General features: G+C 38.1%; 1 pseudogene; it reads right to left on the bottom strand.

Moving 5' to 3' along the window:
* Window positions 1-37,484: 37,484 nt before the first annotated feature.
* On the bottom strand, window positions 37,485-38,149 carry LOC110205097 (tubulin alpha-8 chain pseudogene; annotated as a pseudogene).
* Window positions 38,150-72,089: the final 33,940 nt, after the last annotated feature.

Genomic DNA, 72,089 nt, shown 5'->3' with positions numbered 1-72,089 from the left:
GAGGATTGGACATTTGACCAAGAGTAATATGGCATTAAAAATGACATGGATGTGTTTTAATATCTTTAGCAATGTACAGAAGGTGCTTGAAGTTTCAGAGTCACCATCATAGACACCAGAAGAGTAAGAGGTAAATATACAAAACTGGGCTTAAATAGTTTTTTGCCACACTCTTGTAAAATCCATTCTGAATAATTATTCAACTAAATAAATGAAGTTTCTTGGCAAACTTAGTTCTTATGATATAAATTATACTAATAAATTCTGAATTAGAGATGGTGGGTCATCAACTATCCATCTGATGTCAGGCCTATTCTTATAATTCTCCATTTGTCAAAGTTAAAATGCTGTCAAGACAGACAATTAACTTTTTTTGCATTCTCTTCCCTCTCCCTCCCCCCACCCTCAAATCTTCACAAAGAAACATCTGGTTGCCTATGTTTATAAAAACTCTGCTGAATAAAACAAGTTTTGTGAGGTTTTTTTTTTTAAGCAAAGTCTCTTTTATCATAATCAAAGATGTTCTTCCTTTTATCACAAATAGTTTGGTTTGGCCACCATCCTATGGAATTCTGCACACTAAGTATTTCAGATTCTTGGTTATTTCCTCTTTCTTCAACTCAGTTAATTTTCCTATTCAAAGGCCAGAATTTTGGCCCATTTACCCATTTCTCCATACACTTAGTACTCTTCAAAGAGCATCAGAGAATAAAAGAGCCCTAAGAGAATTAGATTAAATTTATAGAACATCTTATATACAGCACATTCCAAAATGGAAAATTCAAACTTCATCCACATATCTATGGAACTTTTGTGATTGTGCAGATGTCAGAGAAAGAAGTGGTAAAGAGGGTCAAGTTGATCTTTTTCCTCCCTTACTTGTCTATTCATGGAATTTAAGCTAGGTAATGAGGACCACAAAATGTTAAAACTGCATAAGACCTGCAAAGTCATTTAATCCAGCCCTTTTCCATCAGCTTACAGATGGGCTGCATGACAAATAGAAGGTGACAAACCAGATGTCAGGGGTGGATACACAAGGCAGATCTAATGTGGGCTGAAGAGACCTAACTTTTTTGAGAATTGGCTGAAGTTTCCCCAATGCGAACTTTTTTACCAACCTGTTTTCTAGGCTATTCATCACCAAACTGTGGAAGAAATGTCTTTTTAGGTTAACTATTACCTTTCTCTTGTTCTTTTAGGGGATTGCAAGAAAAAATGATCAACTTCCATAATGAGTGGACATATTCATTTAAGCCAAATTGCTAATAACAAATGCAAATACCAATTTGTATATCAAAATGATTGATTTGGCATCTACAATCAGGCATCTGCAAACAGAGCAAAGCAATATGGGATGGCAAATATAATATTTGCCCAGTGTTGATCATATTAGATGAATCAGCACATCTTAAGGTGTTATGTCAACCCTCTCCGTGGCTCAGGTACTTTCCAAGTTTCCCGATTATAATCCTCTATTGGTTTTCTAAAAACTAATTCTAATAATTATGTACATAAGCTAGTGATCCTTGATTCATTATACAAGCAACAGAAAATATGTCACATTTTGAATCCTTTTTACCAAATTCATTTCTGAGCATGGCTCAAAGTATTCTGCATATTACCTCTGTTTCTTCAAGATTAAAAAAAAATAAAATCACTTCCACAAATGTTTGTCAAAATTAGGAGCACTTTAACAAATAGCTCTAAAAAGCAGTACCTTCTAACATGTCATTAAATAGTCTCTTTTGAATATGATTTAAGCCTTTTCAGTTACATCAGGAAGTTCTCTAGCACATTTCCATAAATTACAATAAATAATGTCCTTTTACATTTCTGGGGGTTTTCAACAAATGTGTGAAGTTAGTAATTCAGGAGCAGCTCTTTATGCTCTCTTGGTGTTCTAAGTTCTTCAAACTAGTCTTACTCATTAGGGGTAAGAATCAAGGCTTGCATCAGGGAACATTTCACAGCATCCTGGCTCTGGAACTTTTTATTTTTAGGCATAGGGAAGATCACACTTTAAAAAAGAAGCAAAGTGGTCTCTGGCTTTGAGTGGCTTGTTGTCTAGTCTAAATCTTCCCATAACACCCTCAAAAGCACTCTGCACACAGTAGATGTTTAATAAATTCTTTAAACCAACATGAAAATGTGCTTCTGGCCAGCTGGAAGGGGCAGGAGGGGGTCTAGTACCTTTCTTTGGCTCCAATTGTTTCTCCCTCCTAGAACAGTCTGTCCTTCTTTCTCTCCTTGTAGGTGATTCCTACCTACTATTCTACCCAGCTGAAGTCCCCCTTCTGCAGTCACCATAGACCACACTGATCTCTCCCTTCTGTGAACTCCCAAAGCATTTATCTAAATCCTACAAGTTAGAGGAGGCACTGGACCCCTCATTTCACTGGTATAGGTGAGGGAACCTGCGGCTCAGTCAAAAGGATGCACCCAAAAAGCTAGGAGGCCAACACAGGTTTCCCACCCCTATAATCCCAAATAAGGAAACTCCTCCTGCCAATGAATTTCAGCATCTTCTTTAAAGCCTATATACTTAGATTTGCCTTGATCAGAACCATCAATAATTACATGCAGCCAGTAATAATAATAGCTAGCATTTATACAATGCTTACTATATGCCAGCTGTCTGCCAAGCATTTTGCAGTAATTAACTCATTTGATCCTCACAACGATCCTGTGAGGTAGGTGCCATTATTATCCCCATTTTACAGATGATGAAACTGAGGCAAACAGAAGTTAAATGATTTGCCCAGGGTCATGCAGTTGGTGTCCGAGGCTGGATCTGAACTCATCTGGCAACACTCCTGAATGTTGCTGAACCACATCAAAATGCAATTGGAAATTATTTGATAAAATAAGCAAAACAAAAAATTTAGGTGATGTTACATTTTAAAACTAAATCAATATGTGGCTTTATGTACAAATGAATGGTCCCCATTTCTATTTGAGTTTGACAGCACTGGCGTAAATCATTTAGAAGCCAAGTGACTTGTCCAGAGTCACACTGCCAGAATTGAAAATGGGTCTTCCTCTCTTTGAGGCTAGCTCTCTATCCATTTTGTCGCACTGTTTCTCTACTTAGCCTTTGGCTTTTGTACTGGCTTTTATCTATCTCAGTTTGCTACATGCAGATTTTGCCCTCTCAGTAATACGAGGTGACATTTATATAGTACTTTAAGGCTTACAAAGTGCTTTGTGTACAATATTTTATTTCATTTCATTAATATGATACCCGTGAGATATCAGTGATGTCATTATCCTCATTTGGCAGATGCAGAGAAGATCAAGTGATATATCCAGAGTAAGGAACACTGCTAATAACAATCTGTGGTGGGGTTGGAACCCACTTTTTCCTGATGTCAATCATAGTGCTATATCTCTTAGCCTCTTAGGTACAGGGGTTATCCTTCAGAGGATTCAGCAGAGGACTCAGCACAGAGCAGGTGTTCGATAAATACTTACTAGTTGATTGAATTTTCTTCCATCATTAAACTTCAACATATTTCAGATTTGTTATTTCATCAATGGGAGGACTCTCATCTGATGAAACCTCTGTATGCCTCAGTAGATTGTCTCCTAGGAGACAATAGCAAAACAGGAGACAATAGTAAAACAAACAAACAAAAAAAGACAACTGATGGCCAACCTTCTATTGCTAAGCCTCCCTGCCTTTAGTCAGACTGGTCCCCAGGTGACAGACTCACAGTCCATTTCTGCTCTGATACTTGAATTCTCGTTTTGGTAGGTGCTGCAAAAGCCTGTAGTCCGCTGTGTTTGAGAACCCAGAACTGTATGAGGCATCACACAAGGCACTTTACAGTGCAAAGCCACTAAACACTTAGAGAAAAATCAAAATGAATAAGAGTTCAGAAACCTTTCCAGGATGAAAGAGAGATTTGATCATCAAAATAATAGAAGGCTTAGGTGAGGAGGGGAAAAAGCAGAGAAAGGACCATAACCTGGCATAAAAGAAAGAATATAAAAAAACCCAAAGGGAAAGAAAACTAGGGAATATGGTATACCCAACTGAGAATTCACATCTACAGATTCATTTGAGAGGAACCCCTGTAACAGGAAAGGAGCTGATAGGGAACAGAGACTAAAGAGAAAGACTAGAGTACAGGAGGCCTAGCCTGGACAGTCCACAAAGAAAAATGCTGTCAGGCTTCCCAGAGCAAGATATTTACACTTTTGTGACTAAAGCACACCATTTCAGGAGCCTCTTGGGCTGTCTACAGTCTGTCATGACGGGTGTTATCTATCCAGAACAAATGTGAGTTTTGGCAGGGAGTAGAATTGAACAGTGCCCATCCCCTCTTTTGTCAAGGGGTAACTCAAGTGCTCACCAGGGATCAGACTCAAACATAAAAGCTCTTTCTCTGCCCAGAAGTGAAAGTATTCAACCTGTGTTGGTCTGAACAAATCCAAATTTTTTGCATTGAATTTTGGCAGATCACGTTGTGGCCTAATCTAAATCTATCCAGGCATTAGAGTTCATTTTATTCCACCAAACTCATGTCAGATCATTTGATTTTCATATTCCCAGGATAGGTAAAAGGTAGTTCAAACCCCATCTTTTTAGGGTAAACTAAGATCTCATAGTAAGAAACAGTGGGCAAGAGGTATAAAAAGCCGGATTTTGGTTCAATATAAGCAACAACTTCTTAATAATTAGAATTGTACAGAAGTAGAATGTGATCTCAGGAACTGGTGAGTCCTCCATCACAAGGGCTTCAAAAAGAGGCTGAATAACCACTTCTCAAAAATATTGTAGAAGAGCTTCTTATTCATTTTTGGGTCAGATAAGTTAACCTCTAAAATCCTTCCCAATTCTGAGAGTCTGTTATTCTATGGTCTAGGTTTTCCTTCATCTGTTTTATTTTTTTTTATATCTGGGATAGGTGGGGAAGGGGAGGGCTTCCCATTATGTTAAATGGGTAAAAGCCTTCTATCTTTATAAGGTCTTCTTTAATCTCTTGAACTTCTGGTTTCATTTCCATTTCTCAATCCAAATAACTTTATGTGATTAATCTTGGACCTCTTACTAGAGTTGAAAGTTTTGTAAGAGCATTTAGCCAAAATAAATACTGTATTTCAAAACTTCAACATTTTCTATTTCATTTGTAGACTGTTTCTCCTGTTGGCAAGCAAATGAAATCACTCATAATTTGCTTTCCAATCATTTCTGATATATTGAGGAACTGTTTTCTTGCTGTAATGTTTGGGCTCCTTTGGCCAGCTGAGGCTTTATGCTCTATTGCCTCAACACTGCCTAGAATTGGCCTGACATTTATCTCCTTCCTATAGAGCAGGAATTCTTAACTTTTTTGTAACATGGGCCCATCTGGCAGTCTGGTAAAGCTTTTGGAGTCCTTCTCAGTGTAGTGTTTTTAAATGCATATGATAAAATATGTAGGATTACAAAGGAAACCAATTATATTGAAATAGTATGTGTACGTATAAATGTACACACATACATACACACACACATAGTTCAAAGGTTAGAAATCCCTGTTATAGAGGGCAGTGGGGAAAAAAAGAAAGAAAAAAGGCAAAGAAGATGAAAAAAGAAAGAAAGAAAGAAAGAAAGAAAGAAAGAAAGAAAGAAAGAAAGAAAGAAAGAAAGAAAGAAAAAAGAAAGAAAAAGAAAGAGGAAGGAAGGAAGGAAGGAAGGAAGGAAGGAAGGAAGGAAGGAAGGAAGAAGGACGGAAAGAGAATCAGCACTAGGATTTGAACAAAGAGCTGCTTATGTGGATACTCTGGTCCCATATTTCCATGTTTCTGATTTTTTCTTTATATGAGGGGTTCCCAGTAAGGTGTTTGGAATCTGCTGGTGGAACTCTTCAGGCCGGTTGCTGCCACCACTCTCCTTCCCATTTACCACTTTGAGTTTTCTCAGAATTCCAATTGGGTAGAGGAGTCCACACCCTTACTGCTTTCAGGAACTTTACTTTTAACTCTCCCCTTCATCCTAACTCCCATCTCAGTATTTTTACTAAGCTCAACATCCCCTACCTTCTCACAGAAACCTTACACATCCTCCATCTTGCACCCTAAGTAATCTTTCGACATTGGGGAAATAAAGAATTGCTTCTCCTCACAGAAAGGTTGAAGACCCCTGTCTTAGATGAATAAATCCCCCATGGTTCTTACTCCTCCTTAAGCATTCAAATAAATCTTTCACCTCTGAACAGGAGTGGCATGGTGTAATCTTGTACAGTCGACTAATTTAACTTCACAGATTCTCTTTTCTTAAGACTCAAAGGAATATTTTGAATCCCATCATTTGAAGCTCTTCCCCTTTGAAACTTCTTTGAACTTTTTATCTACTTTTACCTTTCTTTCTGACAGGCTAATACCTTCCTAAACTTTCAGAGACATCCCTTTTCAGGTCAATTTGTTGGTTTGACTGCAATTAAACCATGCTCACTGGGAATCAGATGATGATTTTTTTGCCCATAAGAAGTCATATAATGTGTCCACTAAGACACAGAAGGGTTACACTCTGCAGTGGTGTAGAGAAAGAGTAACATTGATGAAATATCTAATCATTTTTGTATAGTAATATATTTTAAAGAGCATACCTTACAAATTCATCACCTGTTGTTTAGAGCCCAGTTGAGTCTGATGTGAAAATGTTCCATCTTACACGTAGATTTCATTTCAGTCTCCTGTGAAACCAACACATTTATTAAACTCTTCCTCTGCATCAGAGGTGTATAGGGTAGAAGGACTAGAACCTCTGGTGTGAGGGTTTGCCAGTCTTCTTCAGGCCTGATCATCCAATTTTAGTGCCCACCTTTCACCCAGCTCTCACCTGTGGCTCCAATATGCTGTAGCATGTGCAGTAGCCATACCCTAGTAAACCATCTCAGCAGATGAAATTGGAATTCCTGCAATTGGAATTCAAAGACTCAAGAGTGAGGCTGATGACTTTGCACAGCTCTGCCTCACTTAAATCCAATTCACCTGAAAAATAAGACATCACCCCATGATGTCATTGGTCCTCTTTGAAAATGAGGACAAACAACAACACTAAGTCAGTGTGTTAAGTGCTAAGGGGAAAAACAAACAGAAAAAGCCCTGACCCTCAAAGGTCTTACAGTTTAATGAAGAAGGTAACATATACATAATGATCTTGCTCTCTCTGGGACAAAAGTAGCCACTTTCTCCATGAGATCATACCCTTACTTCTGGTTTATGCTAAGATGCGATATTCTAATCAGCAAGTGGATTATGCAGAAAATTTGCTGCTTGTTCTTAATGAGATAAAATCAGATCTAGAAAGCATAGTCAATCTAAGCTATTAATTAGAAAGCCAGATATAAATCCTCCATTCTAATTCCCTTATAGTGGAAAAGTCAAATTGTACATTCATTAAAATTAGATTCTCAAAATGCTCCCTGCTGCAGTGATGTGAGGGGAATTGATCTATTTTCCATGATGCTAGAGCCAAATCATTTTAAACATAGCTTTTGCACATCTTTCTTAGCAAAGACATTAATGTTCGTATAATCCAAATCACCATTCATCTACCTAGGCATTTGAGTGACACCTACTTTTGTTGTCTCATAGACGCTACTAACCACTGATCAGACCATATAGCTAAATGTTTTTTACCAGAATGAGAAAGCTTTTTTTTTCAAAAGTGGGAAGTTTAAGGATCTTCAGCAGCCTTTCACCTACTAGGATCCACCAGCTTATTATAATATTGTCTATCCTAAACACAGGTTGCTCAATATGATTGAGTGTATTCCCAGAATAGAAAAACATATGATGAGTCATTCACTCCTTCAAGAAACCTATATTATCTGCCCCCAATGACTAGGGAAAGTGAGGGTGAAGCAAGAAAAGAGGGACAGGAATAAGCATTCATTTAGCGTCTTGTATGTGTCAGGCACTGTGCTAAGTTCTTAATATTATCTCATTTGAGCCTCACAACAACCCTGCAAGACAGATGCTGTAATTGCTGCCATTTTATAGTTGAGGAAATTAAGGCAGACAGAGATTAAATGACTTTCTCAGGGTCACACAGCTAGTAAGCATCTGAGGCCAGATTTGAGCTCAGGTCTTCCTGACTCTAGGCCCATCCTCCTATGTACTGCACCGCCAGATGCCAATATGCTCAATCATTTTCACTTATGTCCAACTCTTTGTGATCCCATTTTGGGTTTTCTTGGCAAAGATATTGGAGTGGTTTGTCATTTCCTTCTCCAACTCATTTTACAGATAAGGAACTGGGGCATACAGGGTTAAATGACTTGCCCAAGGTCATACAGCTAGTAAGTGCCTGAGGCTAGATCTGCTGACAAACTCTTGGCCCCAAGCATTTTCTCTGGCTGTCTTACATGTCTGGAATGTTCTCTTTCCTCCCATCTGCCTACTGCCTTCCCTGGCTTCCTTTAAGTCCCAACTAAAAGTCCATCTTCTACAGAGAGCCTTTCACACCCTCTCTCAATTCTAGAGCCTTCCTTCTCTTAATTATTTGCTATTTATCCTGTATAAAATTGTCTGTACACATCTGTTTGCTTGTTGTCTCCCTCCTTAGATTGTGAGCTCCCTGAGGGCAAGGACCCTCTTTTGTCTCTTTTTGCATCCCTAGAACTTAACATAGTGCCTGGAACATGATGGTACTTAATAAATGTTTATTGATTGATTGACTAAGGAAGAGGGAAAAGTCCTTGTTAATTCAAAAAAAGTTCACTTTTAAAAACCTACAGCTGTCTGCGGAAAAAAAAATGTGTAAGGTGGATTCGTCTTTGCTCATTTACTCTAGAACAGTGCTGATACACCCCAATTATCTGCAACCTGCAAACCACAAACCCACATTTTTATGCACTGTGCATGTGGTTGTTTGGTGCCAAGAGTGTCCAGTTCTATGGGAAGAAGTATTTGCTGAGAAGACACATTAGTTCTTACCACAGGCATGTGCTTCAGTGATAGCATCATATTTCTTTCCATTTCCTCCACTTGTGGTTTGAACTCTAGACAAGCAACAGTTTCATCACTTACTTGCCGTGTGGCCCTGAGTAAATAACCTACCCTTTCTCAGCCTCAGGATCCTCAATTTACAAAATTGGGATAATAATATTTACAATGCCTCCCTGACATAAGGTTGCTAGGAGAAAAATACTTTCTGTACCTCAGGGTCATGTAAATTATGAGATTATTACTCTCTCACAGAATCACTAATCTATCGCTTTTTGTTAAATCTAGTTTAACTATTAGAATCTTTTCTTACTCAATAGATATGCTCCTCAAAATTTCAGTGTAAAAATTATCTGAACATAGCCTAACAGAAAGAGTACTGTGCTTGGAATCAGGAAGAGCTAGGTTTGAATCCAAATCATTTGACCTCTCAGCCTCAGTTTCCTCACCTGTAAAAGAGGAATGACAATAATACCTATTTCACAGGGTTGTCATGAGTCTCAAATGTGATAATAGATGCAAGTCACTTTGCAAACTTTAACTTACAATATAAATGTCGGTCACTATTTTATAAATCAAATAATGCATAAAATTGAGAAGGAAGCTCACTAATGAAAGGTAACCCATAGTAAATAAAATAACATAGGGAATTCTCTTGAAAATGAAAATGGTCATTTACTCATTCAATTTTGGTGAATTTAGTGGTAGAAAAGACTACTCAATTGGCCCCTAGCATTTTGCTGTTCAACATCTGGAAAGCCCAAAGTCTATTCATTTGGTTGAAGAAGTTATCATTCAACTATAAATATTTTATCTAATCAGTGAGTAAACTACCCCCAGAAATGACAAATTCAAAAAAACTTGATAAGGGGGTAGAGGAGGGTAGGTGGGTAGAAGTTATAGGATGACTATTTACTTTCTTAAGCAGAAGATATAATAAATATATGAGATTCATAAGCACACATGGACACATACATAAAACATGATAGGAAGACTTCTGCTGTCTGAATAACTCATCCAAGGTCAGTCAGTCTACAAGTTTTTTATTAAGTACCTACCATGTTCCAGGTACTGTGCTAAGTGCTGGGGCTACAAAGAAAGGGAAAAAGGAAAACAACCCCCTCTCTTAAGGAGTTCACAATCTAATCCACGTCTTCTGGCCAGTACAGCCTGCAGGCCCCATGCTTCTACTGGTGGTTATCTTCTCCTCTCAAAAACATTGTGGTACCTGCAGGAAGCAACTGATTTTGGCGGAGGACCTCAGGAGCTCTCAAACTCCTGAAATAAGCACCAGCCTCAAAAAGTCCATCTTCTCATGATTGCTGTTCAGTGACCTGTGCTCAGAGAAAGAAATGTAAAACCAAAAATGCTGCTAGGACCTTGAAAACCAGACTCAGGTTAACCTAGACAAGAGTGTACTCTCACTACCATGTATATGCAAACAGTGTCCACAGCTGTGGGGAGGAAGATAAACTTGGACACGGGGAAGGAGAAGGAGTGGAAGAAATCCTCCCTGCCCTTGATAGAAAGTTTGAACTGGTTTTGAAAATGAATGTTAAATGTTTTTGGGGGTGGAGCCAAGATGGCAGAGTAAAAGTAGTGACTTGCTTGAGCTGTCCCCCAAACCCCTCCAAATACCTGTAAAAAATGGCTCTAAACAAATTCTAGAGCAACAGAATCCACAAAAAGACCAAGTGAAACAAATTTCCAGCCCAAGACAACTTGGATGGTTGACTGGAAACGGCTGTTATGCCAGGCTAAGAGAGGAATTCAGTTCAGTGTGGGCCAAGCCAGAAAACTGGGACCAAGCCTCAGGGGAATGAATCAAGATAAGCTGTGGTGGTTTCCAGACTTCTCAATCCACAAATGCTGAAGACAACTTAGAAGAGCAGTAGGAAAGGTCTGTTGGACCTTGGTGAGAGAAGAGCTGGGTCCCAGCCCCAGGCCTAGCACACCCACCAGAGTAGTGGCTGCTGCCACAGCTCTCAGACCACAGACAGAGGAGGAATCGAGTGGCTGATCAGAGAGGGATTGCCAGGATCTCTGCTGAGGCAGGATTCTCTTGCTTTGCCTGTGCTTGCATCTGAGTCACAGTCTTGGGTGGCGGGCCTGGGATGAGGAGGAGCATTGGTGTGTGGAGCTTGTGCTGGCTGTGAAAAGGGAGTCCTTCTCACAGTTCTAAGGCAGAAAAGAGTGCTTGTGGTCACTCATAAACCAGAGCACAGTCCAGTAGAGTAGTAGACACCTCACCTTTTGATCATTCCATCTTGGAAGAACTGAAAAATTACAGATCCCTAGAAGTACTTCTGAAAACAGTTGCACAAAATCCCTGAAGTTTGGGACAGTACATTCTCCACACTGAAAGCAGACCCCTACTGTAACAAAGAGTTTAATAGTCAAGTAATTGTCTGGGAACATGAGCAAACAGCACAAAAAAAAAGAAAGTCAGACCATAGAATTTTATTTTGGTGACAAAGAAGATGAAAACATACAACCAGATGAAGACAACAAAGTCAAAGCTCCTGCATGCAAAGCCTCCAAGAAAACTATGAATTGGTCCCAGGCCATGGAAGAGGTCAAAAAGGATTTTGAGAAGCAAGTAAGAGAAGTAGAGGAAAAATGAGAGTGATACAAGAAAATCATGAAAAACAAGTCAACAGCTTGCTAAAGGAGACCCAAAAAAATACTGAAGAAAATAACTCCTTAAAAAATAGATTAACCCAAATGGCAAAAGAGGTCCAAAAAAACAATGAGGAGAAGAATGCCTTAAGCAGCAGAATTGGCCAAATGGAAAAGAAAGTCCAAAAGCTCCACTGAAGAAAATAATTCCTTAAAAATTAGAATGGAGCAAATGGAAGCTATTGACTTTATGAGAAATCAAGACACTATAAAACAAAACTGAAAGAATGAAAAAATAGAAGACAATGTGAACTATCTCATTGGAAAAACAACTGACCTGGAAAATAGATACAGAAGAGATCATTTAAAAATTTTTGGACTACCTGAAAGCCATGATCAAAAAAACAGCCTAGACATATTTCAAGAAATTATCAAGAAGGGGCAGCTAGGTGGCACAGCAGATAGAGCACTAGCTCTAGAGTCAGGAGGACCTGAGTTCAAATCTGACCTCACACACTTGACACTTACTAGCTGTGTGACCCCAGGCAAGTCACTTAACCCCATTGCTTAGCAAAAAACAAAAACAAAAAACAATAAGAAGTTATCAAGGAAAACTGCCCTAATATTCTAGGACCAGGGGGTAAAATAGAAATCAAAAGAATCCACCAATCACTTCCTGAAAGAGATACCACAAGGAAAACTCCTAGGAATATTGTAGCCAAATTCCAGAGTTCCCAGGTCAAGGAGAAAATATTGCAAGGAGCAAGAAAGAAACAATCCAAGTATTGTGGAAACACAATCAGGATAACACAAGATTTAGTAGCTTCTACATTAAGGGATCTGAGGGTTTGGTTTATGATATTCTAGAGGTCAAAGGAGCTAGGATTAAAACCAAGAATCACCTACCAGCAAAACTGAGTATAATCCTTCAGGGGAAAAAACAGACATTCAGTGAAATAGAGAACTGTCAAGCATTCTTGATGAAAAGACCACAGTTGAATAGAACATTTGACTTTCAAATAGAAGAATCAAGAGAAGCATGAAAAGAGAAATAATAAGGAACTTATTAAAGTTGAACTGTTTACATTCTTACATGGAAATATCATATTTGTAACTCATGAGACCTTTGTTGTATTAGGGTAGTTGGAGGGAATATATATAGACAGAGGGCACAGGGTGAGTTGAATATGAAGGGATGATATCTAAAAAATAAAATTAAGGTATGAGAGAGAATTGTACTGGGAGAAGGAGAAAGGTAGAAGTAGAATGGGGTAAATTATTTCACATAAAAGAAGGAAGAGAAAAAGTTTTTACTATGGTGAGGCAGGGGGGAGGTGAGAGGGAATGAAAGAATCTTACTCTCATCAGATTTGGTTTAACAAGTGAATAACATACACACCTCAATTGTATATGGAAATCTATCTTACCCTACAGGAAAATATGGGGGAAGGGAATAAGGGGAGTGGACGATAGAATAGAGAGCAGATTCAGGGAGAGGGTAATAAGAAGCAAACACTTTTGAGAAGGTACAGGGTCAAAGGAAAGAATAGAATAATTGGGGGGGGTGGGATAGGATGAAGGGAAATATAATTAGTTTTTTACAACATGGCTATTATGGAAGTCTTTTGCATGACTATTCACCTATAACTTGTATTGAGTTCCTTGCCTTCTCAATGAGGGTGGGTGGGCAGGGAGTAAGGGAGAGAATTTGAAACCCAAAGTTTTAAAAACAAATATTAAAAATTGTTTTTAGGGGGAAGCTAGGTGGCACAGTGGATAGAGCACTGGCCCTGAAGTCAGGAGGACCTGAGTTCAAATGTGGCCTTAGACCAAACACTTGACACTTTGTAGCTGTCTGACCCTGGGCAAGTCACTTAACCCCAATTGCCTGAAAACAAACAAACAAACAAATTTGTTTTTAAATGCAACTGGGAAATAAGATATGCAGGTAATGGAGTATAGATAGCTATCCTGCCCCACAGGAAGGGGCTGGGGAGGGGTGTAAGTGATAGAAGGGAGGGAAGATTAGGGGAAAGGATATTCAGAATGCACACCTTCTTCAAGTGAGGGTAAGGGAGAGATGGGGAGAAAATTTGGAACACAAAATCTTGTGAAAGTGAATGTTGAAAACTAAAAATAAATAAATTAATTTTTTAAAAAATCAAAAACATTGTTTTTACATGCAGCTGGGGGAAAATAAAATACTAAATAAAAACTAAAATAAATTAAAGAACAAAAAAATTAAAAAAAATTAATTTAAAAATTTAGCGTATGCAACAGCATATGCAGCCTTCTGTACCCATAAGTCTCCACCTTTCTATCCATACGAAAAAAGATTGTTTTATCATGGGTTCTACATGAACAACAGTGACCATTGTAATCTGAGTCAGGCTGCTTTTTATTTATATTCATTTAAATTTTTGTAGTGACTGGGTGCATTGCCCTCCTGGATCCTCTGTATCAGTTTATACAAATTCTTCTGTGTTTTGTTCAAATTCCTCATATTTGTCATTTCTTATGGAGCAATAATACATCATTTCATTCAAGGACCAGAGTACTAGGGATAGCTGGTTAGCACTATGATTAGCATATTAGACGTGAGGTCAGGAAGACATGAGCTAATAATACCCTGCCTCAGCCTCTTACTAGATGTGTGGTCATGGACAAATCACTCCATATCTTTGAGCTTTAATTTTCTCATCTCTCAAATGAAGGGGTAGGACTTGTATGATATCTAAAAGCCTTTCCTATTTCAAATCTATGGTCCCAGTTTATTTGGTCATTCCCCTAATGTACACTCATTTAGTTTCTGGTTCTTTCCTACCACAAAAAAAAAAAAGAGAGAGAGAGAGACTCCTATGAATATTTTGGTGCATAGGAGACCTTTCTGTCTTTGACCTATTTGATGCATATGTCCAATAATGGACTGAGTCAAAGAATATAAAAGTTTAGTGACTTTTTTCATATAATTTAAAATGGAATAAAGTATATATTGTACATTTAATTGAAATCAAACTTTTTTGCCATTTACTCATTTTTGGTAAACCAGTTTTGCCTGCGTAAATGCAACCAAAATGCGCTTCAGTTCAAAGCAATGAAACCAAACACCAACTCAAATCCAATCTTTTGGCATAGAAAGATCTAATGGCATAAAATGAAGCTTCTGTGACTCTATTATTTTTAACTACCCAAGTTCACCTTTTGGATTTATATCTCTTGAAAAGATTTCTTTCATTGCTAATGTAAGTCATTTTATAAAGCTGGCTACCTCCCAGCTAATTTCTCGGATCTTTCTTCCAGATAAATCTTTCCATGATTTGATTTACATCTGCTCCTCTTTTCTGATTTATAGTTAGAATTCTCCCATGCATTTATATAAGACTGCAATATTTTTCTGCTTTCTCTGTCACTTTATTATTCCACACTGGGGAACTAAATATTAAGCCACTTATGTGGTTCAGTATACAAAGCACTAAGCTGGCAATCAGAAGACCTGGGTTCAAACCCCACCTCTACACAAATCCATTGCTTGTCATTTAAATTCTTTGTGCAGAAAACTGGCTGTGCAGTTAGAGGACACGTTCAAATCCCTTTGTCACTAATAAGCCATGTGGCCCTGGGCAAATCATTTAACCTCCATAGGTCTCAAGGTTTCCTTACCTAAAAAATGAGGGAGTTCAATTAGAAGGCTTCTAAGGTCCGTTCTAGCTCCAGAAGGGAAAAAAAGATGACAATTCCAGAATTGTTTTAACAAGGAAATATAGTAATGCACTTTGAATATTATAAAGCACTACACAAGTCTAAGGAATATGGGCATCAATATATCATATTTTAAGGATGGAGAGATTATGGCTATATTTATGATACAACAATGATATGGTAAGAATCAATCCAGTGGAAAAAAGTTATCAAAATCATTTCATGAACACATATTTAAAGCTGAAACTCAAGATCATCTAGTCTAATCCTCTCATCCCCTAATTTTTACCAATGAAAAAATGCATAGAGATTAAGAGATTTACCCAAAATTACCCGAGTAGTAACTAAGTGGCAAAACAAGACTGGAACCCCAGGTCCTTTGATTGTCCACCCAGCACTCTTTCCAATTCACTGTAATGCCTTTAAAAGGGTGTTTGATGTGTATAGATACCTCAGCTATAAAACAGGATGCAGAAATTTTTACTATCCATTTCTTGGGGGTGTTATGAAGAAAGTGCTTTGTAAACTATAAGCTGCTACATGGCTGGGAGTTATTGTTTCCATTAAGCGCCTATTGCATGCATAGTGTTTGACTAAGCACTACAGAATCCCAGCTCCAAAATTTACTGTTGTGACCATGGACAAATCTCATTCATTCCTCTCAGCCTCAGTTTCCTCAGTTGTATATAGTGCACCTCAAAGCCTAGGAATTTTGTTGCTGACAATATTTGCATATGAAAGGAAGGCATTTAGAATAAATGAATTTACTAAGTCTGGCAGCTACAATCTAATCTTGCACTGACATCACTTTTTTTGTCCTGGTCTTCTCTCTCACACTCATTTACAAGGAAAAACTCAAAGAATCTTGGTGGATTGAATGAAGCCCCCTACGTTTCCTATATGAACCTTGGTGAATTGTTAAAAAGCAACCCCAAAATGGTATAAAGAGGGAGGTAACTGCCTAACTTTAAGTCACAGACAGTTTGAGAACAGTGATACAGGGAATTTTAGCAGGAGAAAGAGGACTTGAAGAGATTGACTAAATGTCTGTGGGTTCCAACTAGCTGGCTAGCTGATGAGTTTTGCAAAAGAACTTAGCCTTTGGAACTGAAACTCTGAGATCTGATAGATTTACCTCTCCTAATAGAAAAAAAGAAAGGCTCTATTCCCTAGCCAAATGGCTAGAATGTGACGGCCCTGCCTTTTTGAGAGTTGAAGCTTTGTCTTTGGGCACTAGGTGGAGATAATCCCTCTTATGGGGTAGAGGTGGCACTTCAGTTGATGACTCTGCCCAATAGGAGGCAGCAGAGATAAGCAAGAAGCAATAGAAATATGATTCAGTCAATGCCCAATGGAGAAGAGCAAGGATACCATGCTTAGTGGGAAGCAAAAGCAATGTATTGCCCAAAAGAGAGCTGGGCCAACAGCAAATAATACCCACTGGGGAGGAGGCTCAATTAAAGCAGCATGGTGACATCACCAGAAGACATTGGTGACCCTTTGGTATCAGAGGCATGGGCTTCCTCACAATGACATGTCTTCCTCACACGTATGTCCTTCCACATGTGTGCTGTGGCTATACCCGATTCCTAAATATGAATGTCACACATGATCTCTCTGTGTCAGTCACTGAATTCATGGGAGAGTATTCTCCAGGTTTATGGGAGTTAAGAAATTCTATGACTATTTTTCTCATTCTACCATTCCACTAAAGGCCTCAGCTTTGAACTATTTGTGTACTCCAGATGACAAGGGAGGGCTCATGAGCTATATTTTTTTCTTTGTGGATAAAGTCCCACAGAGTACTTTGAACTTAGGACAATGCTTTCCGTGAGAGGGGCTACTACAGACATTACAGGTAAAATACTGATAATAGTATTCTCACTACCTACCTCCCAGGGTTTTTGTGAGGAAAATCTCTTGCAAACTTTAAAACACTCTAGAAATGTATCAAACATATTTGATATCAAACATTAAAGTACGTTATAAATGTGAGCCATTGATAGCAAAACACACCAAGCAACTAGATGACAAATTGAGTTGTGTGATCAGCTTTCATGGCTCTTTTTCCCAAAAAAACATTTCAACTATGTATGCACAACAAGGGCAGCTAAGTGGCCCAGTGGATAGAGCACTGGGCCTGAAGTAAGGAAGACCTGAGTTCAAACCTGGCCTCAGACACTTACTAGCTATGTAACCCTGGGCAAGTCTCTAAACCCCTATTTGACTCAGTTCCTCATATATAAAATGGGGACACACTGGAGAGGGGTCCAGTAACTTTACCAAGAAAACCCCATAGACATAGTCCATGGGGTTGCAAAGAGTGAGACACCACTAAAGAGCCCAACAACAACAAAATGTATAATGTAAGGATGGCAGGGGTTTTCTATGTCACTAGGCATCCCCATGGAATTGCTTTTTTCATGAATTTGGCTGAATAAGTTGTTGGAGCATTATGATAATATAAGCTATAAGAACCTCATTTCTTCTTTCCCCACTGTCTTCTAGAAGATGTAATTTAGTTTAAAGAGCACTACCATCTTCCTCAGAAACTTCATCATGGCCTGAACTTAGTAGAGGATTTTAAGAACAGCTTACATTTTTATAAGACTTAGAGTTGTATAGGCTCATCATAGGATCATAAATTTAAAGATAATAGACACCTCAGAGGTCATCTAATCCAAACCCCTCATTTTACAGATGAAGAAACTGGAGCCTAGAGAAGTTAAGTGACTTTCCCAGCATCACACAGCTAGGAAATATCAAAAGCAGGATCTGAACCCAGGTCTTCCTGACTCTAAGTGAAGCACTCTATCTTCTCTATCACACAGAAACAGAATGGATCTTAGAAAAGATCTAGTACAACTCTTTCATCTTATAGAGGAAGAAAAAGAAGACCAAAAAACTAAAGTGATTCACTGGAGGTCACAGAGGCCGAAGTGGACCTGGATTTGAAAACATGTGCTCAGACTACAAGAGCTGTCTTCTCATCTCTTTCAAGTATATCTATCACTTTGAGGAGTAAACTGGGGCTCTTAGAAGTCAAATGGCTGGCCCATGATTACATAGCTAGTGTGTTGATTTAGGAAAGATTGTAGTCCAAGTCTAAAACTCTAAATACTAATCAATCAATCAAGTGATAGGATTTTTCAAAGGGACTATTATATACAAAGGAGTAGGCTAGAGATAAAAATAGAAGTGAAATAGTTCCTCTCCTCAGGGAACTTATAGTCTGTCTCTCATCAATGGAGCATATTCTCTAGAAGGTTCTACCAAACTGGAATTGCTTCAATTACAGACCCAGCAAAGGAAGGTGTTTTGCCTGTTATTCAAAGACATGTTTAGTTATGCCCTGTGGAGCTCAGATCAGGACACCTGGACACAGATGATGACATATCAATGTTTTAGCCACATCAATTCATGAAGACCTCCAGCTAAGGTGGAGGAAGGTGATAATTCACATCTTCATAGAAAGCACCTCACCACTGCAGTCATGGATGGAAGTATAAGTTTGCCAGCACACAGGTATGCACCACTATTCTAGTAATTCAAGCAAAGACTCTTTAAAGGTAGGTTGTGTCCAGTATGTGAGGATCCAAATGCTTGAGAAGCAACCCTCAGAGGTCCAATCTAATTTGCTTTCATTGAGCTTTGAGAGAGTAAACAGAAGAGGGAAGACCCTATTTACATTAATTTTCCATCACCAAAGGAGGATGCCACCCTCATTATCATTTACCATTTATAAAGGATTATAGATTTACCAGGGACTTAGGATCCATCTCCTTAGTTATTTTTCCTCAATAACAATGGGAGTGGGGTCAGAAGACCTCACGTGCCACATTAATGTGGTGATGGTTGTTTATATGTTGAAAGCAGACAGCCAGCCCTGGTGCTGAGCAATGTGGGCACATAAAGGAGGAGGGTCAGAACTAACAAGCATAAGCCACATCCCGAGGGTTTTAAACAACCATAGCCCAGTCTTTCTCCACCCCAAATGAATATTTATTTCTGTACATAAGCAAGCCAAATCTCAAATAGAGACCTTATTAGACATGCAAAAACAAAAGCAAACCTCAGGCTCTGGTCTTACAGAAAGATAAAGCAATAGACTGAAGACAAGTTTGATGTCACAAGTTCCAGGAACAAAGCAAGTCACATCTGTATGTTGACAAAATGAGCTTTTGCCCAGTTTAAACATTTTGGCAGTGTTTCTTAGGTCCAATTATTTGGAAACATATGTGGAAAGGTTAAAATTCTCGACTTTACATTTTGATTTTTTATTCATTCTTTGCTAACTCTTAGTTCATCAGGTCAAGTCATTAGTCCACTTTAAACTTTCTAATGATTGAAAACTTTAGATCATTAAGATCATAGTTTTAGAACTGAAAAAGGCTTTAGAACTCATCGCTCAACCAATCAATCCCCAAGTATTTAATGTCAACCAACTGTGTGCTAGGCGCTGTGCTGGGCACTGAAGAAACAAATACAAAGAATGAAATAATCCCTGTTTCTCAAGGAGCTTACTGAGATAAGTTAGTGTATGTATACATACATACATACATACGTATATATAAAATATAATTGGCTTTCATTGGGCTCTGAATATATATGTGTGTATACATGTATGTATAAACATATATATGTATATGTGTATGTGTGTGTATATATATGTATGTGCATGTATATATATATACATATATATGTATGTATATATATATATATACATATATATGTATGTATATATATATATATATATATATATATATATATATATATATACACATGCTTACTTGTTATCTCTCCCAGTAAGTTCCTTGAGATAGATAGATATATTTATATAAGTATACATACAACAAGTTTATAAACACATAGAGCACAAATATAAAGTTAATAAATACAAATAGATACAAAGTCATTCAATTCAAAGTACTTTGGGAGGGAGTACACTAACAATTGAGAGAAGTCAGAAAAGGTTTGATGCAAAAGATGGTGTCTGAGTTGTGTCTTTAAAAGGAGAGGGATTCTATAAGGCACAGATGAGGATGGAGTGCATTTCAGGTGTCATGGTTGGCCAGTGAGAAAAGCAAAGAGACAGGATATGGAGTATCCTACTTGGGGAGCAGAGAGAAAGCCAGTTTGACTGGATCTCAAAGTGTGGAAGGAAGAATAATGCCCGATGAGCACAGAAACATAGTTTGGGCCAGAATGTGAAGGACCTTAAAAGCTAAGCAGAGATATTTTTTTTTTTATCCCAGATGTTTATTTTATCCCAGAGGCACTAGAAAGCCACTGGAGTTGATTGATTATGGGGATGATATGGTAAGATCTACACTTAAAGAAAATTAACAGCTATGTGGAGGATGGACTGGAATTTTGAGAAACTTGAGGCAAAGAGATGAATTAGAAGACTATTGTAGTAGCCTAGGTGAGAAATGATAAGGATTTGAACTAAAGTTGTCAATATGTAAGTCAAGAGAAGGTGTCTGACAATGTGTATGCTGCTTGCATTTAGAATTTTTTCTTTAAAAGAATAACAAGGATGGTTTATAATGTCTGGAGCCCTCTTACAAGATTTATCCAACTGACATTTATTAATATTATGCCTTATTATTAATTACATTGACATTAATTGTAATGAAGAAAAAATGCTTAAAAAAGAGAAGATATCTGATACAACTTTCCTTATTTTAAAGACTAGGAAACTGAATTCAATGAAGTTAATTATTCAAACTCATCTATGTAAGTGGAAAATATGGGATTTGAACTCATGTCACTCAGCTCCACATCGACTACATTGTTCTGCCATGCTATTTTGCCTGACCCATTTCCTGAATGACAAGTAAGAATTCTCTGTCCTTCAAAATGGAGAAGATAAAGTTTATGGTAACAGTCTTTACACCAAATGTCTACATAATAAAGTTTCTACTATTCAGCTCCACAAACCAGAAATTAAACATTTTGTTGAAGCTAAAATTTTGAAGGAAAGCCAAAGGTCAGAGTCAATATATTCATAAAACAGAAATCCCCTCTACCACAAACATCTGCATCCAGCTTCCTCTTGAATACCATCAAAGATGGGGAATTCACCACCTTCAGAGGCAGTCTCTTCCACTTTTGGATAGATGTGACAGAGATATTTAACCTAATAACCCTAACCAATGCCAAAGCCAGATCACAGGGACAGAGATTTTCAAAATTGGAAGGGACCCCGGTGACCATCTATCAAAACCCACATCAGAAAAGTGATTTTTAGTTCAACACATCCAATAATTGGTCATCTAGGTGCTTGAAAATTTCAAGGAACCCACCACTTCCAAAGGCAGCCTATTCCACCTATGGATGCCTTTCATTGCTAAGAGATTTTTCTTTACGCCAAGCCTAAATTTACCTGTTTGCAACTTCTCAGCTCCTTGCCAGGTCTCTCTTTCATATGATAACTCTTCCAACATTTTAAAACAGCTATCATGTACCTATAGCTTCTGACTCTTTTCTTCTGTAGGCTAAATATCTCAAAGCTCAAGAGTTTCATGATTCTAGTTTTCTTCTATATGCTCTCCAGCTGATCAATATCTAATCCAAATTACGACACCTAGAACTGATCCAAATTCATTTTGTAACCCACTGTTCTAGACTATCAAGATCTTTTGGGATCCTGATATGTTCATCCAATTTGTTAGCTAGCCTTTCCAACTTTGCTCCCTCTGCAAATTTTACAAGTATGCCATCTATGCCTTTACCCAAATCATTGATAAAAGTATTAAACATAGGGCCAAGCATAAAACCCTGAAGTGCTCCACTGGAGATCTATAGTCAAACTGTCACTGAGTCATTAGTGACCTATTCTCTGAGTTGCGAATCCATCCAATTGTATTATTATCTAGCTCATACTTCTCCACACTTTATACATAAATAGTATGATCTACCTTATTAAATGCTAACATCTAGATGATCATTCCCTTGATCTGCCAGTTTAGCAACTTTTCCAAAAAAGGAAATAATAACCTGTCTTGATGAAGCCATGCTGGGTATTTTGTGAACAAAGCTTTTTCTTTTTTCTAGATGTTCAAAGTATCTCTTTAATGATCTGTTCTAGAATTTTGCCAGGCAGCAAATTCAAGCTAATTTGCCCATAACTTGCTGATTCTGCTCTCTTCCCTTTTTGACAGTGGGGAAACATTCAACCTTCTCCTGTCTTTCAGCATCACTCCTGTTCTTCACAACCTCTCAAACATCAGATAATCAACTCTCATGTTTACCTTTATTATAGGGTTAATAAAGAGTTCACATTGAGTTTTCCTGGTGCTTGGGAGATAAATACCAGCTCTGTGCATCAAGGTGGCTTTTCAAATAATGATGGCCTACCTGTACCCAACTGTACAATGTGGAAATTACCATTCATTCATTTACTTACACTCAATTCATTTCATTCAACAGTTGTATCTGAAATTCCTAGTGTTTGCAAGATGCTACTGGATGCTAGATAGTAAGAAGAGAAAAACGAAAAATCACAGAGTACATATTTTCAAGGAGCTTATGGTCTTTCAAGAGGGTAAGCATCATAAACCCTTTGAAATTTTTAACCTGTCATTTGTCTACCACTTTTAATAACATGGCACAGTAAGAAGATTACTCAATATGGAGTCTGAGGAACTGGGTTTGGATGTTGGCTCTACTACTTACTATCTGTATAATCTGGGGTGTAATTTAACCCCTCTGGGTCTTTGTTTCCTTATCAGTAAGAAGTGAGCATTAAACTAGCTGACCTCTGATGAACCTTCCAACTCTAAACTTATGATCTTAATAACAAAACTTTCACTATTTTCCAAAGCTCTGCCATGCAAGATTGCTTCACGTGACTACTAAGACTACATTAGGTGCTATGGTTTTGAGTTGAAATTACAAGGTAGAACTCTGGGTCCTAGAGAGTGTCATTCACCTATTTCACAGGATTATGGTAAAGATAAAATGATATGATGTGTGTAAAGTGGTCTGCAACACTTAAAGTACTATACAAATTAAAGTTATCAGTACTATTATTTTTCACCATTATTTAAGTCAAACAGAGCCCTTACACCATAAAAGCAAGCAAATATGGATGTATGTAGTTAAGGTTTATCTTTGCTTATATCTAATCCCTTATGCAAATTTGATGAAATCTCATGTCTTCCAAAATGAATGCCCTTCCCAATTGCCAAAGTCAGAGACATTTGTTAGTATTGTCTTCTCTGACTGAGCCATTATGCCAACCCTAAAATTAGCCTCATCCTTTACTATATGGTAAGTGTAGGGATTTATGTCTACATTAAACAATCATTGTGCTGATTCCCCAGACTAAAGCATTGCATTAATATTTTCTAACAGTAACAGATTAAACTATAGAGAGCATTACAGCACAATTAGCAGCTAGTCCAACAAAGAGGAATCATTCTTTTCTGACTTAAAATATTAAATTCAAGTATTTCAAACCATTACCAAAGATTGGGCTATTTTCTAGCACCATTTCTCCCTAGCACATTGGCTGCTAGTTGAAGTCCTGTTCTGAATCTCATTTTCAATGTCTCCTGTTAAAATGTCATGTCCTTTTTTTATTCACATAATGTAGAAATGATCCCTAAAATTATACCATTCTTATCACGTGGTGTTTTGCACACAGCAAGCACTAGATAAATGTTTGTTCAATTGAATGAGGGAATGTCTGGATGCTGTCAATTTTCTCTGGTTTAATCTATTTTTAAACAAAAAAATTTATTTATATCTCTTATTTTGCATTAGTTTCATCACTAAATACATCCCTCTGCTCTATCAAGAGAGCAATACTATGTAACAAAGAATACAAAAGAAAGAGGAAAACAAAAACTCTTCCACAAAGTTAACCAACATATTAACTGAGTGTGAGAGTATGCAATGTTCCATATTGAGTCCCTCTATTTCTGCCCCCCCCAAAAAAGAAATGGGGTACATCATACTATCTTGTTTTTTGGTCAAGCATGATCATTAATCATTATATCACTTTCAGTTTCATATAAGTGCTGTTGCTCTTTCCATAAATTAGTGAATTCGTTGCTATGGGTTTTTTTTGTTCTATTCAATTTATTCTGCATCAGTTCATACTTCTAATGCTTTTCTCCATTTACCACATTTGTTGTTTCTTACAGCACAGCAATATTGCATTACATTCATGAACCACAATTTGTTTAGCTACTGTCCAATTGATGGACAGCTAGTGGAGGCTAGAAGGGTCTATGCTATGACCCATGGGGTCACAAAGAGTCAGACCCGACTGAAAGAATGAACAACAATAATATTTTGTCTTTTGGCTTTGGCTTTACTTGAGAGAAGCAGCAGGATACAGTGGAAAGAGTTCTGGAGGTAGAGTCAGAGGATCTGAGTTTGAACCCTGTCTTTGCTTCTTACCTGTGTGAACTTACTACCCATATGATATTATTACACCCATTACAAATCCCTTCTCCCCTTTATGCCTTGAGTTCTTCCTCTATAAACTTAGGGAACTGAAGAAAGACATTTCTAATGTCACCTCAAGTTCTAAATCTATAATCCTATAATTTTCTTCTTCCTGAAGAGTTAATACTCCAAAATTTGCACTGTTGGAAACTTCTCTAAGAGGAACTTCTTGTTCCTCTTAAAAATTTTTAAACTGGTTCTATAGATCTGAGTAATTACTGATCATGTCTAATAATTACTTTATTTTTCTAGAAATTACTTATGGGAATATCAATGGTATCATCAACAATCAGTGCATTAACACAGGTTAGACAATGAGTCTGGAGGCCTAGCTTTGAATCCTGCCTCAGATATCTACTACTACTACTACTACTACTACTACTACTACTACTACTACTACTACTACAAATAACAAGATCTAACATTTATATAGTATCTTAAAGATTATAAAAGGCTCTTTACATACTTATTTGATCTAAGATAATAGGACAGCTAGGTGACACAGTAGATAGACAGCCAAGTCTGGAGTCAGAAAAACTTCTTCTTGAGTTAAAATCTGGCTTTAGACACTTACTAGCTGCATGGTCCTGGGAAAGTCACTTAACTCTGTTTGCCTCAGTTTCCTCTTCTACAAAAATAAGCTAGGGAAGGAAATGGCAAACCACTCCAGTATATTTGCCAAGAAAATCCCAAAACAGGTCATAAAGAGTTGGACACAACTGGAAACAACTGAACAACAGTAGCTCTTTAATCATGGACAAGTCAACCAACTTTTCAGAGACTTACTTTCATCATCTGGAAAGTGAGGATAACAGCATGTGTACTATCTACCTCATTGGCTTATTTCAAGGAAGCTTATTACAAAACCTTAAAACCCTATAGAAATGCAAGTTGTTATTCTTCTACTATGACTACTACTACCTTTAGAAAAAATTCTATTTAATTCAATTCAAAGAACTGTTTACTATGAGCCTAAGCCTCTCAAGTGTAAGGCAATATGCTAGGCTATGGAAATATGAAGAGAGATATAATACACACTCAATGATAATAAAAGCTAACATTTGTGTAGAATTTTAGAGATTGCATATCACTTTACATATTTTAATTCATTTGATCTTCACAATAACCCTAAGATGTAGGTGTTGTTATTGTACCCATTTTAGAGACAAGAGAAGTAAAGCCGAAAGAGACTAAGTGACTTGCCTAGGAACACACAGCAAGTAAGTATTTGAGGAAAAATTTGAACTCAGACTTTCCTGACTGCAAATGCAGTGCTCTCTCCACTATGCTATTCAACTCACTTAAAAATAATTGGCATTGGGGCAGCTAGGTAGTGCAGTGGATAGAGCACTGGCCCTGAAGTCAGGAGTGCCTGAGTTCAAATCCGGCCTCAGACCAAATACTTGACACTTACTAGCTGTGTGACCCTGGGCAAGTCACTTAACCTCAATTGCCTAAAATAAATAAATAAATAAATGAAAATAACTGGCATCACAAACAAAGCCAAGGCAACCAAGATTAGGAGGGAAGCAGAAAACTGGGAAAGAATTTTTACAACCAGTGTCTCTGATAAAGGCCTCATTTCTAAAATATATGGAGAACTGAGTCAAATTTATAAGAATACAAGTCATTCCCCTATTGATAAATGGTTGAAAGATGTGAACAGGCAGTCTTCAGATGAAGAAATTAAAGCAATCTATAGCCATATGAAAAAATGCTCTAAATCACTATTGATTAGAGGAATGCAAATCAAAATAACTTTGAGATACCACTTCACACCTATCAGATTGGCTAACATGACAAAACAGGAAAATGATAAATGCTGGAGAAGATGTGTAAAATTGCAACACTAATGCATTGTTGGTAGAGTTCTGAACTGATCCAACCATTCTGGAGAGCAATTTGGAACTATGTCCAAAGAGCTATAAAAATGTGCATACCCTTTGACTCCTCATCAATACAACTTCTAGGTATGTATCCTAAAGAGATCATACAAATGAGGAAATGACCCACATGTACAAAAATATTTATAGCAGCTCTTTTTGTGGTGGCAAAGAATTGGAAATTGAAGGGATGACCATCAGTTGGGGAATGGCTAAATAAGTTGTGGTATATGAATGTAATGAAATATTATTGTGCCATAGGAAATGATGAGCAGGCATACTTCAGAAAAACCTGGAAAGACTTGTATGAACTGATGCTGAGAGAAGTGAGCAGAACCAGGACATCATTGTACACAGTAAGAGTCACATCGTGCCATGACTAACTTTGACAGACATATCTCTTCTTTACAATGCGAGGATCTAAGACAACTCCAAAACATTCATGGTGGAAAATGCTATCCACATCCAGAAAAAGAACTATGGAGTCTTAATGCAGATCTAAGCATATTATTTGCTTTTTCTCTCTCTTTTTGTTTGTTTCCTCTTTCTCATGGTTTCTCCCATTGATATTAATTCTTCTTTACAACACAACTAGTGTAATAATAGGTTTAATATGAATATATATGTAGAACCTGTATCAAATTGCATGCTGTCTTTGGGTGGGGGTAGGAGAGAGATGGGGAGAAAATTTGGAACTCAAAACCTTATGGAAGTGAATGTTGAAAACTAAAAATAAATAAATATTTTTTTAAATAACTGGCATTCATAAAGTATGTTAAGGCTTAAAAAACACTTTGTGTATTATCTCATTTGACCATCACAAAAACCTTATGAGGTAGATACTATTATTCCCATTTTACAGATTAGGAAATAGGCTGAGAGAAGTTAGGAGGAAATTACAGCCTAATGGGGTAGAAGAGACACATTCAAATACCTAAGACACAAAAAAGAGTAGCTAAGTGTAAAGGAGAGATATGGGAAAGAATTTGATCGATAAGCTATCACTTTGAGTAACATTCAATCAGAAATACTTTGTGATGATCTGGCAGATGTGTCGAGGGCCCTGAAGGTAAGTATAAACATGGAGTGCAGGGGGATGTCTGTTCCAAGCACTGGGGTGGCGTGATCAAAGGCATAGTGATGGGAGAGGGAAGTACAGGAATATGGGATGTAGAGTAATCTAATTTGGCTGGAATGTAGGCTATGTAGAAGGAAGTCATAAAGATGAAAAGATCAGTTGGAGCTAGATTCATGGGGATAGACAAACAGTTTATAATTTATTTGGGAGGCAAAGAGAAATCATGAAAGTAGTAGAATGATATATCAAAGAGGTACATTAGGAAGATAATTTAAGCCATCCAATTAAATAAAGGATGGATCAGATAAACTATAAACAAATCTGGAAGAGCAGGAAAACAGTAATTACAGAAGTCTAGGTAAGAAGGGTTGAAGATATGATTCTAAGAAGTTATAGTGGAAGTTGAAAATACAGGTTTCCTTTTCTTGGTTCTCATGATTTCCTTTCTCTGCCCTTCCTTCCTCTCCCCCAATTTTAAGCAAATATTCTTCGAAATTTGGTGCAGCCTGCCAGATAGGGATTCATTAATAGAGGGAAAATAATCTCTATCCACTTCTGTGTTAAATGTGGGAAATGCCTTTTTGCAACTTCAACTTTTAATTTCACAGTTTAAAAGTTGGAACACATTAAGGAAACCTCTTTCAAGAAGGATGAGCTTTGTTTCTTTGAGAGAAAAACTGGTTCCTTTACTGATGAGTGCCTCAGGTAAGAATGAATTATGGAGGACTTCTCTAAGTGCAAGAAACATCAGAGTAAAGGTATTCTATTACTTCATGAGGATTCATTTTTGTGTCTCTCCCTTCCTCTCCACACTCCTAAAAGACTATTTGAATACAAGTGAAAGGGGGTGAGCTCATATCAGATTCTCTTTCAGAATCCTTCATCATGATTCATGAAAAATTCCTTGCACATATTTTAAATTGCCCACAGCAAATTTCTAATCATTTTAAGAGATCAGTAATTAGTTTGTTGATGTGGTACCACATTGAAGAAAGCAAGATAGTTGAGCTACGAGAAGAGGAAAACAGCTGCTACCAACTGCATTATTGAGGACATCAACCTCTCTCTTATTGCCAGCCTGTCTATTGTTGTTGATTCACTTCAGTTGTGTACAACACTTTGTGACCCAATTTGGGGTTTTCTTGGCAAAGATACTAGAATTATTTGCCATTTCCTTCTCCAGCTCATTTTACAGAAGAGGAAACTGAGGCAAAAGGGTTAAATGACTTGCCCAGGGCCACATAGCTAGTAAGAGTCTACAGCCAGATTTGAATTCAGAAAGATGAGTCTTACTGATGTCATGTCCAGTGCTCTATCAACTGTACCACCTAGCTTCTGCCAAGCATTATAATAGTTAAATACAAATTCATATATAATCAACCAAAATTTGAGAATTTATTGTGCACAAAGTACTATGCTGGGCATCAGGAGCTACAAAAATTAGTAGAACATGGTCCTTGAATTCTCAATTCTTTAAGGAATAACTATGATACAAAATAGATTGTGATAAGTACTAAGGAAAAAGGTTTTTCCTGAAGTCCTCCACCAATGCTTCAACAAGGCACCATTCAGCTGCCAGAATGATCACCTAAAACTCAGGTCTAAACACATCACCTCTCTACTCATTAAACTCCAACGGCTCCCAATTACCTCCAGGGTCAAATATAAAAGTCTTCTTTTTGGAATTTGAAACCCTTATAACCTTACTCTTTCCTATCTTTCCTGTCTTCATGTATTTTACTCCCTTCCACAACTTCATCTGTGTTGGCCTATTTGCTGTCCTTCACATATAACTCTCCATCTCCCAGTGTTGTACCTTTGCATTGGCTTTCCTCTATGCATGGAATGCTCAAACCCCTCATCTCCACTCTTACAATCCCTAGATTTCTTCGAGGGTTGGCTCAAATCCCACCCCCTACAAGAGACTCCCCCCTCCACTCCACTAATCCTGGTGCCTTCCCTCCAAGATTGCCTTCCATTTTTTCTCTTCTCTCTTGCTTCATTTCTCCTGCCTCTGTCTCCCACTCTCTTTCTCTCTCCCCCCTCTCCTTCCTTTTTTTCCTTTTCTTTCTCTTTTTCTCTCTACACACATATATATTATACATATAAACACATACATGTGTATATACATATACAGTATAAATACATGTATATTTCTATCTTGTATGTATGTAATTTTTATATGTTGTGTCCTCCATTCGAAAGTGAGTTCCTTAAAATCAGTGATTGTGTTTTTGTCCTTCTTTTTATCCCCAGCACTCAGCACTGTGTCTGGAACATAACAAACATTTAATAAATCCTTGTTGACTGACTAGTTGAAGTTCTCAAAGACTGTGCCAGGGAACACAAGTTTCACAGCTCCTACCATGAAAGAAAGTCTTAAGATATAGGCCTAGAAATGAATCATAGCAGTCATTCAAAGACCAGACTAGCTAAGTTCAAAGAAGAGTGCTGGTCATCAGATGATGATATTGTTTCAGCTACTCACTTTGAATCTTTCCTGAATTTTGGAAAAAGTTGCAATGTAATAATTTTAAGAAAGAATTATTTACTTGCTAGTAAGACTTATGATAGGCACTTTGCAAAATAATGATTTAAAACAGTCTTTGTCTTTCACTCAATGCTCCTGGGGCTGGCACGAAATATTACATTTGGAGATGAGGAAATTAAAATTTATTCCATACAATACTGAATGCCTGGCCACAGTCACATGGTGGACTTAAGTTCTACTAAGCTAAGAAGAAGGGCCCAGAGGAGGTCTCAATGCAACTAGCAGAGGGAAATGTTAGGGTTCTTCTCTTTCTCTCCTGAAGCCCTTATCTACTTTGGCTACATTCACCAGTCCTGATCAGTGGCTCCCTGTTACTTCCAGGATCAAATAAAAAATCCCTTGTTTGGCTTATAAAGTCCTTCTTAACTTGGCCCCTTTCTACCTTTCCAGGCTCCAGGTAACTTATTCCTTTCCACTTCTATGATTCAGTATCACTGGCTTTGAGATTCTTCACATAAAACACTCCATCTCCAAGATCAATGCACTTTCAATGGTTATCTCACATTCTTGGAATTCCCTCCCTCCTCATCTACTCTTCCTAGCTTCCCCAGCTTCCTTTCTTCCACATAAAATCCTAACTTCAGCAAGAAGCCTTTCCCAATACCCTTTGATTCTAGTGCTTTCCCTAAGATTTCCACCAATTTATCTTGCATGTATTATTAGACTTATTGTATTTATATTACTTATTTATGTTTATGTTTACACTAATATAAACATTTATATTTATCTTGCATATATTATTAGTGCATAGTTTTTTGTATGTTGTCTCCCACATTAGAATGGGAGCTCCTTGAGGACAGAGACAGTTTTTGTTGGTGAATTTGTTTGGTTTTGCCTTCCTTTGTATCCATATTGCTTAGCATAGTGCCTGGCATGTAGTACATGCTTAATAAGTGTTTGTTGACTGATAAAAAAAATTGCCCTTACAGATCAGCCCTTATAATAGAAGAAAGGTACTTTTTTTCCCTTTTATCAACAAATGCTCTAATACTACACCCTGGAGAAGCCCAGGCTTTTGTATTACAATACCCTGTCATTTTTTATTTGATTTCATGAAACATGACCATCTCACTCCACACAGACTGACACACACAAAGGACTGCACGGCCTTTTTATTTTTAAATCAAACTGAATGAAAATCTATTTTGTTTCAATAATTTTTTTGCCCTTAGGAAAACTGGAAATACCCTGGGCTAACCCAACACCAGTGTTGAGGGTTACAGGAGTAAATTGTAGCCCCTTTCCTTCAACATCCTTCCCTGAATTATGTAACTGTCTCTAAGCATTTGAAAGGCCGCTCTCTGGGGATTATGCTTGTTCTGCTTAGCCCCAGAAATCAGGATTTGGGACAATGGATTTCCAGAAAACAGTTTGGAGGATGATATAAGAAAAATATAAAATAAAAAACAATTAGAGTTGTCCAAAAATGAAAAGGGCTGACTCCAGGGGCAGTAAATTACCCATCCCTGGAAGTCTTCAAACATAGGGGCAGGTAGATAGATGACCACTTATAGAATAGGATGTAGAGGGGATGCCTGTTTAGGTGTGGATTGGATTAGATGCAGGTGCCCTATGAAATCCCTTCTACCCAATACAGATTCTGTAATGTAGATGTGTCCATGATTTTTTTATTTATTTAGTATTTTATTTTTCCCCAATTACATGTAAATGCAATTTTTAACATTCATTTTTAAAACTTTGAGTTCCCAATTCTGACCCTTCCTCCCTTCCCAATCCCCTCATTGAGAAGGCAAGCTATTTGATGTAGGTTGTACTTGTATAGTTGCACAAAACATATTTCCATGTTAGTCATATTGTGAAAGAAATCATAGGCCAAAAACAATTAAAAACCTCAAGAAAAATAAAGTAAAAAAAAGTATGCTAAATCTGTATTGAGACACCATCAGTTCTTTGTCTGGGGGTGGATAGCATTTTTCATTAAGTCTTTCAGAGTTTTCTTGGATCATTGTATTGCTGAAAAGAGGTAAGTCATTCACAGCTGATCATCTTACAGGCTTGCTGTTACTTTGTATACAGTGCATTTCACTTTGTATCAGCTCATGTAAATCTTTCTAGGTTTTTCTGAGAGCATCCTGCTCATCATTTCTAATAGCACAATACTATTTCATCACAATCATATAGGAGAATTTATTCAGTCATTCCCCAACTGATGAGCATCCTTCCAGTTTCCAACTCCCTGCCACCAGAAAAGAGCTGCTGTAAATATTTTTGTACATACAGGTCCTTTTCCTTTTTGTTTTTTGTATCTTTTTGGATATAGACCTAGTAGTGCCACTGCTAGGTCAAAGGGTATACAGTTTTATAGCCCTTTGGGCATAGTTCCAAATTGCTCTATAGAATAGTTGAATCAGTTCACAATTCTACCACCAGTGCATTAATGTCTCATTTTCCCCAATCCCCTCCAATATTTGTCGTTCACTTTTTCTGTCCTGTTAGCCAATCTAATAGGTACAAGATAGTACCTAAGAAATTATTTCAATTTGCATTCCTCCAACCAATAGTGATTTAGAGCACCTTCTCATATGGCTATAGATAGCTTTGATTACTTCCTCTGAAAACTGTTGATATTTCTTGGTCATTTATCAGTTGGGAAATAGCTCTTATTTTTTTTTTAATTTGACTCAGTTCTCTAGGTATTTGAGAAGTGAGACCTTTATCAGAGAAACTTGCTCAAAATTTTTTTCACAGTTATGATTGTTAATTGTATTTCCCTCCATCCTATCTCTCTGACCCTCTGCCCTGGCTTATTCTATTCTCTCTGTCCTTTCACCCTGTTCATCCTCAAAAGTATTTTGCTTCTGACTACTGCCTTCCCAACTCTGCCTTCTCTTCTATTGCACACACCCTTCTCTTATCCTCTTCTCCTCCTACTTTCATGTGGGGTAAGATAGATTCCTATACCCAATTGAGTATGTATGTTATTCCCTCTTTGAGCCAATTCTGATGAGAGTGAGGTTCACCTCTCCCCCCACCTTTTCCCCCATCTTTCCCTCCACTGTAAAAGCTTTTCTTTGCCCCTTTTATGTGAAATAATTTACTTCATTCTGTACCTCCCTTTCCCTGTCTCCCAGTGCATTCCTCTTTTTCACCCCTTAATTTCATTTTTTACATATCCTTTCATATTCAAATCATACCTTTACCCTCTGTCTATATATACTCCTAACTGCCCTAAAAATGAGAACATTTTTATGAGTTATAAGTATCATCTTCTTGTGTAGGAATATGAACAGTTTAACCCTGTTAAGTCACTTACGATTTCCTTTTCCTGATTACGTTTTTATGTTTCCCTTCACTCTTGTATTTGAAATTCAGATTTTCTATTCAGCTCTGGTCTTATCATCAAGAATTCTTGAAAGTCCTCAATCTCACTGAATGTCCATTTTTTTCCCTGAAGGATTATACTCAGTTTGCTGAGTAGGTGATTCATGGTTGTAATCCTAGCTCCTTTGCCCTCCAGAATATCATGTTCCAAGACCACTAATCCTTTAATGTAGAAGCTGCTAAATCTTGTGTTATCCTGACTATGGCTCTGCAATGCTTGAATTTCTTCTTTCTGGCTGCTTGCAATATTCTCTCCTTGATCTGGGAGAGCTAGAATTTGGCTAAAATATTCTCGGGAGTTTTCACTGTGGGATCTCTTTCAGGAAGTGATCAGTGGGTTCTTTCTATTTCTATTTTACCCTCTGGTTCTAGAATATCAGGGCAGTTTTCTTTGATAATTTCTTGAAAGATGATGTCTAGGCTCTTTTTTTTATTGTGGTTTTCAGGTAGTTTAATAATTTTTGAATTATCTCTCCTGAATCTATTTTTCAGGACAATTATTTTTCCAATGAGATACTTCACATTGTTCTCTATTTTTTTCAATCTTTTGGTTTTGTTTTATTGTTTCTTGAATTCTCATAAAGTCATTAGCTTCCATTTTCTTAATTCTAATTTTTAAGGAATTATTTTCTTCAGTGAGTTCTTCTGCCTCTTCTACCATTTGGCCTAGTCTTTTTTTTGCAAGGTGTTGTTTTCTTCAGTATTTTTTGTGTGTCTCCTTTACCAGGCTGTTGACTCATTTTTCATGACTTTCTTGCATCATTCTCACTTCTCTTCCCAATTTTTCTTCTACCTCTCTTACTTTATTTTCAAAATCCTTTTTGAGCTCTTCCATGGCATGAGACTCATTCATATTTTTCTTAGAGGCTTTGGATGTAGGAGCCTTGACTTTATCTTCTTCTGAGTGTATTTTGATCTTCCTTGTCCCCATAATAACTTTCTTTGGTCAGAATTTTTATCTGTTATTTGCTCATTTTTCCAGTCTATTTCTTGACTTTTAATTATCTGTTAAAGTGCGGCACTGCTTCTAGGATAGAGGGAGCACTGTCCCAAACTCCAGGGGTTTTGTGCAGCTGTTTTCAGAGATACTTCCAGCGAACCATAAGTTTTCAGTTCTTCCAAGGTGGTATGATCTAAGGAGAGGTGTATTTACTCCTGTCCTGGCCTATGTCTGGAGTCTGTGAATGACCACAAGCACTCTTTTCTGCTCTGGAACTGTGAAAAAGTCCCTGTGGCTGTAAGCTCTGGTATGCAAGTACTCTTCTTCAACCTGGGACTGCCACCCAGGACTGCAACCCAGATCTCAATATAAGCAAAGCAACAGAGTCCTGCTCACCAGTATCAGCAGAGACCTCTATAATCTCCTGATCAGTTGTTCAACCCCTTTACTGTCTATGGGCTGAGAGCTCTGAAAGCAGCTAGGATATTTTAAAGTAGTATAATGACATGATATATAGTAAAGGTGGGTCTAGAATTCTCGGAACAATTTCCCATAATACTTATTGAGGGGTTACTATGTACAGTGCCCAGTTTATCTAGTTATTGATGCTACTACAAAATTGAGTAAAGAACAGGACTTAGGTTTTTACTCTTGGTCCTTTGGCTGCCACCCAGGTAAGCTGGTGCCAACATCCTTGTCATTCCTGAAAAGCAAATACAATCAACAAGTGTTTCTCGATCACATCCTCATTTTCTCCCAGCCAGACTATGTAATCAAGATGATTTACAACATCTTTACATCCTGGGCAGATTAGGAAGAGAAATTTTTATAATTATATAGGTTCGCTGTTATTTAAATATTTACCAACATTAAACACCAAAGGGTTCTGCAAATGATCAAGGGATTCATATTGTTCTAAGCTAATATTCTTTGTACAATATTATGCAAATTGCATAAACTTTATTTTGTTGTTGTTGCTGCAGGCTGCGTATCCCAAGGCAGCTATTCACTAAGTTGAAACAGATAAAGTTTTAATAATAAATAGTGATGATGAATAAGTCAGAAAGTTTGTGCAATGCTAATGTACTTGCTCACCCTAGGGTAGTTTATTAGATAAACAAGTAACGTTTCCTAAGCTGCTTTTGCTCAAGTGGCCTCATTTTCCTCAAAATGTTTGCACAATAAATTATTTCAAGCTATTAGGTGTTAACGAACAAATCGTATTCACTTGCAATCTGCCATGAATTCACTGAGAATTGAGATTTAAACACTGAAATTATACATTAATTTTACTTTATAAAAACAAAGCTGGTGAAGAGAAATTAAACTTGGCTGAAATGGGAAGAAAACAGGATGTCTAAAACTGAATATTTTAAGCCTAAAAAATGTGGTGAAAAATGATTCATTAATACTGAGAACACCAGCTTTCATGATGACATGAGAATGCAAATTACCCATTCTGCTCCATGGGATAATCATTACTATCAATATGTCTATGTAATTAGCATATTTAGCCATGTGATGCCAGTGTTGGACCATGGTAGCCTGGTGGTCATCACATCAGTATGGCTATAAAAAAGACCACAATAACCCAAACTATGTTTGTCTTAGATGGATGTTAATATGGAAGGATTTATTATTTCATCTGGGAGGAGAATTCCTTGTGTGAGAACTCTCTCCACCAATGTAAATGTCACCTCATCTATTCCTTTGTAGGTAAGTTCTGAAAGTTTCCTGAGACACGGAAATTAACTTACTTTTCCAGGATCACACAATTAGCAAGTGTCAGAAGTAGTATTTGAACCCAAGGCATACTAACTCCAAGCCCAGTACATTACTCCACAAGCAAAATTCTATATCAACCTTATATTTGTGAGACCTACCATGTATCAATAAATGGTTCTCCCTCCACCCACACAGATTAAAGGTGTTCCATTCATTAGAAGATGATTTCCTCTTGGGCCATGTTCCTATAATGGGAGAGGGGGGAAATCTGATGGCCAACACTCAATGATGATTCTCTCCATGCTTATCTACCTTGCTTCCAGGATAAGAATACACAATTCAGAACTCAGTCTTTCTGACGTTGTAAGACCTGCTAGATAGTAATGGAAAGTACACCAGAGTTAGAGTCAGAGAATCCAGGTTAAAATCATGGTTCTTCTGCTTACTAACTATAATCTTTGTCAAGCTACTTCAGCCCTGGGCCTCAGTTTCTTTATCTGAAAATGAGAGAGTTGGACTAGATGGCCTTTATGGTACCTTCTAGCTATAACTCAATGATCCCATGATAACAGACCCTTCACTTAGCTCAACAAGCCTTTTAGGATCCAGGGTCTCCCACATACCAATACAAAGATATAACTCTAATACAAAATTATCAAATTATTCTTATGAAGTTATTTCCCCTTTTAATGTTAATACTAGTTTTCATTCTTGTAATAACTTCAGAAATCAGTTAACCCACAGTAAATTCAAATTATGATAACTGAACATGTCTTCTTATGACTGACACCTGGTTGCCTGGAATTATTTTTGTCACAGAATCATCTAAAGTTAGAGGTGGAGCTGATGGAAATCACTTTACTACAGTAAAACTTGTTGGCAATCAAAGCTATCTAAAATTGAAATGAGCCACCCCTGGTAGTGGGTTTCCCATTACTAGAAATCAGTATACAGAGACTGAATGACCTCTTGGCAGGAATGCTAAAGAAAGAAGTTCTGTTCAGTCATGGTTTGAGACAAAAGACCTATGAAGTCACTTCCAACTCTGGGATGTTGTAATTCAACAAATATGTAGTTGCAAGTTTCTGCAATATTAAGTTTGCAACATTTTGGTCCAAAGTTTCTGAAATAAAGAATGTTGAGAGTAGGCTTCTATTTCCATTAATAATTGTTCCACCTCACAAATTATTATGGAAACACCTTAATTAAATCAGGAACCAAGAGCTTCATTGTTAGAGGGTAATCTTATTTTTTTATTTTTAACTGCAAGTGAGGAAAGATTTTATTTGGGACGGTGGGAAAAGAGAAAGGTACAAAAGATGAATAGGCCAGATGAACTTGGTTGCTTGCTATCTTTGAGAATTCCTCACTTTCATCTTCACCCTCTACAGATTTTAAGCCTACTCTGTCATCCTTCTCCAGGGCAGTTAAATCCTCCTAGACCTCAGAGAATTCTCCTTCTTCCGTGTTCTCCCTCACACACTAATGTACAAATGCCCACTTGGTATATCTTAGGTCAAATTTGTGGTCCAGATGGATCTAGGCTTCAGCAATGCCTGTAGTGTTACTTAACAAGCATGCACACTGCCCACTGCATCTTAGCCAACTAGCCAGCTGGCACTATAGATAAAGATGGAAATTGATGTCAACCTTGAAGCCAGTAGAAACGAGTCTACAAACTGAATGGTTTGATCATGGCAATGACTGGGTATTATATCACCTCAGCATATCATGCAGCAAATCATGTACTTGCCTTGGCATGGCTCACACTTCACCATCCGGTTGGAGGAGTCAAAGCAGTCACAGAAGATTTCAACCATTAAGAGCCGCTGATAAGCCTCTTCAGTGGAGACAGAGGGCAAATAGATGACCAGGGAGAGGTGGGTGTAGGGATAAGGAGCCAAGATATGAAGTTCACATTGATAGTACCATCAGATCACAGGGAGGTACTTATGGAGAAAAAGGCTTGGTTGAAGTTGGTGTGGATGGGGACATTGGTCCAGTTTCTTGCAGCAAATTCATAGATGGCCTCATTATCTACCTTGAAGGCCTGGTCTGAATGATCCAGTTGTGTTTGGATATCATCATAAGGCTCTTCTCCAGTTGTAGAGTCCAATTGGGCTGGTTAGACAGCAAACTCAGAGAATGAAGTGAAACCTGAGCCTTTGCCACTTGCAAAGCTATGCAATATTAAAAATCCCTGTAGCCATGTGCATTGATCTAACAATTTTTGCACACACTCTGATACAAGATCAACATTCTCCTTCCCAATAGTATAATGGCCACAAGCATAGTTATTAGCATCATCTTCCTTGGCAGAAATCAGCTGCTGTTAGTAGAATAACTGCTTAAAGACGCTGGTCCTAATCTTACCTATCACATCAGGATCCAAATCTACGCAAACTATTCTGGGCATTTATTTGCCAGTTCCTGTCTCAGTGAAGAAGGTATTGCAGGAGTCACCCCTAGTCCCACAAGGTCTGTCATTGGACATGGTATCATTGGTTTGCATACCATGCTCTAAGCAATATAATTCCTAGCAGTCATTGCCCATCTGCACTTGGGCTGTCTGACATGAATAAAGATGCATTGGCACATGGTTGCTCCAATGTATAATGATGGGAGGGTGCTATTGACTGCAGATGGGCTATAAATCTCTGCCAACACAACAAATCCTTAAAAGTTGCTTTCAGAACAAGCACAGCTGTCATATGTAGGACTAGAATTGGAAGATACCATAGAGTCAGAGCTGGGAGGAGGGAACTTGACATCTAGTCCTGCATCCTTGTTTTATGGATAAAGAAACTGTGGTCCTAGGTCACATAAGTATATAGTAAGCAGTAGAGCTGCAATTTGAACTAGAATCCTCTTACTCTAAATATTGTTCTTATTCACCTGAGCCAACCTCCTTATAGCAGTAGCATGGACCCCTTTAGCCTTTTATTAAACTGGAGTGAATTCTACTGATCAAAGCAGTTGAGGTTGAGCAAACCATCATGTACCTCTCCATAAAAGCTTGTGCTTATTCCTTTTAGTCCTATGGCTCTTGAACACTTTATTTATTTGTTATCTCTGGATAGCTGGAGTGCTCCTCTAGTCCCCATGAAACAAAAGAATCAAAAGAAGACCTTTAGCATATTAAATGGAATCTCTATGAAGGACATGAATAAGAAACACATATGATGGAAAAACATGGAAGGCTACCAATGTTCATTGGTGAAGGGAATTACAAAAAGATAAGAGAATAAATTCATCAAAGTATTGAAATAAGGCACAAATAGTAAAAACCTACCTAATTTTTTTTAACAAAAAGTATATTTTTTATATCATCACAGTAATTTACACATTCAAATGTCTGTTGAACATCTACTCCCTGTGCTGAGGGGTGCACATAATGTGCTAAGGACCTTCTTCTAAGACATTCTAGGACACTTCTATCCTTCACTTTTGCTACAACCTCTGATGTCATCTTTCATGACTCTTCTTGTTGGTAATATGATGTGGTTTATTTCCACCCATCATGCATTTCTCAGTTGCAGTTTAGGTAACTTGAAATTTTTATTTCTCTAAGATTGTGGTATTCTATGAGCCCCAGCCACATATCACTGGAATAATACTGCTCTTAAAAAGATAAGAGTTTTATTTCAATGAAAAGAGAAAAGCAAAGAAAATGGAAGATTAATTCATATACTTTAATTTTTATAACATATATCTTTTCTGTATATCCAAATTTATTTTTCTGGACTCAAGAGTATTATTTTCATGAATAATCATTCCATGTATGGGATTATGAAATGGTCTTTCAGCATCTACTACTTTTGTTTTTAAATCAAATGCTAATTTCTCTCCTACTTTTGCTTTGGAGAAGAACCTGATCCTGACTTAAATTTTTAAACCTATGAGAAATCAAAAGTTAATACCCACCAAACTCAATTTAAACTTCAGTTCAATGGATGCAAAATCCAGTGCTCACAGACTTTTATACTTCAACTACTAAATTAAGGATCCCAGCTCCTTAGCTATTATTTATTCTCAATTCTCCTTCCATGTCCTTTTGTAATCTCTTTGAGTCCAATTGTCATCAGTCCACTAAGCATTTGTTTTGTAACTCCCCACAGCCAGGCTATAGAGATCTGCTAGCTGTACTCAATCAGGGCACACAGAAACTGATATGTTCATTATCTATGAATCATGAGATTTGCCTGACTTGTCTCAGTTCCTAGAAAGTGCACACACACAAGCACATGCATCTAAATAAGATTTCAATTCATCATCATGGATCATAGCATTTTTGTTATTGTTATTTAGTAATTTCAGTCACATCTGACTCTTCACGATCCCATTTGGGTTTTTCTTGGCAAAGATACTAAAGTAGTTTGCCATTTCCTTTCCCAGCTCATTTTACAGATGAAAAAACTGAGGCAAATAGAGTTGTGTTTTGCCCAGGGTCACATAGCCAGTAAGTTTCTGGGGCTGGATTTGAACTCAGGTCTTCCTGACTCCAGACCTGTCTCTCTACTCACTGAGCCACCTAGCTGCTAATGCTAGAAGCAGAGCATCCCAGCTTTAAAGCTGAGTGGGACATTAAAGGTTATTCCCTGATGGATCTCGTTTGATGGAGAGGGACACTGAGCCCCAGAGAAGTGAAGGCATTTACCCAAGTTCACACTGGTGTGAGGAGGCTGAGATGGGGTTTGATTTAAAGCTCTCTAATCCCAAATCTTGTGTTCTTTCCACCCTATCACTCTGCCCAGAAAATCACAGAAACTATAGAAGCAATCTTTGCTTCCCAGCCCAGAGCCCTTCTATTAAATCCGGATGGATGTGGAGGAGAAGAACAGAAACTGGCTTCCAGCCTTCATTATACTTGTCTGCTACCTTAAGGCAGCTCTAATGACTGGTGGTGACAGTCCTGACTGAAGCTCAATACTAAATCTAGCTTAATGGATTTCACTTCATTATTTTGCTTTTTAATTCAGGCTCTTATTTTTAAAAGGCTCTAATGGCTTGATGTGGTTTGTTTGGGGCATTAGTCTAATCTCCGTCAACAAGCTGTGTCTTCTCCTGCCTGGAATTTTCCTTGCTGCTGGCGAGTTCAACTGCATATGTTGCCCATTGTGCAAGAGAGAAGGAACAAGTTCTTACCACCAAGGAAAATGAAAAACTTTTGTATTTTGAAACTAGAGGCATAAACATCAAATCCCATTATTTTGGAGAGGAAAGAGCTTTCTACAGCTAGTTTAAGAAAATAGAGTTATCTAGTCTAGGTATCCAAATTATTCTGATAATGCTATGGGTTTTCATAACTCCTGGAATTTGAAGGGACTTTGTAGATCATCTGGCCCAGACTGTCAAACTCAAACAGAAACAGGAGCCACCAACAGGCTCCCCGAGGGGCTCATATCATCTTAGAAAACTACATATTAACATTATCTATGTTCTATTGTATTTTTGTTTTATTATATATTTCCAAATTGCATTTTAATTTGGTTCTGGAAGCTCTCTGGAAAGTTGTGGGCCACATTTTTGACAACTCTGATCTAGTTTAAACCTCATATTTTTCAGGGGGGGAAACTGAGGCACAGAAAGAGGAACTGACTTGTCTAAGGTCATACAGCTAGTAAATAGCAAAGCCAGGATTAAAGCTAGGCTCCCTGGATCCAAATACAGTGTTCTTTCCAGCTGCAGGGGTTTTTTTAAGTTCATGTGGACATTAATTATCCAAATATTTGAGTAAAAATATCTGTATATGCTATTTAAAATCATGAATATGAAATACATATGTGTACATATATATGCACACACACATATTCACAGTGGAAGGGGGAAATGCATGAATCTCACATTACATTTAAGTACTATGTACGTGTGTGTGTGTGTGTGTGTGTGTGTGTGTGTACAACCAAGGAAAACATTTAAATATTAACAGACAGGTCCATGAAGGAGGCATCAGAGAAAGAGAGAGAGAGAAGAGAGAGAGAGTTGTTTTTCTTCAATCATTACAGTCATGTCCAACTCTTCATGACCCCATTTGGGGTTTTCTTGGCAAAGATACTGGAGTAATTTACCATTTCCTTCTCCAGCTCATTTTACAGATCATTTTACAGATGAGGAAACTGAGATAAACAGGGTTAAGCAACTTGCCTAGGGCCATACAGCTAGTGTCTAAAGCCAGATATGATATATACATATATATATACATATATCCACACACACATATAGGTCTATGAGGTAGGCATTATATAAATATATAAATTTCATATTTAAATGTTTCTTTGGTTTTATATATATATATATATATGTGTGTGTGTGTATATATATACGTGTGTGTGTGTGTGTGTGTGTGTATATATGTATGTATTATATACACATACATACCCATCTATGAGGGAGACATTATATATGTGTGTGTGTATGTATACATGTATATGTGTAGAGAGATAGGTCTATGACAGAGGCATTATGCAAATATACAAATTTCATATTTAATTGTTTCTTTCGTTTCACATACACACACACGTGTGTGTGTGTATATATATATGCATATATATAACATATATATATATAAATATAATGCTTAAATGTTTATATGTGTGTGTGTTTAAGTATGTTCTCCATGTATGCGGCGTGCTAGCGAGATATCTTTTGTCATGATTGTGACACATTTGGCATGAATGGCACATAGGTTGCTGTCCTGAAATAGGCCAACCAGATAGGCTTCACTTGCCTCCTGCAAAGCACCAACTGCTTCACTCTGGAAGCATAGATCTGTTTTGAAGTCCCAAGCAATTTCATGCACCAGACACTGGAAGTGAAGTTTATGAATCAGAAGTTCAGTGGACTTCTGATAACATCTTATATGTACATACAAACATACATATAAATATAGATGAAATGTAATTTAAGGTTCATACATTTTACCCCCTCAGTTATGTGGGACAAGTAACATATTTAGAGTCAATGTGTAAAGTGGTATCTGATTCAGTTCAGCACTACACTTCCAACATAGGCTTTTGATATCTGTATGGTTGGGGAAATGCATTATTCTGTGTTACCAAGTATAGCACAATTATTTTCCTACAGTAGATATCTAGAGTAGCTGTAATTCATTGACAATGGGGAAAGATATTCCAGGAATGTTCAAAAATTAGCTGGGCTCCCTAACAGCTTCTGAATGCTGAGTGCCAGTTTGTTGGGAACTGGGTGAATGAATTTGAGTGGACTCACTTCCAAAGACCAAAGGATATTTTCATTCAGAATTTCTGCTCCCTGTGGATTTGCCCACATCTAGAAGAGATGAGGGGCGTAAATCTTAGTTATCCCTGAAGCCATATACCTCCAAGCAGATAGACTTTGTCACTGTGTCTTCTCTCTAGGGAAGGAAAAAAAGAAGGAAAGAAAGAAAGAAAGAAGGAAGGAAGGAAAGAAGGAAGGAAGGAAGGAAGGAAGGAAGGAAGGAAGGAAGGAAGGAAGGAAGGAAGGAAGGAAGGAAGGATAGATTTATTAAGCACTTACTATAGTCCAGGCACTGTACAAAGAGCTGGAAATACAAATATAAGAAGAAGGGGAAAAAATACATTCCAACTGTGCTTAAATCCAAATGGAAGGAAACAACACACACACACACACACACACACACACACACACACACACACACACACACACACATTAAAAGGGAGGGGGAGGGGGAGAGGTATAGTTTTGAAGTCCAGAAGTCAGGAACAAGGCCTGGTTAGGCCAGATGAGGTTTGGTTTGGGTATCATCCTAATGCCTGTATATAAGCTATGTCTTTTCATGCCTTGGAATTTGCCAGGAAACAATTGACTGAGGGTTTCATACTATCCATGATCAGAATTTCAAAGCCAGTCACTAGACCAGACAACCTTAGAAACCACCAACCAGACACTCCAAATATCCCACTAGAAAATTATATTCTTCAAAGGATATAGACAAGTGATACTTCCCATAGTTCTTCCTCTCGGAGTTAGAAGGGCCCTCATAGACAATTTAATCCAATTTGTACCTTAACAAGAGTCACCTTTATGACATAATCATCAAGGGATCATTCAAACTTTGATTAAAAACCTCCAGTGAGAGGGAACCCACTAGCTTCCAAGGCAACTGATTTTGTTTTTAGATAGCTTTCATGGTTAGAAAGTTGTTTTTTAAGTTTGTTTTTAATTCTGTACGGTACTACCCCCTCTCTTGTGCATACATTTGGCTGCTGAAAGGGGCAAAGAAAGAACATTTGTGCAGGGAAAACTTTTTTTTAAAAAAAAGCTTTAGAAAAAACAGGCTTTTAGATAAAATACTTAAAAGAAATAGACTCTTCTGAGGTCCAGATGACCTCTCAGATGAAATCAGAGTACCTGTTTGAAGTCAGTACAATGTCAGAGTTAATGATGGATGAAGGGCATTGTGGCCCATCAGCTCATTTGAATATGATTTTGAAGGTTGTAACTGACAAAATTACAGATCAAATAACTTTAGGAACCATAGGAAGTCTATATAAAAACTATTGGGGTCGTATCTGAAGAAAGTTGTATTTCTTGAAGGATTTTTTCATTTTGGTGGTATAGTAAACATGAGTTACTGACCAGCAGGAGGCTCTTATTTGAGATGTTGGTAGCTATAAGTAGCCAGAGTTAGATGGGAAAAACTCAGACTAAGCTGCAGAAGGCATCAAAAGAAACAGAACAGTAGACAAGGAAGGCTTACAGAAGAGACAGCTCCTAGGTTGCTTTAACATGATGTTGGTGATTGGAAGAAAAGCATTATTTTGCTGAATGATTGAAGAAAGGCTAACAGCTAAAATAACTTTTCAGCTGCTATCCTAATTAAAAATGAGCTAAATCTTGATGCTAGATACAGAGCTCTTTGAGTTTATTTGCCATCTAAAGCATGAGAGAGGATGAGCCTCTTAGGAGTTGCCAACCTCTACTGGTCTCTGGTTTGAGAAGAAACAGGGAGGTGGAGAGAAGAGAGGCTTTGCATCTGCTTTGCTGTGAGAAGAGGCTGGGCTTTGCTGATAGCCATTTTAGCAATGTGAATTTCCAGCTATTTGTAGATCTGAGGAGCTTGGCAACTCTCAGGTCACTGAAAGAGTGTAATGCAATTTTTAGTGCCTTGGTAAGGGTGGTAATGAGCTAAAGGAGACTGAGACTGTTTCGTTGACTCAAGAGCAGGATAAGAATGGCTTTCCCTAACAAGAGAATAGCGAGGACCAGAAATGTAGCAGCTAGCTTGCTCAGTGCAAGGGATCAAGGGAATTAAGGCCTACAATCTGGAGTTGTAAGTTGCTCAGGCACATAGGTTCCCCCATTCATGTACCTCCCTACTGAGTTTCCATACATGCATGACCCCTCTTCCCCCAGACACTGTGTGCGTTGGTAGAACAATGTGACCCAGATTTATTAGTAGACAGTTTTATTTTGATTGTTCCTGCTCTTACTTTCTACTGAGTAACTATTATGAATGATCTTGACTCTAGATATGTTTCAATGTTTTCTTCATTTAAATGCAAGCTCGCTGTGAGTAAGGATTGTGATAGCTGATTTTGTGTAAATAAGAAACAAGTGGGTACGATACATGCTCAGGAACTATAGTAGTAAATAGCAGAAATACAAACATCTCACAATCAAGGTTTACCCCTAACATCCCAAGAAAGTTTTGAGTCATAACATGGTCAAGGACATGGCTAGTTCCCTTGCCACTCTGGATAAAACCCCAGACATGCCAGTTTAGGGAACAATGAGAGGGTGTGCAGATACCAGATCAGACAGCAGTAGCTGGAGCTAGCTCTAACCAGCTGGTGAGAGAGCTACGGTTAAATTTTGAGTTTGAGCACTGACACCTCAGAAATCAGCAATCACTCCCAACTAGGGTTTGATTTATTGTTTTGTTGATTGACTATATTTTTAGAAGTGTTAGTAAAATGTGTGTGCTTATTTTTCCCCCAGAGCCTGCTTATTAAGCATTTACCAGCACACTAATGTATTGCTCTGTAAACATTACTTGAGCTTAGCAGGCCTACAGTAGAAGCAGGCTTAGGAAATGAAGTCGCAACCAGATTGGAAACTAATAATAATAATAATAATAATAACTGGCATTTATATGGTGCTGTAATGTTTGCAAAGTGCTTTACATCCATATCTCATTTCAGTCTCACAACCCAGCTGATATCAGCCCTTCCTGTGTTCCTGGCCACACTGGGGCTGCCCCCGCAGCAAGTGTAATGAGCCTCTTTGTAGCTTTTGCTTACTGCTCCTACTTGGGCTCTTTGGGATGAAAAAAAAAATGAACCTAATCCCTCTTCCAAATAAATGTCTAACCCCTCCTACTTCTGCCTTCAGGACCAAAGGTATTTCTTTCATCCCACCATACTTCCCACTTTCTCTTCCATCCCAGACAGAAATTCCTAGACAAGCTAAGAAACATATCAGAGTAACTCCCTATTCTCCCCTTACACACATATACACAGATGCACAAATGCAGCAATCCTCATTCATAATTTAATATTCTAAGCCTACTCCAAATTTAAAGAGCCCCTTTGCCTATCTCAGTTATATTCTCATATACTTCCCTCTAGGCTCAAACTTTGCAAGGAAATAACTTTCAGCATTCAAATATAGGATGAGAGTATTTATGATATTCCACAGAAGCTCTATTTTTTCCTAGTAGTTAATGTATCTCACAAAAGCTATAAAAATATTTTAGATATATATGTATGTATGCGCACATTAATATATGAGTAGAACTATACACAATCAAATTATGTCTCAAATTGTGTTAATTTTTTTATTCCCCATTTTGTTTTCATGTAACTTCAATGTTTTTGGTTTTGTTTTGTTTATTTTGGCAGAGACATCATAATACAGTGGATAGGAAGCTGGCCTCAAAGTTAGACAGACCTGGTTTAAGCTCTGCCTCTGAGAGCTATGTGACCTTGTGCAAGTCACTTAACTTCTCAGGGCTCTAGATACTTCTCTCAGACTACAATTTGCACAGAAGATGTCAGCCTGCATTAGTAAGGAAGTTTACCTGGAAGTTCTCAGTACCAGTGGTGTCAAGTTGTTGTTTAGTCATTTAGTAATTTCCAACTGTTTGGGACCCATTTCTTGGAAGGATACTGAAGAGGTTTGCCATTTTCTTTGCCAGCTCATTTTACAGATAAGGAACCTGAGGCAAACAGGGTTAAGTGATTTGCCCAGGGTCACACAGCTAGTAAGTGTCTGAGGCAGGATTAGAACTCAGGTTTTCCTGATTCCACTGTGCTGCCTTGCTGCCCACCTAGGGTAACTAGAGTAAAAATCCTAGGAATTTGGGGGTCATTAACTAGTGGCTCATTGTCTCAATTTGTTTTACTAAGTTAGACTTGGCCAAGATAATTTTTTTTTTTGAGGAGGGGGGAGAGGCGGAGATAAATTTAAATGACATATAATCTGATGATCCAAATGAGTCATTATCACAAAATAAATCCTTTTCCTAGTTAAAATATTTCACTACTTTGAATCTAAAGTTGGGTATTATTTGAACCTCCACAATCTCACTCAAACAAAAATTTCCATCCTTAATTCATATTACCGCACCTCATTCATTCCATGCCAAACTAGACTTGTCTGTGTTCTCCCACCTCACATCATTTGAACAAGCAACATTCCACACCTGGAATGCACTCCTGCTTAATTATGTTCCTTTGGACTCAGCTGACTGTCACTTCCTCTTGGAAGCCTTCCTGGACCTGCCCTCCCCTCAACCCCAATAATGAAAGGTTCAATCCCTCCTCAAATAATCTTGTCATTAATCATCTGGGCACACATAGTATCTCCATACTCAAGTGAAATTCACACCTTGAAGTCAGAGATTCTTTTGTTCTTGTTTTTTTCTTTCTTTTTTCTTTCTATCCCCAGTGTCCCAGTACCAAGTAGGCACTTAATAAATGCTTGTTGGGGGGGGCAACTAGCTGGCACCTTGGAGTCAGGAGGACGAGTTCAAATCTGGCCTCAGACACTTGACACTTGCTAGCTGTGTGACCCTGGGCAAGTCGCTTAACCCCGATTGCCTCACCAAAAAGCAACAAAAATAAAATAAGTGCTTCTTGGAGTGTTTATTGAATGTAGGATTTCATTAGCTACTCCATTTAGTTTTTTAAAAATCACAAGCTTTGGGGCAGGATAGAGAGCTTTGAGAAAGTAAACAGCCTTCTACCCAGCCAGGCTCCCCTCCCAGCCAAGCTCAGGCCTCCAAAAGGGCTGCCATCAAATCTGAAGTATTTTCATTAAGCTCATGACACTTCTAATTGGCTCCTTTTTCTTCTAGAAACACCTTGGCTTTTAATACACAGTAATCTACTGCCTTTGACTTTCTACTGCAGGCAGGTTGTTTAGATAAATCAATTGAATATCACTTTCCACAGGGCTGATGAATTCCTGAGAGAGGGGGATGCTTCTTTTGTAAAGCCTTTGAAGGAGATGGAAACTAGGGAGACCAGTTGTAGGAGGCAGGTTCACCTCTTCATATTAGTGGGCGGTACTCTTTAAGGAGCTGATTTAAAAAAAAAAAAGCCAGCCACAGGGATGTGAAGTCCCATGTACAAACAGTACTCAGCACATATTTAAATTGCTTCATCCCTACCAACCCAGGGAAATATGTATAAATCGCAACACCCTGATGAGTGCCTTGAGGCACTGTTTTAACAACTTGCATGTAATTTGCAGCTAGGAAGCTTCTGAGAGGACAGTTAGTTTTCATTGGCAAATGTGCTTTTGTAGATAGGCTGTGAAAAAAAAAGAAAAGAAAAGAAAATTTGCATTCAGTTCCTAGTAATGTATCTTAATCTCAGTATGTTGCTAAAACACACAGATTTTAAAATATATTTGCATTAATGTGTTTAATACATATGTTACTTTTAATCATTGTTTTTGCATGTTTGTATCATTAACATAGCATGAAGGTTTTTTTAAATGCTGTATGGAAATCAGTGATTTAAATAATTGGAAAGCATTTGGCTCAACTTGTTAAAGATATCTCAAATGCATCCAAGCAGCTAAAGCTCTTGGATTGATTAATTTATTCCTTCTTTCTGTCCCCTACCTCATCCTTAATTTTTTCCCCTTAATATCGCTGTGATCAATGCTTTTATATAGAAAATACTCTCAGGTCCCCACAGGCCAACACAGACTAGGGAGTAGTTTTTTTTTCTTTTAAATCTCTTCTGGAAACATGGTCCAAATAGGAATCCAAGCAAGCATAAAGCTAAGCAAAGTTCACTTAAGAATCAAAGTCTCTTAGGAATGTCAAGATCAAAGTAATGGAAATGAAAAAGGGAAGACAGACTGACTCAGAAGTTTCAAGCCAGGAAAGACTACTCTACTTAGAGGTCAGGAGGTCAGCAAAATTCAATTTAATTCAATTCAATAAACATTTATTAAATGAATACTATGTGCCAAGTATTGCTATGATATAAAAAGAGGCAAAAGACAATCCCTGCCCTCAAGGACTTTACAATCTAATGAGAGAGACAACATGAATACAAATATATACAAAAGGAGCTGTATACAGGATAAATGAGAAGTAATTAACACTGGGGGAAACAGAATTAGGAGTTGGAGAAGGCTTCTGGTAGAAGGTAAAGGATCATTTGTGTGACTGAGCCTTCCCTTTTTTCATTGCAGATGTTCCCAAGTGCTCTCCTTAGCCTTACAACCTTCCTCTTTCCAATCCTAGAAAAATAATCAAATCACCTCTGCCTTTGATCCTGAAAAGGCATATCTATCTTATAGTTCCACTCACCACCCAGGTACTTGCTAAAGCAAAGTACCCTTTCCTGGCTATGCTAATCTCTGTATGCTTTTATGTCTTCTGTTAGAAATAAGTTCCTTAAAGGCAATGATTGTCTTTGTTTTAGTATTTGTATCTTTAGCAGTTGAACTACAGTAAGCTCTTAATGAATGCTTTTTCATTCTTTCATTCTAGTGGTCACTTTACACTCTTACCATTTCTTCTGCCATGCTGGCTGATGACTGTTCTTGTATTTGCCCTTTGTATCCCCAGTGCACTGTGCCTGGCACACAGTAAGCACTTAATAAGTGTTTATGGGCTGACTACTTGTGTCTTTAAAACCCCAAGGAGAAGCACAGTGCATAGAGTGGTGGGCCTGAAGTTCTGAGAACCTGAGTTCAAATTCAGCCTCCGACACTTACTAGCTGTATGACCCTGGGCAAATCACTTAACTCTGCCTCTGTTTCCTTATCTGTAAGAATGAGCTGGAGAAGGAAATAGCAAACTACTTCAGTATCTTTGCCAAGAAAACCCCAAATGGGGGCACAAAGAGTTGGACAGGACTGAAAACTATGGAACACCAACAGAGAGGCACAGAGCAACTCCTGGAACTGGCTGCTTATTCACGGTAAGGATGAATTGGGACAGTCAAAGAGAAAAATGCAACAATTAAGAATAAACATAGGTGGTGAAATGGAAGCATGCCTATGCATATACACAGCCTCCCCATCAAGAGATACTAGTGGCAGCCTCCAGGGAGAGAGAGAGAGAGAGAGAGAGAGAGAGAGAGAGAGAGAGAGAGAGAGAGAGAGAGAGAGAGAGAGAGAGAGAGAGAGATTGAGAAAGAGATTACAGTTGCCAAGCTCTCAATCTCCTTTTCTATCTGCTAAGCTGGAATAACCTTGAGTATGTGCACACCTCATAGCTCTTACCCACTCAAGAGTGGTGTTCAAATAGTGGCTGTACTGAACGCTTAAGACAAACTGGAAGTAAAGATTTAGTATTCTTTTTAACACCCCAGGCAAGGGGCAAGAATTGTGGGCATATCTAAGATTCAGTCTCCAAGAGGAGTCAGTGCAGTGGCCAGTGTCTCTCAATTAGTCATTAACAACTAGGGAGGTAGGGAGGGAAAAAAGGAAATCTTTATAGAAGAGATGACATTTGAGCTGGGGTTCAAAAAGACATATGAATTCAACAGTTGGAAAAAAGTCCATCTCTCTTTCACTAACCACTCTCACCTCTTTTCCCCATCTTGACCCTTTGGTGGACCAATTCAGTTCTACACTGTCCTATTCTCTTTCCTACCCCCTTTGTCGTATTGCTGATTGTGCCCAGCCAAGCCACAGCCTTGGTTCACTCCCACCATTCACAGTATTTGCTCCTAAACATGTGTTGCTAAACAAAGATGGAGAAAACAACACAACTGTTCTGATTGGGACCACTATAAATTTATATTACGTGAACTCAACTGGGCCCTCACTGCTGCTAGGCAATCCTACTGTACTTCCCTTATCAACTCATCATCCCACTCTCCCCAGGGGCTTTTCCAAACATTTTCATCCCTCCTCAACTTCCCCTCACTCTTTCAGCTGAGAACTTGGCCTCATATTTTACAGAAAAATAAATTGAGGTCATTTTTCATGAGTTGCCTCTTCTCCCCTCTTTCTCATCTCCTGTCAGGTGCTTCCTGCCACTTTCTCTTCTTTCACCCTTGTCTCATATGATGAAGTGACATTACTCCTTACGAAGACTAACCCCTCTATTTATTCAATCAGTCCCATTTCCTCCCATCTCCTCCAACAGATCACCACCTCTGTCATCCCCATTCTTTCACTTATTTTCAATCTTTCCCTACCTACTAGCTCATTTCCTACTCTCTATAAACACGCCCATGTCACCTCCATCCTGTAAAAAAAAACCCTCACTTGATCCTTCCATCCCTGCTATCATCTTATGTCTCTTTTGCCCTGTGTAGCTAAACTCCTCAAAAAGGTTGTCTGTAATAGGTAACTCTACTTTCTCTGCTCTTTTTAATTCTGTACAATCAGGCTTCTGACTTTATCCTTTCTCCAAAACTGCTCTCTCCAAGCCTTTGTCACTGTTGATCTCCTTCTCTCTTCTCTGTAGGGTTTCAGGACACCATTCTCTCTTGGTTTTCCTCCTGACAATCTGAATGCTCCTCTATCTCCTTTCATGGATCTTCTTACAGATCATGCCTTCTAATTGTAAGTATCTTTCAGAGTTCTGTACTGGACCCTCTTTTCTTCTCTTCTCCCTCCATACTACTTCACTTAGTGATCTCATCGCCCATGGATTTATGCTAATGACTCTCATATCTACCTATCCCCAAACTCTCTGCTGACCTTCACTCTCACATCTCCAACTGCCTTTAGACATCTAAAACTGGAAGTTCAATAGAAATCTTAAACTCAATGTGTCCAAAATGGAACTCATTATGTTTTCCCTTAAACTGTACTCCCCACCCCATCTTCCCTATGACTATGAAGAGTAACTCCATCCTCTCAGTCTCTCCTGCTAGAAATCCAGGAGTGATCCTGGACTCTTCGCAGTTCTCATAGCCCTCCTGTCTCCCCCCCCCCATATCCAATCTGTTGCCAAAGTCTGTGAATTTTATCGTTGTAACATCTCTTGAATATGTCCCTTTCTCTCCTATGTCACTGCCACCACTCCAGTGTAAACCTAATCACCTCATGCCTGTAATATTTTGATAATATGCTAGTGGGTCTGCCTGTCTCAAGTCTCTCCCCATTTCAATTCATCCTTCATGTATCCACTTAAGTGATTTTCCTAAAACACAGATATGAACCATGTCACATACACCCCCCACTTAATAAACTCCAATGGCTCCCAATTGCCTCCAGGATCATTGCAAAATACTCTGTTGACATTCAGAACCTTTCATAACCTAGCCCCCTCCTACCCTTTCAGTCTTCTTAACCTTAATCCTTGACATTTTTGATCCATTGACATCGGCCTCCTGGCCATTCCACAAACAAGACCAACTCTTGGCTCCAGGAATTTTCTCTGACTGCTCCTCATGCCTGTAATGCTCTCCCTCCTCTGCTCTACCTGCTGACACTCTAGCTTCCTTTAAGTATCAACTAAAATACCTTCTTCTATTGGAAGCATTCCCCAATCTGTCATAATTCTAATGACTCCCTTCCATCAATTATCTCGTACATCGCTTTCTCTGTATATATGTGTTTGCATGTTGTCTCCCCCAATGAATTGCAAGCGCTTTGAGGCCAGGAATTCTCTTTTGCTTCTTTTTGTATCCCCAGAACTTAGCACAGAGCCTGGCACATAGTGAGTCCTTAATAAATGTTTATTGATTGGTTGATTGAATTAGGATAGCAGCTGCAAAAAATTGAGATAAGGGAACATATAAGAAGATGGTACAGTAGAAAAAGCATTAGTACTGGAGGTTGAAGACCTGGGTTCAAATCCCACCTCTAATGTTTACTACCTATGAAACCTTGTGTAAGTCACTTAACTACCCTGAGTGGGTCCAAGTTTCCTCATCTGTAAAATGAGGAGGTTATACTTGATGACCTCTGAGGTTGTATGAAACTCCAGCTCTAGATTTATGAACTTATGTTGTAGAAGTATAATTGACAGAACTTGATGAAGAGTGAAGGACAAGGAGAAGTCAAGAATGGCTCCAAGGTTACAATGCTGGGTCACTAGAAGGATGGCAGTGCCCTCAAAATAAATTGGGAATTTTCAAGGAATAGCAAGTTTAAGAAAAGTGATAACTTCTACATTGGAGAGGGTGAGTTTGGAGATGATTATGAAAGTGTCTTTTCAATCTGATCTGGTGAAGATAAACACATAAAGCCACTGTATTTGACATTACCTCTGTATAAAGTATACACTGAGTGCAGCTTCCCATGACCCATGGGCCATTCAGTATCCCCAGGTGAAAGAAGTTGGCACAATCATTCCACCAGGTCTAAGGGGTTTCTAAATAACAGGCAGCAAAGTCTCTTAATACTGTCTATGGAGACCCTTCCCCTCCAAGTGACTGGCATCAAAAGGGCCCACAACTGCACCCCAGATCCTTTAGCTGTGGGGAAAAGTAGTTGTTGACAGCTAAAGAACTTTCAAGTCAATTGCTGCCTCCTATGGACATCTAATTGATAATGTTCAGCAAACAGCTGGTGATGTGGAAGTAGAGCTCAGGAGAAAAATAAGGGCTAGATATGTAGATCTAAGGTTCATTCAGTAAAATCCAGCAAGTGTTTATTAAGTACTTATTATTTAATGATAATTAATAATAATAATAATAACATTTTTATAACACCTACTATGTGCCAGGCACTATGCTAAGCACTTTACAAATATCTCAATGGATATTAACAAGTGAAAGTATAGAGAGAGAAAAGAAGGCTCAGAACAGAATCTTATGGAACTGTCATAGTTAGTGGTAGGGACATGGATGATGTTTCTGAAAAGGAAACTTATTAGAAATCTTTTTTGCCACTGTCCATGTAAGAGGTCATGAGAGGCTGAACTGGTTGCATCCCTATCCATAATGATAGTGGCATAGCCTGTATAAAGAAAGTAGTCAACGAATGTATACCTATGTCAAATTGCTTGCTTTCTCATTGAGCAGGGGTGGGGAAGCGAGAGAAGTTGGAATTCAAAGTTTTAAAAAAGAATATCATAGTGGACTGTTCTGTTCAGGGTTACCCAAGATGGTCAGGTCATAGTGGAGAGCTCTGACAAAAAGAAAAATGTCAAAAGTTGGTTTTGCATGTAACTGGGGAAAAATAAAATACTAAATGAAAAAGTTAACAGAAAAAGAAAAAGAAAGTAGTCAGTGGCATATAGATTTAGAGCCAGAAAATGTCGATCTACAAAATCAACAAGTCCTACCCCTTCATTTTCCTGATGAAGAAACTGAGAGAGGTTAAATAACTTGCCTAAGGACATATAGCCAGTAAGTTTCTGAGGTAGAATTTGAACCTGGGCCTATCTTAGCCCACATCTAACACTATCTACTACTCCACTCTTATCTTAATAAAGGCTTATTCACTGCATGATTATCGCAAACCCTAGATGCTATCTTATCTAGGCATCCCATTAAAGTTCACATCGTGATTAATACCTCTGCAGGCTAACATCTGGATTCTCCTGCCATGGTGCTGCTGGTGCTCTCTCCACCCAGTCATCTTGGCAACAGACACCTTTGAAAACACACAGACAAAGTTATGGGGTTCGATTATCCCCAGTAGTCCACACAGAGAGAGGATTTGTCGAATGTAAGAGGCATCTGTTGGCTCTTGAAAAGGAATTATTTTAAATTATTTAAATGAAGCAATGAAAAACCCTGAATAGTGATAGCCACAGATTCTCTGCCTAATTTGTAGATTCTTATGACATCCTGTTGAGTGATGAAACCACATTACTGTGATGGGTAATATTATGCTATCTTGATTTGGCTAATGTCATTATTTAAGTTGAATTTTTTAGAATGGCTATCAAATATTAACATTGTATTAGACAGAAGATGGGTCTAATTGGTGAGTGCACAAGCCCACACACAGTGAGGTGGTTAATTGTTGATATAGTGGAGGGCAATTATGGTAATGAGAAAAAAAGGCAGAAATCTGGCAGCTTTGACTGTATGGAACTTTGTACTCACAGAGCCCTTTGAAAAGGTCTCTGCAGGATGTGGGTGAGAACAAATAGAGCTCATATAGTCCTAGTAAAGATGGGATCTGACTTACTAGTGTCAGTGCCTAACATAGTATAGGTGGGGGGTGGGGAATGGGAGAGAATGGGTTAGAAAAGAGATTGGGAGAAGGGAAGAGATGTGCAATTTTATTTGTACCAGGGAACTCCCAATGTGGAAATCTTCTCTACAGATGCAAATCAGTAACTCCTCCATAATTTAAAGTCTCAGAGAATTGCCTTGGGGCATGGAGAGGACACTTTCATTAAATCAGCTTTAATTATTCAGTTCCCTACTTGAAGCAGGCAACATCCCTTGTATTTCTGCTACCTGGGCCAACCCAATACACAGGCAAACTAGGCTACTGACTGTCTTGTTAAGAGATATGAGGAAATAGGAAAGGGCCCTCTGCCCACACTAAAGTATATCTCCCACCAGCATTGCAGTGTCTAAATTTCTACCATTCCTTTTGGTTCAGACTTTGTATCTCCAGAAGTTAGCAATTGAAGTGCAAATGCCCCAGAGGTATAGCGATTAGGTTATCTGATGGGAGCTGGAAAGGATTTTAGAGTCCTTTAATCCGACCCCACCATTTTTAAAATGAGGAAATTAGGGGTAGCTAGGTGGCGCAGTGGATAGAAAATCGGCCCTGAAATCAGGAAGACCTGAATTCAAATCTGACCTCAGACCAAACACTTGTTACTTACTAGCTGTGTGACCCTGGGCAAGTCACTTAACCCCAATTGCCTAAAAATAATTTTTAAAAAAATTTTTTTAAATGAGGAAACTAAGGCTCAGAGTAGTGAAATGACTTGTCCAAGGTGACACAGCCAGTTGGTTGCAGAGCCAGTATTCAAACCCAAGTTTTCTCATTTTGGAAAGCAGGCAATTAGATCTTGGTGGAATGAGACACAGGCCAGATCAGTTTTTATAATCCTCCAATTCAATTGAATTGAACAAAGGAATTAAGCATCTACTCTAAGCAAAGTACTGTGCTCAGCAGTGCAGACACAAAACTAGTTATAACAGACTGTGACTTCAAGGAGTTTGTAACCTAATAAGGAAGTGGAGAATGATGTAATACAAGGGAGAATGTGATTGGTGAAAAGGAGAGGTCCTGGCAAAGTGCTATGAGCAATTTGAGGAGAGAAAGATCAATTACAGCTTTGGGAGAGGAAGCTTAGGTGGGGATAAGAAATAATGGTGGAGGGGCAGCTAGGTGGTGCAGTGGATAGAGCATGGGCCCTGGAGTCAGGAGGACATGAGTTCAAAACTGGCCTCAGACACATAATACTCACTAGCTGTGTGACTCTGGGCAAGTCACTTAACCCCCAATTGCCTCACAAAAAAAAGAAGAAGAAGAAGAAGAAGAAGAAGAAATAATCGTGGAGGTGCTACCCAGTGTAGATATGGAAGAAAAGGCAGAGGTGATAGGTATTTACAGGAAATTTTAACTCTATTATATCGTTTCATCCTCATAATAACCCTAAGGCAGTTAATATTATCATTCCCATTTGGTAGATGAGCAAACTAAGGCTAAGTGACTTGCACATGGTCATGTATAGAGTCAAAGTCAGACTTTAAACCCAGCTGCACCCAAGTCTCTCCACTATATTACCAGGACCATAAATATTAGAATTAGATGGTTCTACTTTATTCTGAAGGCAACGAAGAGATACTGAAGTTTTTTTTTTAGTATAAGAGTGACCCTATCAGAGGAATGAAATGGGTGATTACACAAGTAACTGTGGGAAAAATGGATTGGAGAGGTAATAGATTGGAGAAATGAAAAGTAGTTAGAAGACAAATCTCATCTCTCTGGTCCAGAAAACATAAGGGCCTGAAACTGTGATGGCATAAGTGAGAGTAAAGGAGCTAGGTAGCTCAGTGAACAGAGTACTGGGCCTGAAGTCAGAAAGACCCATCTTCCTGAGTTCAAATCTGGCCTCAGACACTGACTGGCTGTGTAACCCTGGGCAAGTCACTTAACCTTGTTTGCCTCCAGTTCCTCATCTGTACAAAAAGCTGGAGAAGAAAATGGCAAACCACTCTAGTATCTGTAAAAAATTATTTCTCTTGGTAATTTGTGTCTTAGAGAATCAGAGCTCCCAGCCACCCCCCCCCCCAGCCTTCTGCTCTGAAGTTCGTCAGTAGGACATTACTGATCATGAGATGGCATTGAATCTTCTTATCCTGGTCAAACTCCAACCCAGGCCTGAATTGTTTTTATCCTACTCAGGTTTGGGTGGAGACAGATTCTTCTGCCTAGGTAACCCAAAGACTGGGGGTAGTCTGATGGAACAGGTCAGGATCAAGTTACCCAAATCATGTACTCAAGAACTCATTTTAACCCTACCTCCCAGTGTTTTGACCAATTAGAGCTGATTGGCACCCTTTGGGAACACCTGCTCTTTGAAGGGCATATAAACCTTTACCTCGAACCCTCAATTTGAGCCAGTTCTGAACTGGACCCCTTAGGGGGGGCCCAGTTTTGGACTGAAATCCAATGCAATGCATGCCAAGCCAGCTTGAGAGAAATTAAAACATGAACACATGCACCCTAATTTCCTTTGTCTCTGTCTCAGACCAGACTCTGTAATTTTGGGGGGTTTGATATATCTTTGCCAAGAAAATCTCAAAAAGGGTCATGAAGAGTTGGACACTACTGAAAAATTACTAAGCAACAACAAAAATAAGTGGCAGTGTAGAAAAAAACCAAACTTCCTCAACACTTATTCCTTCTCCCCTGGGTCATCTAAAGTCCCACTCTCTTGTTGGAAAAGTTGGTTCATTCATTTACTTGTTCAAGAAATATTTATTGGAAACCTACTGTGAAAATTGTGTCAGGACAAGGACTATTTTGGTTTTTTGCCTTTGTACCTTCAGTGCCTATTACAATGCTTTGGATAAGGTAGGTACTTAATAAATGTTCATTGACTGAATAAATTCAAACTTCTGTATTAGTTCCCATGGGAGATTCAAGGACTAGTAAAAGACAGCCATTGCCTTCAAGGAGTGGAGTCTAATATGAAATAGGACAGTTACAAAATTCATTTCAACTGAATTGAACAAGCATCCACTGAGCTCCATGCCAAGCCCTGGAGATACAAAAATATGTGTGTGTGTGTGTGTGTGTGTGTGTGTGTGTGTGAGAGAGAGAGAGAGAGAGAGAGAGAAGAGAGAGAGAGAGAGAGAGAGAGAGAGAGAGAGAATCACTATATGCTAGGCTGATCAGGGAGGGCTTGATCCAACAGGTGGCTTTGAAGCTTCAAAAGAATGGACATGATTTCAATCAGCAACAAAAGAAGGGAAACAGGTGAGAAGAATAGGTCTGGGAGCAAGTGAGAAAGAGATCCATTTAGTAGGACTTGTAGGAAGCAAAAGCCAGAAGAGCCAAAAAGTGATCTATCAAATCTTTGTGAGGACTCTGAGATGTCTCAGGGGAAAAGAAGTAATGGTTCTTAGCTTGATAGATAACACAAGAAAAGCCAAAGATAATCATAGTTTCATTACTAAAGGAGAAGGCTATGTTAAATATAGGGGAATCTATCTACTACCCAATAAACTGACCCTAGACTTGATGGAGGGAATGGAGCTTTCCAGGAATCACTTGTCAGCCCCTATATTGTCTATTAAATATTCAAAAGTGCTTCCTCCTGGGCTGTGCAATAATTCTTTGTTATTAAGATCCTGTTGTGTATCCTAATGTCTTATGCAGCAACTGTTCCTGTGGTGACAAAGATGTCAAGGAGAGTGAAAGTCCTACACTAGGACTTCCAGATTTAAGTCATCCACTCTGTAAAACTATCAGTGCCTTAACTCCAAACATAACCCTGTTCCTACTGTGTAGTGTTCGATGTAGGACATTATCTCTTAAGTCCCAGTTTCCATGAATACCAAGACTAATGATCATAGCAAAGCTGTTATGTGAATAGAATTACGTGTGTGTGTGCATGCGCTCCAAAATACCAAGAGAAAGTATTCTCAGTCATTGGCTTACTGCTTAGTATCTACATTGGTACAGGGGAGGTATCCGTTTCAAGTATGGAACTGGGTGTCCATTCCAAGGCTGTGTTCTGCCCTTGAGTTTCTATGTTACCTTGTACAAGGCTTTGTCCCCTCTCTGGACTTTAATTCCCTCTTCAAAATTTTTAGCCTGGGGTCCATGCCCTTTTAAAAAAAATTAATTACTATCTCAACATAATTGATTGTTTTTGTTTTATTTTTTTTATGCATTGAAAAATGTTCTGAGAAGGCATCAAGGCTTCACTAGACGGCCAAAGGAGTCTGTTACATAAAGGAAGATCAAAGGTCCCTAAACTAGATGATGTCTAAGATTTACTCTAGAATTCTGTGAGTCTAATTTATTTAATCTTTCCATGTCTCAATTCCCTTTTAGTAGAGAAAAAAATGTTAAAACAATATCTAGCCTGTCTATGTTGGGTTATTATGGGCATCAAAAAGATCATAATAAATTCGAACAGGAGTTAAGGTGAAAGGTAACTTTTATATAAAGGCCTTCAAATTGTGGCTCTGGAGAAGAATCCCTTGAGCAGCAAGGAGATCAAATCAGTCAAACTTAAAGAAATTAATTCAGTCTATTCACTGGAAGGTCAAGTACTGAAGCTGAAGCTTTAATACTTTGGCCACATTATGAGACGATAAAACTTACTGGAAAAGACTCTGATGTTGGAAAAGATTGAAGGCAAAAGGAGAAGGGGATGGCAGAGGATGAGATGTAGAGTATCATGGAAACAATGGACATGAACTTGGACAGTCTTCAATGGAGAATAGAAGAGCCTGGTCTGCTATAGCCCATGGACTCAAGAAGAGTTGGACACAACTTAACATCAACAGGGATGAGAGAAGCTCTACATAGGAATTCTATACCCATTTGAGAGTGGTTGATTGGCAAGGAAAGAGTTTTCACATCTTCTTTCTCTGCTCTTATAAGAATTTATTTTAATTCAACAAACATTTATTGAGTGCCTACAGTTTTCATATCATGATACCAGATACTAAAGGAGATGCAAAGTTTAGATAAAAAATATTCACTATTTTCGTGAAGCTTAGAGTCTGGTAAGGGAATGCCATATACACTGACACCTATACGACAGATTACATGGTAGAGATTAAAGATTACAAACATTAAAGATTGCAAAATACTATGTAAGATTCAAAGGGAGAAAGTCATTATAGACTGGGATCATTATGGAATTTTTAGCAGAGGAGGTAGAATTTAAGTTAGCTTTTAAAAGACAGATATTTAACAAACAAGTGGTGGGCCTTCCAGTCATAGGGAAGAGTGGGACCAAAGGTATGAAAGAGGGAAAATTAGGGGAGAGGAGGGAAGGGAGCATGGAGAGATAAGAAACTCCTAAAGTTAAATCTAGTTTTGCTGGAATCAGTCAGTAAACAAGCATTTATTAAGCACTTATTATGTGTTTACATTAAGCTTATATTATGTACATTACATTAAGCACTGAGAATAGAAAAGGAAAAACAGTCTCTACCCCCAAGAAGCTAACATCCTAATGAGAGAAACAATATGTAAGTAACTAGGTACATCTAAGATATATACAATGTAAATAGGAGGCAATCTCAAAGTGGAATACAGCAGCTGGGGGACTGAAAATGACCTCCTGTAGAAGATGAGATTGGAGCTGAGTACTGAAGGAAGCCAGAGAAGCCAGGCAATAAAGGTGAGGAGGGAGAGGATTCCAGGCATGGTACAAGTGCATGAAGGCAAGAGATGCAATGTCAGGAACAAGGAAGAGTAAGCAGGTTGGTTTAACTGGATTGTAGAGTGCGTGGAGGGAAATATAGTGGAAGAAGACCAGAAAGGTAGAATGGGAGCAGGTTATATAAAGCTTTAAAAGCCAAATAATCATACTTGATCTTAGTGGTAATTAAGCAGCAGGGTGATATAGACACATGTATGAGTTAGGAAAGTCACTTTGGCAGTTGCATGGGAAATGGACTGGAATAGGGAGAGACCTGAGTCAGAAATAGTAATTAGAAGGATATTACAATGATGGAGGCAAGAAGTGATAAGGGGGAGACAATACAAGTTAACAGGAGAGGTGTATGCAAGATATTGTGATTATAGAAATGGCAAGGTTTGGCAGTGACACAGAAGTTATGAACATGGGTAACAGGAAGGACAGTGGTGCCCTCAACAGCAATAGAGAAGATAAGAAAAGGAGAGGTGTATGGGGAAAAGATAATTAGTTCTCTTTTAGATGTTGATTTTCAGATGCCTATGGAACATCCAGTTCAAGATATCTAAAAGGCAATTGGTATTGTGGGACTGGAGCTCTGGAGAGAGATTAGGGTTGGCTATATAGATTTGGTAACCATCTTCATCAAAATGATAATTGAATCATGAGAGCTGATGAGATCACCAAATGAAATAGTGTAAAGGGAAAATAGAAGAGGACCCAGGACATAGCCTTGGACACCCATGGTTAGTGGCCATGATATCATCAGAGACCCAACAAAGGAGACTGAGAAAGATCAGACAGGTAGGTAGAAAATCAGGAGACAACAGCGCCACCAAAGCCCAAAGAGGAGAATGTATTCAGGAAGAGAAGGTGATTGCAATGTCAAGTGCTACAACGAAGTCAAGAAGGATGAGGACTGAGGAAAGGCCCAGAGCATAGAGAACATACAAGAGAAATAAGAGATATAGCTTTAAAGTAAAGAAGGACCAGATCCTGGGAACCTTGGAATGCCAGAAAAAGGGACTTGCAAAGTGGCAGGTTTACTATTAACTTGACACTTGGTTGCCTCTTCTTAAGAATCATGGAGTTGGATGAGATGATCTTTAAAGTCTCTTCTAGGTCTGCCATTCTACAATCCTAAATTATTTCCTCTCTCTGACAGTTTTCTCCTTTGTAAAACAAAAGAGCTGGACTAGATGATCTCTAAGGTGCCCTCCATCTCTTACATTATATGACCATAAGTCCATTCTCTTTGGGTCTTAGTTTCCTCCTCTGTAAAAGAAATGGATGGGGTGGATTATCTCTAAGATCCCTTGCTCTTGATCTACATATTTTCCTGTTAAATGAGAGGTTTGTACTCAGTGACCTCAAATTCCTTCTAGATTTGACTCTAGATTCCTACGACCCTGAAATCTTAAATCCCTTCCCTCTTCCTGGGCCTCAGTTTCCTCCTCTGAAAGACAAAGAAGCTGGAGGATGTGGTCTCTAAAATCTGTGAAGTGGGTTCCCCCTCACTGGAAGTCTTCAAGCAAAGGCAGGGCAAACACTTATCAGGGATATTGTAGAGAACATTCTTGTTTGGGTATGAGTGGGACTCCATCACCACTGAGGTTCCCTCTTACCCTAAGATTCTATGATTCTGGGGAAGGGCAGCAACCTCCATTAACATGAACCTTGGCTCCTCTATACACTTTTCTGGGTGTTTGGAAATGCCACTTCAATTTCCTCTGCCTCTAACATCATATCAAAAAGAAATGAAACCAGCATCCTCTCAAAAACTGTGACAGATAATTTTCAAAAACAGCCTCATCCATAGCCCCTCAGTCCATTCCCCATAAGTTCAAGCAGTATGGCCCAGTGGAAAACTAAGTGGATTTAGTGGCAGAGGATTGTAGTCCAAATACTGATTCTACCACTTGCTAACTTTGTGACCCTAAGCAAGTCATTTAATATCGCTGGGCCTTCCTTTCTTCATGTGTAAAATGAAGGACACATGGGATGACCTCTCAGATCCCTTTTGGCTCTACCTGTGAGCAGTATCTGGTAGCTTCTGGTAACAAGGAATGAAGCTTCAACTGGGATATGATTTTTTTCATTTTTATTCCTTGCTTTTTCATATTTTGCTGGAGGCAGCACATTGAAGCTGAAAATATTAAAGCCACCATTCCACTCATTTGTATTTTTAATTTGACAAGAAAACTTGTGCAGTTGCATGGAACATTTATCTTAATTCTGCAAAGTTTCACATGCCTCCATGAATCACAAAATAGACTAAGAGCACAGCAAGCATTCCTCTGGGAAAGCTCCCAGTCATGCCAAGACTTGCATTCTCTAAGCAGGCCTTGCCTTCAACATCTCTGCTCAGATTAAGGTTGTACTGAGGTACAACAAAAGCCACGTTGACATAGATTCTAAATAGCCATTGCAAATTGTGTCAATTTCCTACCAAATAGAATGTTATAGGGGAAAAAAAGTCTAAATGAACCCATTGATTTTTTCCATCTGTAGTTTTACCCAATATTTCATTACATACAGCTTGGTTTAGTGTATAGAATGCCAGGCACAGGGTCAGAAAGACCTGGGTAAAAATCCACCTCTGATATTGGCTAGCTATGGAAATGTCACTGAATCTCTGTGTCTCTCAGACTCACTAAGCCTTGTCTATTAAGATATAGACAGTTTGTGATCTGCATTTGTTACAGATGCTGGTGGAAGAAGTTATAACACTAGGAATTACCCCAATGCTAAGGGAAGCATAGGTCTTTCATGCATTTGTATACTTCATTCCATACATGAAAAACAGCATGGCAGGTCAGAAAGGACTCAGAAGACTCCTTTTGAGAAAGATTGGTTTCTGGAATCAAAAGACCTAGGTTTGAGTAACAGCTCTACCACATATTAACCTATCATGATCATAGAGATTTGGAACCAGAAGGTACCTTAGAGGTTATCTAGATCAACCCACTTAGTTTACATTTAAGAAAACTCAGGCTCAGAGAAGTTAAGTGACCTGCCAGAAGTAACACAGGTAAAGAGTGGAAGAACCATCTGAACCCACAGTCTTCTGACTCCAAATCCAGCATTCTTTCCAATGAACCATACTGCTTCCCATTTAAAAGTTTTTGACCTCGGAAAAAATTATTTAACTTCTCTGAACCTCTGATTCATCATCTCTAAAATATCCTGTCTCAAAGTTTTTATTTAAAAAAATAGGACTTTGCAAGATCTAAAAGTGGCACAGAAATGTTAACAAGCATTTTTGTGATAGTGATGATGATGAAATAATTGTGTCCTGTTTCTCCAGCCAAAAATGTTTTCCTGTCTCTCTTCACCTACCTATTTTTTGTTTCTTTTCTTTATTTACTCCTTTCTTTCTTTAAGAGGATGTCTAGTTGACATTCAACTTTTTTAAATTTTAATTTAATTTTTAATTGACAAATGCTTTCTTTCCATCTCACATCCAACCCATAAATGAAAAAAGAAAAACAAAAATTCTTATAAGACTTATTGATAGTCAAGCAAAACAAATTCCCACGTTTGCCATGTCCAAAATTATGTCTCATTCTGCTTCTTAAGTCCATCATGTCTTTGTCAAGAAGTGGCAGCATGTTTCATCATCAGTCTTCTGGAATCTTGGTTGTACATTGACCAGAGTTATTAAGACTGTCAAAGTCATTTGTCTTTACCATACATTTGTTATTGATGACCCACAGGACATGACCAAGTTTCCTCAACTAACCAGAGTAGACTTCCTGTTGTACCTAGTTGAAATGTCCTTTAATTGACTGAGTTGAGATAATATCTCACCTGGTTTAAGTATCAGGGCATACAAAGCATTTTATCATTTACCTTAAGTGGGTAAGGTAATTGATTGATCAATTCAGTGATCCCCACTCTTACAATAAGTATATAGAAGAGGCCAAAGAAGCATGAGAAATTTGGAGAAATGGGGAACATTGTTAGCTGGGAAAATCTGTGCGTGGAGGACAATTTGTACAAATGCATGACAAGGTCAGAAACCAGCTGGTAGTTAGTTTAATTAATGTACAGTACGTGATAGGGAGTAGTGCATTTGGAAAGAAAGATTGGAGCCGGATAATGGTAGAGCAAGTATATTAGAATGAGGAATTTGTATGTTGTTCTGTAGACAGTGAGAAGCCACTGAAGCATGGAAGTGTAGACTGAACAAGTTCCAGACTCAGTTTCTATATTTTCCCTGCATGCTGACTATGGGAATTAAGATCTAGTTCCAGCAGCCCTTCTACAGTATAAATATTCGATGTTCACACATGAGTTCCATTTGGAAAACTTCATTCTCCAATTCTCAGCATTGTTCTCCCCAGAAAACAGCCAATGAGAGAGACCATTAAGTGAGCAGAATTTTATTTAGTCTCATTAAGAAAGTGACCTACAGCATACAACATATACAAAATATTAAAGGGAAATGTTTTGTTGGCCAATTTTTCTTTATGACTGCTTATCTATGAAAGAATGAGAAGATAAAATCATAGCAGTAATAAAATAACAACTATATGAAGCTTACGGCACTAACAAAATTTACCTTACTCATTTTTTTTTGTAGTTAGGCCGCAATAAAAAATTCTAGCTAATAAAATGTTTCTCCTTAATGTTTCTTCTTTTGCACACTATATAGCAGGCCTGCTGTATCCCACAAACTTATTTCACGCGAAACATCATCCCTTGTGTTTCCTGAATATACTGGTTTTGGCTGCATTTGTATAGCAGCTCAAAGGGATGTGGCATCCACTGAAACTTTTTCCTAAGTCTTAAGTGTTTTGCAAGAAAAGTGCTTTGTAACAATATTGCACATATGTGCCCTCTCACATGATTACCTATACTCCTTTTATTTTATCTAGGATAAAGAAGGAAAAAATTTCTTGCAAAACATCTTATAGGACACCATTTTACAAAATCACAAAATGTTGGGGTTGGAAAAGCCATCTGAGGCATTTATTACAACTCCTCTCTGTACAAGAATCCCCTCTCTAATACATCTGACTAGTAGTCATCCAACTCATACATAAAGCAGACCCTGTTATCTGCTAAGTAAGCCCAATTCATTTCTATAGCTCTCATTGTTATGAAGTCTTTCCCATATAACTAATTGAATTCTACTTCTTCTATTATTCCTACTTTACCTAGTTCTGCCCTCTGGGACTTAGTTTCCCAGTCTATTACCCAATTTTTCCTTTGCCTTTCAGATTTTGAAGTGTGGTCAACTGGTCTTAAAGTCAGAAGATCTGAGTTCAAATTCCAGGTCTGAAACTTACTGCCTACATAATCCTGAATCTTTTTTTTGCTTCAATTTCATTACCAAGAAAAGGGAAGTAATGCTTATTTCATAGGGTTTTGTGGTAAAAGTGCTTTATGAATCTTAAAATACTATATAAATTTGAATTATTCTTTGTAGGTATAATAATGTGTCCTATCCAAAGAAAACCTGAATTCACAGTAGGAACTAATAGTTGAGGCTAGCAGTATGAAAGGAGTAAGAGATGTCTGTTGATGGCTTGAGTAGTTAAATCTGTATAGAGTTCTGCAGTAGGGAGGAAGAAAGACTTTTTTTTCTTTTTTTCTAGCAAAGAAGCTCATTTATCCAAGTTGATAGCAAAGGACTCAGAGAACATAGACATAGAAAAATATATACCAGACAATACAGAGTAAAAGATCTTTCCCATTTAAAATGAGGTAACTCAGCTCAGCCAAGAGAGACACACAGAGAGAGAGAGAGAGAGAGAGAGAGACACACACACACAGAGAGAGAGACAGAGAGAGACAGAGACAGAGAGACAGAGAGAGACAGAGACAGAGAAAGAGATAGAGTCAGTCCTAGATTCCACTCAAGGAGAATTTCACCAAAGTGAGGAAAGATTTTCTGATAGACCCATGACACAAAGCTCTCACTGTGAACATGGAAGAAATCATAAGAAAGAACATAGCTCACTAAACTGAGATCAATATTTGAAGGGAAAAAAGTCCCTATATGCGCTGGCTGAAGCAAAAAGGTCTAGAATACCAAAAGGCTCTGGTCTAGCTAAACAACCCTGAAAATACCTCTGCCTACAAAATGTTACACAAAGAATGACAGAATCTCAAAGATGGAAGGAACCTCAGAGACCATCTAGTCAAACCTGTCCCTGAACAAGGCCTTTCCAAATCTTAAAGGAGCATGGTCCTACTCTGATAATAAATGTTACTGAGGACAGCTAATCCTGAGAGAAACAAGCTTTACACCACCATCTTACATCATCCCCTTTTAGCTATAGGAATAAGCTTTCTAGATTCTGACCATATGAAATTCACTCCACATGACTTAACTTAACAGACTTGGAACTCTGCTATGTGAGGCCACATGGCACTGTGGAAAGAATACAAAATCTGGAGTTAGAGTACCCAGGTTCAAATTCTACCTGTGGTGCTTACTACCTTAGGCAAGTCATATAATCTCTTGGGAACTCAGTTTTCTGAATTGTAAAATGAAAAGGTTGAGCTAGATGGCCTTTGAAGTCCCTTCAAGTTTTAAATCTATGATCTTAATGTCTGACAAACAAGAATGAGCTTATATGGAAATAGAAGAGGCAGTAGATTATATGGAGTCAGAATCATGATTAGAGGTATCAGCAAAAATAAATGAAGGAGCCAGAGTATCACTAAGATATGAGAAAGTTGAGCTGTGGTCCAACGGTAGGATGGTGAAATGACAGTAAGATGGAGTCCTATACTAGCACTGGGAACAAGATAGACTGTCATTTGACAGTTCTGTTTACCCAGTTCAGGGACACAGTTCCTGACTGGAAAAGTACAGTTACAGTCACGAGGGAGCAGGATCCCTACCTGTGTAAGGAGCAGGTTGGAGAGCAGGAGGGCAGTAACTAGATCTTCTCTCTGGATCACATCATTTTGGAAGCATAAAATACTTACAGGCACCCACACCAAGTTGTGAAAGCAGATGAATATTAAAGTTCATACCCCTCCCCCAGAGGTAAGCAAAGCCCAACTCTAACAAAAAATCCAAAGTCAAGAAGTAGGCTAGAAATATGAGAAGAAGAAGAAGAAGAAGAAGAAGAAGAAGAAGAAGAAGAAGAAGAAGAAGAAGGAGGAGGAGGAGGAGGAGAAGAAGAAGAAGAAGAAGAAGAAGAAGAAGGAGGAGGAGAAGAAGAAGAAGAAGGAGAAGAAGAAGAAGAAGGAGAAGGAGAAGAAGAAGAAGAAGAAGAAGAAGAAGAAGAAGAAGAAGAAGAAGAAGAAGAAGAAGACCATAGAAAACTACTATGGTGGCAGGGAATCTCAAGACACAAACTTGGAAGAAGGCAATAACTTGAAAACATCTACAAGCAAAGTTTTGAAAAAGATGCAGATGACACAAGCCTAATAAGAAGGGCTAGAGAATGAATTTCTTAAAGAACAAAAAAGAAATTTTGTTAATTACAAAGGAAAACAGACTAGATATCTAGAATCAGAGTATAAAGTAGAAATTGAAAGAATCTACCAGTCACCTACTGAAAGAAATTCCAAAGTTAAAACTCCCAGTAATATTATAGCTAAAATTCAGAGCTCTCAAGTCAAGAAGAAAATATTGCAAGCAGCCAGGAAGAAAGAATTCAGATAACATAGAGCCACAGTCAGGATCACACAAGATTAGTAGCTACCAATATAAAGAACAGGAGAGTTGGAATAAGATTTTCCAGAAGACAAAGGAAGTAGAATTAAAATAAAGAATAATCTACCCAGTAAAATTAAGTAAAATCCTACATAGGGGGAATAGATATCTAATGAAATAGAGGACTTCCAAACATTCTTTATGAAAAGACCAGAGCTGAATGTAAAATCTGACATCCAAACACAAGGCACAAGAGAAGGATAAAAAAGTAAACATGAAAGAGAAATCATAAGAGATTTAACAAAATTAAACTTTATATTTCCATATGAAAATGTGATACATGCAAACCCTAAGAACATTATCATCACTAGGGCACTTAGAAAGGAATCTACTTAAAGAGCACAGGTGTGAGTCTATTATGTTGGAATGATCCCAAAAGAAGAATGGAAAAATGACAAATTGAGATGCACTAGGTAAAAGAGGGAAGGGAAAGAAAAATGGGGGAAATTATTTCATATAAAAGAGTAATGCAAGGAAGAGTTTTTAGAATGGATGGGGAAATGGGAGAGTAACAGGCCATGTTTTTGAGCCTCACTCTCATCTGACTGGTTCAAGGAGAGAGGAGTATATATACACATAGAGTTGGGTATAGCAATTCATTTTACAAAACAGGGAAGTAGTATTTGTGCAAAAAAACCTCACAAAAAAATACAGAAAAGCATCAATATTAAACATCCTTTTCAGACCATAATGCAGTAAAAACTGTGTTCAGTAAAGGGCCATAGAAATGTAGATCAAAAATTAATTGGAAACTAAGTAATCTAATTCTAAAGAATGAGTGGATCACAGAACAAATAATAGAGACAATCAATAATTTCACTAAAGAGAATAACAGGGGGACAACATAACGAAATTTATGGGATGCAGCCAAAGCAGTACTTAGGGGAAATTTTATATCTCTAAATGTTTACATCAATAAAGAACAATTCAATAAATTGAGAGTACAAGTAAAAAAATACCCTAGAAAAAAAGAAAAATTAAAAATCCCCAATTAAACATCAAATTTGAAATCCTGAAAATCAAAGGAGAGAGTAATAAAATTGAAAGTAAGAAAATCATTAAACTAATAAATAAAATTAGGAGCTATTTTTATGAAAAAGCCACTAAAATGGATAAATCATTGGTAAATCTGATTTAAAAAAGAAAGAATAAAACCAAATTACCAGCATCAAAAAAGAACAGGATGACCACCAAAGAAGCTGGAATTAAAGCAATTGTTAGGAGTTATTTTGCCAAACTATATGCCAATAAATCTGACAATCTATGTGAAATGAATGAATATTTACAAAAATATAAACTGCTCAGATTAACAGAAGAGGAAATAGAATACTTAAATAACCCTCTTTTTATTTTTTGTTTTGTTTTTTTAAATATAAATTTATTTATTTTTAGTTTTTAACATTCACTTCCACAAGTTTTTGAGTTCCAAATTTTTGCCCCATCTCACCCCTCCCCCACCCCAAGATGGCATGCATTCTGAATATCCCTTCCCCTAGTCTGTCCTCTCTTCTATCTCTCCCCCCTTCTCTTATCCCCTTCCCCTTCTATTTTCCTGTAGGGCAGGATAGACTTCTATACCCCATCTCCTGTATTTCTTATAGATGTGGAAACATTTTTTTAAGCATGTGTTTTTAAAACTTTAGGTTTCAAATTTTCTCTCTTCCTCCCTCCCCACCCACCCTCATTGAAAAGGCAAACAACTCAATATAGGTTATACATGTGCAGTTATACAAAACACTTCCATGGTAGACATGTTGTGAAACACTAACTCTATTTAACTTAATCCTATCCTGCCCTCCCATTTATTCTATTCTTTCTTTTGCCCTCCTCAGAAGTATTTCCTTCTGATTACCCCCTTTCCCAATCTGCCCTCCTCTCTGTCAGGCCCCTGCTCTCTTGTCCCCTTCTCCCCCTATTTTCCTGTAGGGTAAGACAGATTTCCATACCCAATTGAATGTGTATGTTATTCCCTCCTTAAGCCAAATCCCGTGAGAATAAGATTCACTCACTCCCTCTCACCTTCCTGTTTCCCCTCCACTGTGACAGACTTTTCTTTTCTGCTTTTTTTGTGAGATAATTTACCCCATTCTACCTCTCCCTTTCTTCTTCTCTGAGTATCATCTTCTCTCATCTCTTCATTTTATTCTCCAGATTTGACCCCTTAATCTTCAATTCACCCTGTGCCCTCTATCTATCTATCTATATACATACATATAATTTTTTTCCTTCAACTACCCTAATACTGACAAAGGTCTCATGAGTTATAAATATCATCTTTCCATGCAGGAATGTTTCAATCTTAATAAGTCTCTTATGATTTCTCTTTCCTGTTTACCTCTTCATGTTCCACTTGAGTCCTGTATTTGAAAGTCAAATTTTCTATTTAGCTCTGGTCTTTTCATCAGGAATGCTTGAAAGTCCTCTATTTCACTGAATGACCATTTTTTCCCCTGAAGGATTATACTCAGTTTTGCTGGGTAGGTGATTCTTGGTTGTAATCCTATCTCCTTTGCCCTCCGAATATTATATTCCATGCCCTGCGGTCCTTTAATGTAGAAGCTGCTAAATCTTGTGTTATCCTGATTGTGTTTCCACAGTACTTGAATTGTTTCCTTCTGGCAGCTTGTAATATTTTCTCCTTGACCTGGGAACTCTGGAATTTGGCTATAATATTCCTAGGAGTTTTCCTTTGGGGATCTCTTTCAGGAGGAGATCTGTGGATTCTTTCAATTTCTATTTTGCCCTCTGGTTCTAATATATCAGGGCAGTTTTCCTTGATAATTTCTTGAAAGATGATGTCTAGGCTCTTTTTTTGATCATGGCTTTCAGATAGTCCAATAATTTTTAAATTCTCTCTCCTGGATCTATTTTCCAGGTCAGTTGTTTTTCCAATGAGATATTTCACATTGTTTTCTAATTTTTCATTCTTTTGGATTTGTTTTACAGTGTCTTGATTTCTCATAAAGTCACT

This window comes from Phascolarctos cinereus, unplaced genomic scaffold, assembly GCF_003287225.1.
Source record: "Phascolarctos cinereus isolate Bilbo 61053 unplaced genomic scaffold, phaCin_HiC Scaffold_2;HRSCAF=192, whole genome shotgun sequence".
Lineage (NCBI taxonomy): Eukaryota > Metazoa > Chordata > Mammalia > Diprotodontia > Phascolarctidae > Phascolarctos > Phascolarctos cinereus.
Note: the sequence above shows the minus strand (reverse complement) of the source record. Positions and strands in the feature narration are given on the sequence as shown.